Raw genomic sequence first — 60,948 nt, 5'->3', positions numbered from 1 at the left:
TTTACACTATATAAATGGTAGACAATAGAAATGCTATTTGAAACCCATCCTCAAAAAATGCTATTTACCAGGTTAATAGTCGAAAGTGCTATTTACCCGGAATGAGCGCATTCATATTTTCGCGGAATTTTTTGCTTTGTTCATTCTGATTGGACAATGCATTTGTCATATATCTTCGGATCTTCTCTACCGCCATCTCTTGTATAAGGATAAAGTCCGAAAACTCTTTCGAAAACTTAAGCGTTTACTAAAATCGTTCGAGTGAATGCTACAGGAAAATCATCTACATGATTATATAATCTGGATGAAGAAGCGTTGTAGAGGACTGTTTGTGAAAGACAACGACAACGCTAACACAAGTAATGCTTTTTTTTGGTTGATTTTGAATTTACATTAAAATTTGATCATTGAAACACACTTTGCTTTTATAACTAGTCTTGAACAAAATGGAATAATTCAAATGTGGGTATAATAAAACAGTTATTGTATGGATATTTCTGGAAATAGCACTTTTATTGTTCCCCTTACACTAACTATTTCCCTCGGCTTCGCCTCGGGAAATAGTTAATGTCTCGGGGGACAATAAAAGTGCTATTTCCCTCACACCCATACAATAACTGTAAACTATTCTGTAAATATATCATACCTGAAATTCAACTGGAGTAGCCCCTCTAAAGCTAAGGCATTCTAATCAGTAACAGTCAATTAAAGGCCGAAATACTTGTCCAACAATTTGAATCAGTATTACCATCGACAAAGACAGCAGTATACCAGAACTATCCCACACCTTCAAGTAGATATAAACGGTGTTACAAAGCTCTTTTAGAATCTAAACATATAAAAATCATGAAGATCAGGTGGAATACCAAACAGAATCTTCAAAGAATATTCCAAAAATCGGTGGACCCTGAAGAACTACCAACAGACTACAGAAATGCCAACATCGTCTGTATATTTAAATAGGGAGACAAACATGCTGCGGCAAATTATCACTCAGGACCACTAACAACTAACATCTGTCCCCCCCCCCCCCCCCCCCCCCAAACTGCCGGAATATATAATCTGCAAATACATGCTAAAACACATAGAAAAACACATAAAGTGCTTTCAAATCACAGTTGCAGATGTGGTTATTCATGCAAGACAGTTCACACAACTGCTCCTGACTATGAACGACTTTTTGTTTAAAACTGCACGACACGTGGAAATCAAGTTGACATAGTAATGCTGGACTTCTCCAACAACTTTGTCACTGTACCACACCAGAAACTCCTACATAAGTCGAGCAATACGGTATGTGGGGTCAAGTACATAAATGATTAACATAATCTCTAATACACAGGAAAATCAAGCTTGTGTTTGTTTGTACGACATCAAAGGAGGAACATGTCCCCTCTAGAGTGCCAGTACCAACCATAGGACCAAATATCTTTGTCTGCCACATAAATAACCTACCGGTCTGGAGTGCCAGTACCAACCATAGCACCAAATATCTTTGTCTGCCATATAAATAACCTACCGGTCTGGAGTGCCAGTACCAACCATAGGACCAAATATCTTTGTCTGCCACATAAATAACCTACCGGTCAGGAGTGCCATACCAACCATAGGACCAAATATCTTTGTCTGCCATATAAATAACCTACCGGTCTGGAGTGCCATACCAATCATAGGACCAAATATCTTTGTCTGCCATATAAATAACCTACCGGTCTGGAGTGCGGTATCAACTATAGGACCAATACTCTTTCTCTGCCATATAAATAACCTACCGGTCTGGAGTGCGGTATCAACAATAGGACCAAATATCTTTCTCTGCCATATAAATAACCTACCGGTCTGGAGTGCCAGTACCAACCATAGGACCAAATATCTTTGTCTGCCATATAAATAACCTACCGGTCTGGAGTGCCAGTACCAACCATAGGACCAAATATCTTTGTCTGCCATATAAATAACCTACCGGTCTGGAGCGCCAGTACCAACCATAGGACCAAATATCTTTCTCTGCCATATAAATAACCTACCGGTCTGGAGTGCCAGTACCAACCATAGGACCAAATATCTTTCTCTGCCATATAATAACCTACCGGTCTGGAGTGCCAGTACCAACCATAGGACCAAATATTTTTCTCTGCCATATAAATAACCTACCGGTCTGGAGTGCCAGTACCAACCATAGCACCAAATATCTTTGTCTGCCATATAAATAACCTACCGGTCTGGAGTGCCAGTACCAACCATAGGACCAAATATCTTTGTCTGCCACATAAATAACCTACCGGTCAGGAGTGCCATACCAACCATAGGACCAAATATCTTTGTCTGCCATATAAATAACCTACCGGTCTGGAGTGCCATACCAATCATAGGACCAAATATCTTTGTCTGCCATATAAATAACCTACCGGTCTGGAGTGCGGTATCAACTATAGGACCAATACTCTTTCTCTGCCATATAAATAACCTACCGGTCTGGAGTGCGGTATCAACAATAGGACCAAATATCTTTCTCTGCCATATAAATAACCTACCGGTCTGGAGTGCCAGTACCAACCATAGGACCAAATATCTTTGTCTGCCATATAAATAACCTACCGGTCTGGAGTGCCAGTACCAACCATAGGACCAAATATCTTTGTCTGCCATATAAATAACCTACCGGTCTGGAGCGCCAGTACCAACCATAGGACCAAATATCTTTCTCTGCCATATAAATAACCTACCGGTCTGGAGTGCCAGTACCAACCATAGGACCAAATATCTTTCTCTGCCATATAATAACCTACCGGTCTGGAGTGCCAGTACCAACCATAGGACCAAATATTTTTCTCTGCCATATAAATAACCTACCGGTCTGAAGTGCGGTACCGACTATAGGAACAATTTTCTACCTCTACCATATATAAATAACCTACCGGTCTGCAGTGCGGTTCCAACTATAGGACCAATACTCTTTCTCTGCCATATAAATAACCTACCGGACACTGTCAAATGACACGTGCGACTTTTTGCCGACGACACCAAATCAAAACATTCAACGATATCAACATCCTCAAAAAGACCTACAAAATCTGATGAGCAGATACACTGTACACGGGGAATGACATTTAACGATAAAATACTACATCATATCTACCAGGAAAAAGTCATCAGATTTGTACAGCTAAACCAACCACATTTTGGAAGAGGCACAGAACAACCCACACCCAGGACTTCAGATATCAATCGACCTCAAATGTAACACTCATATCATCAACATTGCACGGAAAGCAAGTTCAACTTGAGGCTTTATAAGAAAACAATTAAAGCACTGCTCAAAAGACCACAAAAAAACAAAACAAAAAAAAAACAGCATACACACCACTCGTTAGATCAGTAATAGACTATGCCTTTGGTATGTGGAATGCCTGTTTAAAACCAGACATAGAAAAACCGGAAAGAATACAAAGAAGAGCAGCCCGTCTAATTACTGGAGATTATAAAAAGGATGGAGGGTGCGTTACAGAAATGCTACAACACCTAAAATTACAAACTTTACAAAAATGAAGGAAATCACAGCGGCTTGTTTTCATGTATAAGGTAGTAGAAGGATTAGTACCAGCCTTACCCTCTGATCAGATAATCCAACACTCGGAAGAACGCACGGAAAACCAACAACAAGTGATAGGAGAACTATGAAACATCAACAACTCTAAACAGAAGCATTGTCAACAACGCAAAGCCACTAACCATCTCGGGATACAAACAAGAAACATACACGAACTCCTACATTGTCAAAACATCGCTCGAGTGGAACCAGCTGGGCAATAGTGTGATATGCGCAGAAAGCGTAGACGTAGATCAGCTCTTCTGAAAACCAACATCTAAGATACGTATCATCTCTCTCTCTCCAATGGTACCTACGACGTAACATATGTAAATGACAGGTTGTGCCGTTTACTGACAATACGACTCACGCCTCCATAATATTGGGACGTTCATGCTAAATCTAACCAGGAAGACAGAACAAATAGTTATACAGCAGCTGTGGGCGGAGGGAATCGAAAGGTCGGTAAGGTGTTGTGAGATCATGATTGAAACTGGCGACAACCATCCGCCTCCGTACTACCGGGTATAACATAATATTTCACTTTCGAGAAAAAGTTGAGAAACTGATAGCAGTTGAAGAGTAATTGGGCACAGCTCGCTTGAACCGTGAAATGAAGATCAAGGAACAAAAACAAAAGGCTGCTAGAACCATCGAGGCGGCGCGAAAGAGGCGTGAAAATAATCTGAAGGGATAAATTTCTGTTGTCAATATTACATCAATCTGTAAAGCGAGAATACTTTCTTTGACATACAAATAAACTGCTGCGTTTTAATCTTCTGTCTGTTATAGGCTTCTTCCATGTATTCCACCATTTCTCTGATTTTTTATGAAGCTGACACTACCGTTTTAAATTAGTCACCGACATTTTGATACAAGTTTTACCGTACATCTCAGTCATAAAAAATAACACAATATTTTCCACATCCTTAAACAATTTCACGCCGTTTGTTTTCTTCCTTCTCGATACTAGTATTAGATTTAAGTTTAGGCAGGTTAAGTGACGAATGAAAAATGGCATTATTCTGTGCCATGCTCTGTTTGTGAATGGCGATAATCTCAGCATGGAGCAGTTAAGATAAATGCACCTATTTGAGGTCTTAACCCTACTCATTCGAAACAGTTATCACATATACAGAAAACACAAAAAAGTATTTTTAACAAAAATCGCGGGGAACATTTACACTGACTAAGACAATATATTCTGGAGGATAAGTGTCGTACGTGACGTCGACGATACATGTGATTTAAATCTCTATAATAGCAAGTTCTAAAAATGAGAACCGCGGTAATGTTGGGAACAAGGTATTATCAATATCAAATAATTATCAACAATGCCATATAAACACCGTAAGTTGGGGAAGCAGGGATGCAACTGTCAAGAAATGAAAAATAATTTATAATCCTATCAACACACTAATGTCACTTCAAATGGAAGTGAAATAAGAGGCTTGTCAATAACTATTACTTTTGTTGTAATACACATGTATTTAAGAAAGTGTCTGATGGTGAAGTGCATGCTATGTTCATTATTATTTTGTATATCAAGGATCGTGTTTTGTACCGGATTTAATGGAACAAGGAAATATGATGATTCGTTCATACCACGGGTGGTCACGAGAAATGTTTTCCCTTTGGGAACGCTTGGACTATTGGCGTTTCTTTCCTTTCGTGTTTTTGTTACCTGGTGGTATAATCTATTTATATTGCCTCATCATCAAAGTCTGTCCATGCCCTGTGTACATACATCCACTATTATACAGTACTCTACAAAAGCGGCGCTGATAAAAAGTCCACCCACGCAGTTTTAAATACAAGTCACATCATTATCTCAGAAACATTATATACTTTATAGCCTCCTCCTAAATCATTGATGACGTGGTCGCCTTTCTCTTCTATTACTTGCTTGACAGTGATTTATGTCATACCAGGAAAGACGTTTAAACCATATGAATATTGTTATTGAACAGTCCTCGGGTTGGGTTCATTGTTGACATTACGCAATACGTATGACAGATCAATAGGAGGATGTAGAATTGCTTTATGCAGCAATGTACCAATTGTCCTACGTTACGTCAACGGTTTGAAAGTCGTTTCAGAAAACACATGCTATATATTTTCTTTCTTGTACTGAGTGGGACAACTGATTTGCCCATTTTAATGTTCAATTCCCTATCACTATGATCTCAAAGCAGGCGGCTCTATCCTTAACTGTCAATCAGATTACTTATTTATATGTTTAAACTCGAAGTTAGCGTGCCAAAGAGCGGTAAACATCCTACCATCATACGTTTACGGTTCTTTCACTAAGACGATAATTTTAAACTTTTTAAGGATTTAGCTATGAGATAACTTCGCTACTCCAAGCCCAGAAACAACATGTACATTGACAATTCTCATTCAAGATATTCGCAGTTTATAAAATATATACCAACTTGTACAACAATTGAAATAGTTATCAGGGTATTCTTTGATATGGTAGCCGAGTTTCCTCTGACCCCAACATCACACGTTAAATGTTTTTGACAGATAGATTTGCGACACCAGACCACTTGTGGGTAAAAGTATCTTACGTCTGGTGTCGGAGGAAATTATCAAAAACTCACCTTAACATCTCTGTATCCGGGCACCAGGTGTCGCCTCAGTACTGTTAGTCGTAGGTAAATGTGGTACGGAGGCAGTACACTCGTACAGAACTGTATATAAACTCTTACACGCACTTATGCAGTTACCATTTCATTGGTAAGTGTCGAATACAATGTTCCCTAACAGACATGTGACTGTTCAGAAAAAGTACTTTAAATGTTTCGTAGAAAAATATTTTTAATTAGATGGTGATATCATCGTAAATCCAAAAAATTATACACATGATGAATAGATGCCTTACAAACTTGACTATACAATCGTCTACCGCTTGCCAATATTTAAACCATTCAAACTATTATTCCTATATACAACCGACCCGGAAGACACGCCAATTGATCTGGAATGATTATGAACCCTCCTCTAAATGTTGTTATGCATGTAATGCCATATAGTAAGATATTAATGAATGCGCTTATAGTTTATTAATGTCATTCCGACCTTAGATATCCATTTGACAGAGCATCCATCACAAATCAGTTGATATCTGTAGTAAGACTGGGTATAATGTAAAATTACTACAAAATAGGGGTATAGATACAGCTGAGCTGTGAAGGTGGAAACAGCTGTATGATACAGTTTTATAGTCATCATTCTATACTGTATCTGTATAAAATTAACATATATACTGTATCTATATATAATTCATATCTACACTGTATCTATATACAATTTATATCTATACTGTATCTATATACAATTTATATCCATACGGTATGTACAATGTATATAAATTAATATCTATACTGTATGTATATAAATTAATATCTACTGTATCTACATACAATTCATATCTACATTGTATCTATATACAATTCATATATCTACACTGTATCTATATACAATTTATATCTATACTGTATCTATATACAATTTATATCTACACTGTATCTATATGCAATTTATATCTACACTGTATCTATATACAATTCATATCTAAACTGTATCTATATACAATTTATATCTACATTGTATCTATATACAATTAATATCTACATTGTATCTATATACAATTAATATCTGCACTGTATCTATATACAGTTTATACCTATACTATATCTATATACAATTCATATATATACTGTATCTATATACAATTTATACCTACACTATATCTATATACAATTCATAATATCTCTGCCGTTGGTCGCATAGCGTTCTAGTGTTGAACATGATACAGTCACGCTAGTATCCGCCTTCGGCCCACGTTTGCCGAAGGGTTCATTGTGGTTTCTCCAGTTACTAAAACATTATTCTTATTGTATTTTATTGTATTTCCAGTACTTCTTATATTTATTATGTGATTGTATTTGTATTTTTTGGTGTTTTGATAAAGGGGCGGATTGCCTCGAAAATTTAACAAGCCTCATTGTTCACACTGTTTGAATTACTTCTTTGCCCCATATAATCATTACAAGTAATTCGTATCCTCCATACATTGATGTGAGGATCCAGTGTTATCTGGATTATACTGTTCATATTACTTCTTTGACCCTTATATATACAATTCATATATATACTGTATCTATATACAATTAATATCTACACTGTATCTATGTACAATTAATATCTACATTGTATCTATATACAATTCACATCTATACAGTATCTATCTACAATTAACATCTACGCCATATCTTTTGCTAGGAAGAATTGTTGTTCTTATGTCCCAAAAACAATTTATATTGCTATAATCTACCCAACTACACAAATGGTACCACCCCGAGGGGAAGCAATTATGTAGAAATTGATCGTTATATACTACTTAATACATACATTACTTTTAAAAGCCAACGAAACATTGAAGAGTGTGTATATGTAAATCCTTTATTGAAACATTAACATTTACAATTGGTGAAGTTTAATGGACGTTCCCACTTAACACTTTCAAGTCTGGAGGGAGATTATGTTGACAACTACTTTACACTTCAAACATGGACACAGAAAATCAATTTTAACTGAATTTGTTTCAATGAATGAACTGACACGATGTAGAGAGATATGTTATAGAAATCGATATCTACGTCATATAGTATGTATAATGTACATTGATGACATCGCCTATTGAGACCATTTATTGATATGCATGATAATGTAAGTGAAAAGTGGCTTGCGTCCCGGGATATGTTCAGATTTCTTCTATGTATCACCGAGGAAAGCGTTGTTGGTTATTTATAAGGATTTAAGCATTGAAAAGGTAGGTAGACATTTTAATCATAAATCGCATTAGTATAATCACATTTCTGGTCGGTATTGGTATCGGTACATTGTATAATCTATTATGACGTCACAAAGTAACAGTACTGTAACAGGGTTTGTTCCTGTGACTGTTCTTGACTAAATATCGACATGTGTAAATAAACATGATTTGAATCGGAATGCATATAAGTGTCGTGTGAGATATAGGTCCCTGAAGAGCTTGAATGTAACTTTCGTGACGAGTTTAATTGATTTAATTTGTAACATTCTGTTTTAAACAATCAAATTCCCCATACACAATATTCGTGAAAACAACATGGGTATATGATAATTAATGTAATGCATTACTTGATAAATCTAATATTACGTTATTTTACACAGAACAATAGGTACAGTTCTAAACAATACATTAATATTTGTATTTGATTATTATTTTTGAAACCCTTTTATTTACTTAAATATACAATGTATGCAATAATGTAATGAGAATTGTATGAAATATCATGAAATAGATATTCCTGTGCTAGTCTTCTGAAAGATGTAGAGCAAGGGTAACAAGAGAAAGAAAGTGAAATGGGAAGACTCAGATAGAAAGTCATATATCAAAGCTAAGGCGAAAATACTACACAACACCATAAACTAGAGTATAAGTAAAACCCAATGGACGAATATTTTGATGAAGGGTAAACAGGCGTGATTGACCACACACACTTGTAATCATAACAACAGAGGTGGAACTGCACAAAGATTCGGATCATGTCCTGAGGAACATACAAAGGATTTAACAGCGTGGAAATATACAGAAAAGTCACCAGGATGACACAAGATACAGAATACAAAGAATAAACAACTACATCGCCATCACGATACAACGAATCAGTCATCACAGACCATGTCAACATAAACAATTACATCGCCATCACGATACAACGAATCAGTCATCACAGACCATGTCAACATAAACTATTACATCGCCATCACGATACAACGAATCAGTCATCACAGACCATGTCAACATAAACAATTACATCGCCATCACGATACAACGAATCAGTCATCACAGACCATGTCAACATAAACAATCACATCAGAAACAGGATACAACGGATCAGCCATCACAGACCATGTCAACATAAACAACAACATCAGATACAGGATACAACGAATCAGTCATCACAGACCATGTCAACATAAACAACAACATCAGATACAGGATACAACGAATCAGTCATCACAGACCATGTCAACATAAACAATTACATCGCCATCACGATACAACGGATCAGCCATCACAGACCATGTCAACATAAACAACAACATCAGATACAGGATACAACGGATCAGCCATCACAGACCATGTCAACATAAACAACCACATCACCAACAGGATACAACGGATCAGCCATCACAGACCATGTCAACATAAACAACCACATCAGATACAGGACACAACGGATCAGCCATCACAGACCATGTCAACATAAACAACCACATCAGAAACAGGATACAACGGATCAGTCATTACAGACCATGTCAACAGCAACAACCACATCAGATACAGGACACAACGGATCAGCCATCACAGACCATGTCAACATAAACAACCACATCAGAAACAGGATACAACGGATCAGTCATTACAGACCATGTCAACAGCAACAACCACATCAGAAACAGGATACAACGAATCAGCCATCACAGACCATGTCAACATAAACAACAACATCAGAAACAGGGTACAACGAATCAGCCATCACCGACCATGGCAACATAAACAACAACATCACCAACAGGACACAACGGATCAGCCATCACCGACCATGGCAACATTTAAGCATTGAACTGCTTTCAGTTGGAAGTTATGGGCTGATGAATGCCAACTGGACAAAGGCAAATTTAATGAAGCGCGCTAGCGTTTAGTTCAATGCTTAAATGTTGCCATGGCCATCACAGACCATGTCAACATAAACAACAGCATCACCAACAGGACACAACGAATCAGCCATCACAGACCATGTCAACATAAACAACAACATCAGATACAGGATACAACGAATCAGTCATCACAGACCATGTCAACATAAACAATTACATCGCCATCACGATACAACGAATCAGCCATCACAGACCATGTCAACATAAACAACCACATCAGATACAGGATACAACGAATCAGTCATCACAGACCATGTCAACATAAACAATTACATCGCCATCACGATACAACGAATCAGCCATCACATACCATGTCAACATAAGCAACAACATCAGAAACAGGATACAACGGATCAGTCATCACAGACCATGTCAACATAAACAACCACATCAGATACAGGACACAACGGATCAGCCATCACAGACCATGTCAACATAAACAACAACATCAGAAACAGGATACAACAGATCATCCATCACAGACCATGTCAACATAAACAACTACATCAGAAACAGGATACAACGGATCAGTCATTACAGACCATGTCAACAGCAACAACCACATCAGAAACAGGATACAACGAATCAGTCATCACAGACCATGTCAACATAAACAATTACATCGCCATCACGATACAACGAATCAGTCATCACAGACCATGTCAACATAAACTATTACATCGCCATCACGATACAACGAATCAGTCATCACAGACCATGGCAACATTTAAGCATTGAACTGCTTTCAGTTGGAAGTTATGGGCTGATGAATGCCAACTGGACAAAGGCAAATTTAATGAAGCGCGCTAGCGTTTAGTTCAATGCTTAAATGTTGCCATGGCCATCACAGACCATGTCAACATAAACAACAGCATCACCAACAGGACACAACGAATCAGCCATCACAGACCATGTCAACATAAACAACAACATCAGATACAGGATACAACGGATCAACCATCACAGACCATGTCAACATAAACAACAACATCACCATCACGATACAACCAATCAGTCATCACAGACCATGTCAACATAAACAACAACATCACCAACAGGACACAACGAATCAGCCATCACAGACCATGTCAACATAAACAACCACATCAGAAACAGGATACAACGGATCAGCCATCACAGACCATGTCAACATAAACAACTACATCAGAAACAGGACACAACGAATCAGCCATCACATACCATGTCAACATAAACAACAACATCACCAACAGGACACAACGAATCAGTCATCACAGACCATGTCAACATAAACAACCACATCAGATACAGGATACAACGGATCAGTCATCACAGACCATGTCAACATAAACAACTACATCAGATACAGGATACAACGGATCAGTCATCACAGACCATGTCAACATAAACAACAGCATCACCAACAGGACACAACGAATCAGCCATCACAGACCATGTCAACATAAACAACAACATCAGATACAGGATACAACGAATCAGTCATCACAGACCATGTCAACATAAACAACAACATCAGAAACAACGGATCAGCCATCACAGACCATGTCAACATAAACAACAGCATCAGATACAGGATACAACGGATCAGTCATCACAGACCATGTCAACATGAACAACAACATCAGATACAGGATACAACGAATCAGCCATCACATACCATGTCAACATAAACAATTACATCGCCATCACGATACAACGGGTCAGCCATCACAGACCATGTCAACATAAACAACAACATCAGATACAGGATACAACGGATCAGCCATCACAGACAAAAGAGGGAGGGCAACAAGAAACGAGGAAATATAAAAATAGCCCAGCCGGACAAGGGGGCAATGTGAACGGATGAGCATAGACCAGGGGGATTTGAAAAACTTAACTAGTTCCTCCTAGACTGAAGACTAACGGTCGTTAGCACGTCAAACATTTATGGTAGTCAAAATGATTATTAGTGATCTATGCTGATGGACATTCACTGTCATGTTTCTCATTCTGAGAACGTGACATAACATACATTTTACCTAGATTTACACGACGTTGAAGCTAATCCTTATAAAGCCTGGTTTTGTAAACCTTGTAATAAAGAAGAGTCTTCATGCAAATCTGTCCTTTTCATAAAGTTTTATCAATTTTAGTACCATTTAAAGTTTGTATTCCCTTGTTGATGTGTTAGCCCATACTGTAGTACTGTTTAGTTAACACTTTGAGACCTCACCATCTGTGGCCGTATGACATTAACCGATCACGTAGAAATCTCATTATTCAATCAATCATCCTCGAGTCACAATTAACTTTTAAACTACGTGTATATTGAAAAGGGAGTTTCGTGCATCAGCGTTTGATGGTATCGTACTCATGCACCTTGTCATAATACCTTGAACTCGACTGGTATATATAATGCATTTTCTTCGTTATGGTATGAATATATGGAACAGTTTCGCGTTTTTATTAACAAAACTAATCGCCAGTTAACACATCGCAGACTGAACTCCATAAATAATTAAAGCATTAGTGAAATCCACTTGGATAATACGTAATTGTAGGTATGTTCAGCTAGATTACGAAAAGTCCATGCCCACCTTTCTTTACCTGAATGAGTACCTGCTAGGAGCTTACCTTATAAAATTATATTATACCTATATACCTATATATACACCTGACTGGGTGTAGTCTGATCCAGCCAGCATTATATTTGTTCTGTATAAAGTGTTATTAAGTATTTGGATTTTAATATACCTGTCTTTTGTTATGGGTATACAATGTTCTCATTCCACTTGCGACCTCTAATGACGTTTTATATTATGCTTTGACTCTAAGTTATCGTAAGTAGGTGGTATATTTACTCGACAGGAGTATACACAAATTTGGTGATCTTTAAATTAGAAAGGATATTTAAAGTGAAAGTCTTTCCTGAAGCATTGTGAACATTCCCGGGGTACGTCTACGTCAACGTAATTATGGATGTAAGTATTTTCATTATTTTTTCTATTTTATTTTTGCTGTATCCTTTTTCGATTTTAAATGTAGACACTCATGTACATTATGGTATTACTTATATAAAGGACATACAGTAAGGATTGTTAAAGGTAGAGGACCCGGAGTTGACAAACTGCTATACTGTCTTACAGAGTATCAGATTTCGTGAGATTTTATTTGCGAATCATGATGTTCATTTTTAGCATAGAGAAATGCCACACTTAATAGTTATTATTTCTTTCGTCTATTGAAATTGAGACCAAATCGAATGCTATCTTGCATTCCCAGGAACATTATTTGACATGAAAATAATACAGATCTTTGTCATTTGCCAGTAGGTTGTCTATGTATTTGTCTATTATGATTAATGAGAGAGTTTTCACATGAAACTCTAAATGGACAAGCGTTCCCAGAAAATACATTTTTGACCGGATATTTGGAGAATGGACAGCTCAGATTGTCTATCCCCTCTAATATTGGCAGGATGGCGGGTCAGTGGGGCTCGGTTGACGCCGCGTGACTGTTATCAAATACACAAATTGTTACGCTATTGTGTCTATCGACGCAATGAGACAGCTGTTTGAATTGAGCATATACTTTACAATAAATGATCATTATGAACACATTAGGTCATGGCTGACAGTGTACAGTGTATTTATATGATACAATGTCTCGCCAAATGACCCGAGTCTTAGCTCTGTTGTTGGATGAGGTTTTTCATCATCGTGTGTGTTTTTACACGTCAAATAGACTTGATATTTTATATTCACATATCATAACACAGGTTTGGTATGGACGATTGGTTACTGTTAGACAAGTTATTATCTCTGTTTAACAGTTGGTCTGAATTCTAAATTCTGATGTATCGATAGTATCGTGCTCTCCTACAATAGGAGATAGAAAGTCGCCATGAATCGCTCTAAATGATGAGTATTCCCGTAGTTTAATATACCTCAGTGTGTTGATGACACTTATAACTTCAATAGAAGTCATGATTTAAATCTCACAGAGTGTATAGTGTATACGTGTTTGTTTGTGTTATATAGAATTCCAATGAAGTACACGTAGTCATATCAAAGGTCTGATCAGCGGTTTAAGTTTAAGTTTAAGCACTTTAAGATATTCGAACAGGTGGTGGACATCCTCGTATATAATCATCATGGTTTACCAATTAACCAATTAATGCTAATACATCTAAAGTGTACCCGTCTATAGTTATTTGTAATATTGGGATATTCTTCCACAGAATACTTAACATAATAAGTAATTGTTGTGTTTTACAGTATATAACTTGGCCAACGATAAAAACAAAAACAAAAACAACGAGGCCGTCAGCATAAAGGTTTTGCGTTAAGGTCTCAACTCATGTAAAATATGTGTGTGGAAAACTTCGCCACGAAATTTATGAACATTTCATCGGAGACTTGGTATCATGAAAAAACTCGAGACTCGTTTCATCAACCATTTTTTTAAATGTTAATTATTACAACATCAAAATATTTCCCATTAACGAAGAAATTTTACAAATTGGGATTAACATTTGAAAAAAATCTGCATATTTGTAAACCTCACAGGGTCCCTTAATCAAATCAATACAGCTCTGAGGGAAGGGCTGTTATGTTTGTCATCGGACAAAACTTTGTCTGCTCTATCAGGGGAATATGTAGTATGCTTATCCTAACAAAAATAACACTTTTGTTCTAGTTTAAAAAACATACCATTTTATCATTAAGAAGAATTTTCAAAACCAAACAACATCTAAACAAAAAACATATTACAATTTCCCTGATTCTTTTTATATATAGCTCAGAGATACTGTAATTTTATGACATTTTTTCCATGGAAAAAAAGGTTAGTAGCTGAAACAATGTTTTATCGCGGGTTGGCATCATTAACTGGATAATTCATTTCCTTTTCCATTTCCCCCGTTTTGGCCCTCTCATAACTGACGAGCCCTGGAAGGACGAAAGTTGTGTGATGTCCCTAACATAACTGACGAGTCGTTGAAGGACGAAACAGCTGTGTGATATCCCTATTATAACTGACGAGCTCTAGAAGGACGAAACAGTTGTATGATGTCCCTTACATTACAGACGAGTCCTATAAGAAGCTCTATCATTTTATTCATAGCTTTTCACGTTTCTACACATACTGTATCTTACAACTGTTTCCATTTTAAGGTGTCTTCTGTAAAACCTTTGGGGGGATTGCTGGGTGGTACAATAAATGTAAGTTCTACTCACCAGTTTTATCCCCAGAAGTCTGCCATAGCTCTTCATGACACTCAATTATTATGAATAGTGGCACACGTGTATTTTTGATGTCGTTTTGAAATGATGAAAAACAACCACCTAATCGTATAGAATTTAATATATGGGGATAGCATCCAATTAGAATTATTTCACTGACGAGACCTGGAAGGACGAAACAGCTGTTTGGTGCAGTTCTATATTCGTCACTCGCTATGCATTATATCTATTTATCTTTATTAATTTAAAGTTAAAAAGAAATATGTATATAAGTACTGTAGAAATATTTTCATTCACTTAACAAAGTTTCAAGAATGAAATGCGATTTCAAAATAAATTATTATCAACATAGTATATTTTTGTCTTCAGTGTTCTTCCTTTCATCCTAAAACAATGTCACAGTGTACACGAAAGGAATCTTGTCTGCTCATTATTACTTTAAAATGATATATTTTCGTGGTGCTTAACGATCGGATTATCCCCCTCTCATAGTACATCTATACCTACAAAACCACTAATGTTAATCAAATTTTCAACAGTTTATACATTCGTTAAAATATGTTTAAAATCAATGAATGTGATACGTCCACGTGAATTGATGACTGTTATTTATCCAAACCTGACTTCAGGCTGAGCGCAATTGACCTGATATTTGTTAGAGTATAATTAAAACAGTATTGCCTCCCATTGGTATACACTGGACCTGAAAGTGATGTTTTATATCAATATATACGACAATGACTGGAACACTATGGATTTTATCATGCTGAGTTGCATTGAGATTATGTTTTCATTATTTTTTTTATTATTTGTGAATCATCTGTCCTAAAATCATACGAGTTTTTGCTGATTTTCAAGGGCTTGTTTTCGGTGTCTAACCGGTTAAAAGGATTATCGACCGACATCATAACCTCAGCCTTTATCATATTGTGTAATTTTGTTCCATGTGTTATATATGTGATCTGTATAATGTTTTGTATAATAAGTGACGGATTGACTAAAACATTTGACAATTCATTGATACCGCCACTGTAACTTCATTGATGTAATAAACACGACCATGTATCTATACAGATACATTATTTACTTTGAATCATCTGTAGTTGCAGGAGCCTCTTGAAATGTTACCTATAGCAAAGAAGGCTGAACACAGAGACTTGACGGGACTTGCTCGAGTTCGAAAAGGTAACTGTTTTGCTTTATGTATTTTTGTCCATTAGTTTCTAACTTTCTCTGTGGCAAATTATCTTTTTTTGCAAACCCATTAAGCGAGATACTATATCAAAGTGTTAGTTATTTCAACCTTCTCATTTAACTGTACGTAACTTGCGAAAGGAACTTACAAGTGTGTTGTAAATGTGATTCAAATGCGGCCTGTTCAATAACGGCCACTCTGGCCAATTTCCTATCTTGTCTCTCGGAACAAACACAGGCGTTTGTAGTTTTAAGCTGAATTTTCAAAACAATTAAAAAGCTATTTAATTATATGTCTTTATACCGTTTTTATTATAGGTCTTTATACCGTTTTTAATGGATACCTATACTAGTTTTTTTTTAGAAAATCATTTTTATGACTATTCATTACAAGGGGCCGCGATGGCCGAGTGGTTAAGGTGTCCCGACGCTTTATCACTAGCCCTCCACCTCTGGGCTGCGAGTTCGAAACCTACGTGGGGCAGTTGCCAGGTACTGACTGTAGGCTGGTGGTTTTTCTCCGGGTACTCCGGCTTTCCTCCACCTCCAAAACCTGGCACGTCCTAAATGACCCTGGCTGTTAATAGGACGTTAAACAAAAACAAACAAAAATTCATTACAAACGTACAAATGCCTGTGGAACAATGGCGACAACTTGACCATGACACAATTGACCACACAGTGCTGTTGTGTCGTGATAGTATCGTTAGGTATAAGATGATATACTTTAGGGAATAACCAACCTGTTGAAAAAATAACCACTTTTAAGATTCTGCCTCTTTAAACAACACTGATAAGGGGTGAAATGTTTGACATTCACTGATTAACAAGTACAGGTGAGGTTTTCAGCTATACTACCTTGTCATAGGAGTCAACTTTGTTAGCCAAGAGTGATCAATACGATACTCTCCTTTTAGAGTTGATCGTATTGAAGCATAATTAGCAAATTTTAAGTTCTACATAGTGGTGGATCATAGTGGTGGATTAAATGATATATTAATTATCATAGGACATCTAGCATTTTCATTCATTCTCAAGGAAAGGTTCATCAGTATCTCGTTGATATTTTGTACTTTTATTAATCAAAATCTAATACATCAGCCCTAGCTTATTGTATGACGTCCCTCTTCTTAATCCTGTAATTATTCTTAGTGCCTCTAATTTAATTAATTCTAGAATAGCTTTATTTTGATTGGTACAGTTATCCAATAAAACACCCCATATTCTCATAGTGGCCTTATTAAAGATGTATATATTGTCCTGAGACTTTTCAATCTACTTTATGTTTTAGCGATCTCAAAATATTCCATCTTTTATAGGGACCACGGAACCAAATGATTTCCCATAGACGGTAATGTTAACGTTTATCACTGTACTGCTTAAATGGAGTTTTCAACACTGGTCCAGTAGCCATAATTTTGAAGTATGTCATTTCGGAAACCTCTAAATGGAATGATAAAAAATTCTACCAATTTGAACTTTTTTTTTATATGGGGGCCACCATCTTGTATTGAATTCAGCACCAAAAATTCATCTAAATTTACAACAAAATACACACTTACTTAACTCCCCCTGACAAAAACAGGCTAGCAAAAAAATAACTTTTTTTCTATATATTTTACATCTACATGTATTGCCCAACCCACACATTAAAACTTTGGAAACTTCTCTCACCTAAATATCCAATCAGTAGGCCCCGATGCATTCACCTTCCTATTAAATCTTCTGCCCAAACGGGGAAAACCCACAATCTATTTTTGATTTGGTTCTGTGGTCCCTATAGAATCGTACACATTTTTCAAATTTACCTTTTCTGGGACAGGATAGGACCATAGGGTATGATGTCCAAATAGGAAGTGGCTGGCTGCAAGTCTTGGGCTGGTAGGTCAAGTCTTATATTGGTACCGGAGATGGAGATTCCTATTAGAAAAGGACATGAATATTGAAACAAATTTTTAATTAGAATATAAATATCTTGCTGAATTTTAAATCCAGACAGATGTCCTTTGGTCATACAAGAGTATTGATATTGTACTACTGAAAAATATAAACAAAAAAGATATAGCCTGAAGATCAAGGGGAGATAACTCCATGCTATTTCCCCACCCCCTTATTTCTCGCCTTAATCTAAAAAAAACCTAGGACAAGAGCAATTATTTATATAATTGAGTCAAAACACACACACAGGACAGTGGGCCGGGCTAGGGACAACAGAACTACCAAAATAACCACCAAAAATCGAACCGGGGTAGTGACAACAGAACAACCAATCACATCACCGAACACCGAACCGGGCTAGGGACAAGAGTACAACCAGAAAAACCACCAAAAATCGAACCGGGGTACTGACTACAGAACAACCAGACACACCACGGGACTACGAAACACGCTTTATACAGCTACCATTGAAATAAATACTATATTTTCGTATTAACCTGGTCTATGGCCCCCTTTACACTCTACACAGGCTCATATTTTCATTATAAACAAGCTCAGAATCTAATTTCCTGCTGAAATTCTGCCAAAATACCTCCATGATGAAAATCACAGCCGAGCATGTTGAGATGGGTCCCGTCATCTGGTGTCCAGGGACGCTGAACGGCATAAAATGTCAAATCCGGTAGCTCCCTATAGGCATAATCATAAGTATTGTTAATATGTTGAGTCCATTTCCCATTGTTTATTGAAAGTTAGAGCTAAGTGCTTGTGAACTCAGACAGAACTGAATGTATCATCAGCGAAGAAAATGTCAGGATTAATAAGTTCTTTTTCTCCCAATTACTCAAATCATTGCAAGATTCAATGCCATTTCATTTGGATTATTATCTATTATATCACAAAGAGAAGTATCATCAGCAAGGAGTTTAATTTTATTTGTTGCACTGTCAGTTAAAATTATTATCAATTATGTACAAATGTATATCAAAAATATATATACGCCCTGTCAGACTCCTGCTTTACGTCCTTCAATATTAAATAAAAACCCTCAGTTGATACTCGTTGTTTCCTGTCTTTGAACCATTGTAGAACTTTCCCTTTATTCCATAGGATTTTAATTTATAAAGTAAACCACCATGCCAAACTTTATTAAACGCCTTAATGATACCACAAAATACAAATCTGATTAACTGTTTAGTGTTTTGGTTAGAAGCCAGACTGGTGCTTTGTCATTGTATCACAATCAGGTAATCAAACATGTATCTAAAAATGACTGTTTTCAATAATTTTACTGAAACAAGGTTAATGGATATCAGACGGTAATTTGTAACATCATTATCAGAACCTATGTCCTCATATATAGCACATATATAGGTGGAATGCTAGCTGTTTTCCAAGCAGATGGTATCATACCTGTTTCTAAGGTCTTGTTACATAAGAGTGTGAAGGGTCGTATTAGTGAAAGGTCGTATTAGTGAAGGGGATTATCTCTTTATAAGCTTATATTTTATTGTATCTGGACCTGATAGCTTTTTATCAGTAAGTATAAAAAGTCTTTGATGTCTTGTTCGAGACCGATCCCCATTCTAACACATTTACTGTCAAAAATACGTACAAACATTGTTTTACATTGCTACAAGTACGCTGTAAAGTACTCTGTGGCCTCCGCTAGTGACGTGTCATACTATTCCGGACTGACCAATCAGAAAGAAGCTTTCAAAGTCGGTTATTTGGCCACGCCCATAATCGCGAGAGTTCGATCTGTATGTTGACGAAGCGGTGTATTTGGATTGTTGTGAAAGTCCTGCTACCGAAGATTTAACGAAGTATTTGGATTTACGCAGTATGCTTAACGACATGGACGTTTTGACAAAGTTAGAGTTGATGTATTTCTACAGGCTCAACCGTTATGTGAAAGTTGTGTGCACTTGTTTCATTTCATTTAGGACTTTACTTGGCTAGATGCCTACACACGGACGAAATGAACGTTTCAATCAATAAATGACGGTAAGAATGATGTTAACGATTTTGGTTAAATGTATTCAGTTAATTTATTCTTTTCGATTTCTTCCCTTTCGATTCTGATCTCGTGGGTCATCAATCATAAATGATGCAGGGTGTTGAATTTCGCTACGAGTCGAACTTGACGCCATATTGTTTTGAATAGGAACGGGGCGTGGCTTAACACGATAGATCATGGTTCTATCGGAGATTAGAACATGGTCCGTAACCAATCAAAGCACGCGTTGCAAACGAATCGTGTTAGAATCTACATTAGATTCTGGCCTAAAGATACATCCTAGTAATATTTTTGTCTGATTAATACAAACTTCCACCCCGATCATTTCTATATCATTATGTTCAAGATCGTGTCTTCCTATGGTATGTACTGAGCGTGTGTAGTAAATTACTATTCCACCTCCTGGTCCTGTTGGTCCACCAAGTGTATGGATATTATTAGAATGAGAACTTATGGTGATTTCTGCATCAGATATATTAGGGGTAGGTGGATTTAAAACAAACCTCATAGATTTCTCTACCAACCGTCATCTTTCAGGTATAAGGTATGGTCGACTTTGACAATTAGAACTATTATGTAGACGAACACTGACATGGCAAATCATATAGAACGAGGAAGCCATATTGGATTCCAGATTAGGTGGTTTAATGTGTAAACCAACATAAATCTAGCATGTAGCGTTCTTGTCGGAAAATTCATTGATCAGTTTTAAGAACATTTGATGTTTGTGGTTATCAGGGAACATGACGGCCATTTTAAAACTGAAAATATCACTCAAGTTGCTTATTAGTTCAGTTGTCATTCTCTGTGTACTAATAAAACCAAGTATAATGATTTTATTTCAGTTCATTTTGCATTTCAATATATAAAAACAGATTTAACACTATTCTCTAATTTCTTTTAAAAATTACATAGTAATATTTGCAATCAATTTCAATAACTATGAACAAAAAATACTAATTACTAATTTGGCGAATTGATTTTATACTGTTTAAAGATGTTCTATTTATCACGTTTGCTTAATGTGAAAAAAGTATGTTCTCACCAAAAATGCACCACATTTTTATCTCCAGTTCCTGGTTATTCAAAAATTATACTTTTTGCTTTGCTTATATGATATCTTACACGTTATTATCATCATGTTCATGTTAAATTTTCTAAAATTTGAAGAAATGATACTGAAGCATCCCCCCTCCATGATTTTCTTTTTCTTTTTTTGGAACTAAAGAGTCTCTATATTCTTGCATGTGTATAGGATTGGGTTTAAATGCCGATTTGTAAACGTAGAAATACAGTGAGTACCAACAGCAAAATGGATATATAGCCTGAAAGGTAATTATTCATCACATATAGAACATAGGTGAACAATAAGATATTTTTTAGAATTATGGAGTAATTAGACTGGTCTTTTATTTCACCACAAGACCATCGTATACACTGAGGGTATCTCTAGCATCATAGTAGGGTTTACACAGATCTATAAGGGAGGAGCCGTTCAATCTTACTTGTATACTTTCGGCTTCGTGGCATTTTGTTGTCGCCACATTTATTTTCCGGTATTGGTCGTCAGAAGTGTCATCATTCGACATCATTATCTGTGGCCGTTCATTTACACTCTACGCCATCATCTCTTCCCAGAGTTTTCTCCCTTGATGAAACGAAATTCAGTGTCCTACTCGTGTCAGTCTGTACGTGGTGCGGACGAATGGGGTTTCCCCAGGATTGTTTCGGTCGGCTTGCAATCACTGACTACTACAATCTTGCGGTCGTACGGGCATTGGTCAAACCTTAGTAATCTGTATAGAACAGATATTATATGTATGACCGTAGAAAGTTATTTCATTCGGCCTTATTTCTTTTTTCTTTGTTGTCATTTAGTACAATGTAGCGCTTTAGTTTTTCGAGTTTACAATCGTTGTTTCGTTTTGCCTCGACAGTGTCGGCGCACCCTGCATCAATGATGTCATCAGATAGCGTAAATATTCCCTCCAAATCATCCACCACTTCCGTGAGCTTGCGTTGAAAAATGTTGCTGACATTTTCAGACCAAGAGGTAGCCCTTCCCATCGGTCTCTACAGAGTTATGTTATCATTGTTGTTAGTTTATTTGATTCTCGTCGAGCCGTTCGTGTCAGAAAACACCTTTGCAGCAAGCCTCTTTCTACCAGAGTATCCAGTTCAGCATAGACTTGGTCCTGTCAAGCAATTCTACAGTAAGAGTTGCTTCCCCTAGGTCACCCACCTTTGGATATTTTACAGTGTGTCATCAATCACAATGATGAGGCCCATCTGTCCATCTGTTATACAGTCCCTGGAGACATTGCAGTTTATTTTACAAGACCGTAAAATGCACGAGCTTTTCTTCTCCATATTTAGGACTACTAGCTACCAGTTCAGCCTCATCCCATGTTTTCATCTTTGGATCATTAAACATTTTTAATTTCGCAGTACTCTGGGTTTTACGTACAAAACGTTTACAGAGGGTGTTTACTTCTGTTACACTGTCGAGTTGGCAGTAGAATTTGCACTTAGTGACTTCAATAAACCAAACCTAATCCATTAAGCACAGTGACCTGTCTCTTTGACTTGTGTCATCGAAGGTTTGTGACAGCGTTTAACCAAAACTCATCTCCATCAGAGTTGGAATCAGTTTGATTTCCCAAAACATAAATATTTTTTACATTTTGCCTGAAAATGATTTCTGTCATGACATTACGTTGCATGTCCTGTCCCAGGCTGGGCACAGAGCTATCTTATCTTCATTTTTGGCCCTACAAAATTTGAGTTTCACGTGATTTGTCGCAGTGCTTGGTCTTGGTTTATGATGTGTCTGTCCTAATTCTGGTACTTTGTATGTCTTACAGATAACAGTGACTTAATACAGCAACAACAGATAGACCGTCGTCCAGACTTTCAGAGATCGGTCACACTTCCTCAGTTGGTACAGAGTTCTTCCCCTTCTCCGAGATACACAAAGAGGGAGCCAGAATTCCAACATCCGCTGAGGAGCCCGACGAAGCGGAGACGACCGTTTGAACCGCGAGTTAAACTACCAATATTTAACGCGTTGAACAGAACTTTTGATCCCATCCCGCAATTCATAGAATCGGATAAAAAACGGAACTATGCAACTCGAAGTATGGATTTCTGGGAGAAACAAGTGAAAAAGTATGTGATAATACACCTAAAGTGGTATTTAGTGTAATTTACGATTATCGACATAATCTTTAATGTTGACAACATTTGATCTAGATATAGAGATTGACAAATATTCGACTTTGTGGGCGATATTTGGGATATCTTTTTATAGATAACTAATTTAAATATTTGTTAGTAAAATGAGAACATCTTTGTCTGTTTGTCTGACCCTGTTTTTGCTTAACTTGCCCGGAAACAGTATCATTGTGGTTTATAAAGACAAAAGAATCAAACTGAAGGACTAACCGACAAAACTTAAAAACCGAGAATGCTAAAGAGAGTAACTCAGTCAGGGGTATCCCTTTGGTTTATGGTAGAGTAACTCAGTCAGGGGTATCCCTTTGGTTTATGGTAGAGTAACTCAGTCAGGGGTATCCCTTACGTTTGGTGGTAGAGTAACTCAGTCAGGGGTATCCCTTTCGTTTATGGTAGAGTAACTCAGTCAGGGATATCCCTTACGTTTGGTGGTAGAGTAACTCAGTCAGGGATATCCCTTACGTTTGGTGGTAGAGTAACTCAGTCAGGGGTATCCCTTTGGTTTGATGGTAGAGTAACTCAGTCAGGGATATCCCTTACGTTTGGTGGTAGAGTAACTCAGTCAGGGATATCCCTTTCGTTTATGGTAGAGTAACTCAGTCAGGGATATCCCTTACGTTTGGTGGTAGAGTAACTCAGTCAGGGATATCCCTTACGTTTGGTGGTAGAGTAACTCAGTCAGGGGTATCCCTTTTGTTTATGGTAGAGTAACTCAGTCAGGGGTATCCCTTTCGTTTGGTGGTAGAGTAACTCAGTCAGGGATATCCCTTACGTTTGGTGGTAGAGTAACTCAGTCAGGGGTATCCCTTACGTTTGATGGTAGAGTGAGCGCTTTTAGTGCGATATGCCGTTAGTTCACGTCCTGTTGTGGGCTGGAGAGTTTTCAATTATTTCTTCTTTTAAATTCATACTTCCTGATTTACATACTCTAATGACATACCTGACATACTCTCCATCTTTTTCAGGGTAGTTCCCGAAAGGATAAACCTGGCTATATCAAACGACTACCAAGCGCCACCTGCCACGTGGGACGACCGCGACCCGTATATCTTCTCATCAAAGAGCTGTTTTTATGATAACAAAAAGTATGTCGCTCATAGAGACTTCAATATTAACCCTGAATGGGTTTCCGAGGGAATGCACGTGTCCGAGTACTCTCCAGCTTACCGCACGTGCCCACTTCGATACGGATGGTGTTGTTAACACGAGCCAAAGACCGGGGGTCTAAATAGTTTAATGTTCGGATTAGACACATGACCGTAGCTGGGAAAAAACATTCACACACGGAATTTGATTTCTCTCTTTCCTGTTATCGGTCGCCGAGGTCTAAACTAAAGAAATCTCTCTGACCCGACACTTATTTACAGATCCTTGTTTTTTTTATGCTTCCATATAATTTCACTCTGACATTACGATTATGATTTGAAATAGTGTTGCCCTAATGTATGAGATCATCTGTGCATTCTTTACAACAAGGCGTTTTGTTATCGTATTCTTGTTATTTACAATAAAATTATTATCCTAAATTATTTTATTGTTATTGGAGTTACCTCCCATGGAACGGGTTGTATACATGTACAGGTCCTGATGTAAGTACTATACAGCTGCATGTTGACGTTTCTTGATTTCCAAATAATGAAAATTGAATTTTGGAATGATTGTACTTTTTCATCGAGATTTTGACATTTCCTCTTCGACCTCTTTGGTATAAACACTTCAGGTTATCTGCTATAGTTTTACATTGTAGTAGTTTAACCTCCTAAGTAATAGACTCGCGCGTGACTTATTCTGTTTTAATTATCTATTGTTTTTTGCCAGACACAGTTGTGAAAACGGAGCTTTATCCGTTATTTTAATGAAATCCCAATGTGTAAAAATCACGTGGTCTATCATGTCTATAGATTATCACATGTGATATAAGATATCACAGTGTACCTGGATTTAAATATATGTACATTGTACTGTCAACCCTGTCTTAATGTTCATAACGATTTATATGTGGTCCATTTCCCAATACGAACTAATTTGACAGTCGATAAGTCCTTTTTAATGTTACTATAGTTTGTATGTTGATATCTGCCGTTGACATCGACATTAGTCAACAGTTTAATAATGATACATTAGTTCTACACTGTGTACTGTTTTATAAACGTATGTGTTATACCTGTATTGTACTTTTAAACGGAGCCATAGCTTCACGGCCCACGACATTATTATCGTAACTGATTCAAGAGAAATGACGTCATGGCCAGGATCGGCAAAATTCAATCTATGTTCGAGATGAGTCACGTGTGCCCTTGTTAGAGCCCATGGTAATTCCCTCTAAGCTTATTACAATTTATTGCCAAGACGACGGTATCATCCGGTAGATCTTGCGTTTTAATATGTCCATACATCTTCGGAAGATCCTCGGACTTTAACCTAGTCGGTCTTCCATCAAATATCTCGGAAGTGCGCTTGTTTTGAAGTAACGAACCTGGATTACAATGAGTTTTTATCGATTGTAATTAAAATGGCAAAACCTGAAAATCTTGAGTTCCGGTTTCAGAAAACTAATCTTGCTTTTAATTTCGATAAGCTGATAGCTTTAGCCGAAACCACAAAAATAAGCTATTATCAATAAACAAGAATGGATTGTTAAATCTTGTTGAGTAAATGGTGTAAGAAAAATCTATAAAACGTGTAATCACTATGAAAGAACACAAGCCTTACAATTGGTATTCGATTACATTATTGTTAAGTCGAAACTTTTAACGTCAGGGGATTCTTCTAAAGATGTTAAAGCAAATTTTAAAGACTCAGTTCTGAGGCTCCATAATTGATTCTTATGGGAGTACATGTATATTCCCTGCAGACGGCAGCGAGGTCGAATTTACTCACTAAGATTTTTCTCGTTTTTGTCATCAAAATATAGCAGTCGACTAGTGGTTAGTTATATAAATGGGAAGATTAATCCGAGCACAGTCAGCTCCTTGGGGGGATGCACAATGATTTATTTTCATAAATAATTGCAACATCGAGATCCAAGAGTTGAGTTCTCGATTAACAAGTTATAATTTTCATTGGCTTGAAATCCTTTATGTTCTAAGCACATAGCGAAAAAATGACATTGCCGTTTCTAATATCGTTTTTGATTGGCTGATCGGCGGAGTAGTAATTTCTAAGAGAAAAGTGTCCGTCATTAGTAGTAGATTTCCTGTGGTTGTTAACAATTAATTAGATTATAAGGATTTACTTTCCGTGGTATGGAGTACAGGAGGGTATATTCTACTCATACACTCCGTTTGGTGTGGGTGTTATGGAGTACAGGGGGTGTATTCTACTCATACACTCCGTTTGGTGTGGGTGTTATGGAGTACAGGGGGTGTATTCTACTCATACACTCCGTTTGGTGTGGGTGTTATGGAGTACAGGGGTTGTATTCTACTCATACACTCCGTTTGGTGTGGGTGTTATGGAGTACAGGGGTTGTATTCTACTCATACACTTCGTTTGGTGTGGGTGTTATGGAGTACCGGGGGTGTATTCTACTCATACACTCGTTTGGTGGTGGGTGTATGGAGGTACAGGGGTGGATTCTACTCATACACTCGTTTGGTGTGGGATGTTATGGAGTACAGGGGGTTGTATTCTACTCATACACTCCGTTTGGGGTGTGCCGGTGTATGGAGTATACGGGGGTTGTATTCTACTCATACACTCCGTTCCGGTGTGGGTGTTAGGGAAGTACAGGGGGTGTATTCTACTCATACACTCCGTTTGGGGGGGGTGTGGTGTTATGGACGTACAGGGGGTGTATTTCTACTCATACACTCCGTTTGGTTGGTGTTATGGAGTCGGGGGTGTATTCTACTCATACAGCTCCGTTTTGGGTTTATGGCGTACAGGGGGTGTATTCTACTCATACACTCCGTTTGGTGTGGATGTTATGGAGTACAGGGGGTGTATTCTACTCATACACTCCGTTTGGTGTGGGTGTTATGGAGTACAGGAGGTGTATTCTACTCGTACACTCCGTTTGGTGTGGGTGTTATGGAGTACAGGGGTTGTATTCTACTCATACACTCCGTTTGGTGTGGGTGTTGTGGAGTACAGGGGTTGTATTCTACTCATACACTCCGTTTGGTGTGGGTGTTATGGAGTACAGGGGTTGTATTCTACTCATACACTCCGTTTGGTGTGGGTGTTATGGAGTACAGGGGTTGTATTCTACTCGTACACTCCGTTTGGTGTGGGTGTTATGGAGTACAGGGGGTGTATTCTACTCATACACTCCGTTTGGTGTGGGTGTTATGGAGTACAGGGGGTGTATTCTACTCATACACTCCGTTTGGTGTGGGTGTTATGGAGTACAGGGGGTGTATTCTACTCATACACTCCGTTTGGTGTGGGTGTTATGGAGTACAGGGGGTGTATTCTACTCATACACTCCGTTTGGTGTGGGTGTTGTGGAGTACAGGAGGTATATTCTACTCATACACTCCGTTTGGTGTGGGTGTTATGGAGTACAGGGGGTGTATTCTACTCATACACTCCGTTTGGTGTGGGTGTTATGGAGTACAGGGGGTGTATTCTACTCATACACTCCGTTTGGTGTGGGTGTTATGGAGTACAGGGGTTGTATTATACTCATACACTCCGTTTGGTGTGGGTGTTATGGAGTACAGGGGGTGTATTCTACTCGTACACTCCGTTTGGTGTGGGTGTTATGGAGTACAGGGGGTGTATTCTACTCATACACTCCGTTTGGTGTGGGTGTTATGGAGTACAGGGGGTGTATTCTACTCATACACTCCGTTTGGTGTGGGTGTTATGGAGTACAGGGGGTGTATTCTACTCATACACTCCGTTTGGTGTGGGTGTTATGGAGTACAGGGGGTGTATTCTACTCATACACTCCGTTTGGTGTGGGTGTTATGGAGTACAGGGGTTGTATTCTACTCATACACTCCGTTTGGTGTGGGTGTTATGGAGTACAGGGGGTGTATTCTACTCATACACTCCGTTTGGTGTGGGTGTTATGTCTCCACTGTGTAGTATATTCAAGTAAATCCTTACTTGAGAGCGAAAATCCCGGATTACGGTGAGAGACAAAAACCAAAATAATCTTATAAATTTTAACTATATTGTGTTTTATTGGAAACCAAACCATATTTACCCTCTCGATATCTTTTCAAAGTTTCATGGAAGAATTTCTGAATCTTTCATTAAACATTATATGTGTATCTGGTTTTTACATATAACGTAACATACAGTAATGTTGATACATTATACATGTTACTTTTCCAAGGTTATTTATAAAAAAGGTAATAATTATGATTGAAGGAAAATGTCGTTTTGTAGCTAAACGTTCTAAAAGAATTAATAGATTTTCTGTAGCTCTCTCTTAAAAACGCGTTCTTTGCGCGATAGGAACAAAGTACATTATGTACATTGTACAATAATAATAATAAAAAAACACACCAAAAAACACCAAATAAAACAAAAAAAAACAAAAAAACGTAGGAATAAATCAGCCACCGTATGAAATAGGTAGTCATTTTGATATTTTGATATTTTGATATCACGAATGCTTTCATGATGCTTAACTTAATGTTCTACAGAAGTGTAGTAAAGCGTAAAACTTCACTTGCAATCCAATGATTTTATGTAACCCACTTAGGATGGTAGTAGTTAAGAACATTTATCCGTCTCTGTAATATCGTGTAATAAATTTTATAAATGAGACAGAACAATCATCAATTTACAATGATTTGTAAAATAATAACGGACGTCAACCGCAATATATTTACTGGAAGGTAACAATAGCCTATTTTAAGAACATTCTGAATAGCAACCATTGTCTCATGCTACACACAAAATGCATTCCAAAGAATATTGCGTTCAGTTGATTAAATGCGCCCAGTCGGTCTGGCTAGGTAGTGGGCTGGCCTCTAAAATACTCAGCATATTGGCAAATGGATCCACACAATCTGTGTAAATGATTATATTAAGTGCGTATATGAACAACAGCATTCGGAGAAGTAAAAACATACCTAATATAATTAATTGTCTTCTTAACCGGAGAACATTCAATCATATCTCTGACATAATTTTCTTTGATCTAAGTATTGTTGGAGAGGTCTGTTATTAAAAAAATGGCATGCCTTTCAAATCAAGTTTATACTTTCTGATTCTTTCCAGAGTTTTGTTTGTTTTAGGTGGAGAACACTATGACCGTATTGTGGTGTGTGCTTCAATAGATTTTATCAACATTGTACATGTATGGCACTACATACCAGTATGCCTTTCGCGTTTCGGCCTCCCTTTGGATCTGTTTTATATTTAGAATTATTTTAATGTCCGCCGTGCCACATTTAACTGTCGAACGGGTTCAAATATATAATGAATTCGTAGTTCTTCCAATTCAACAGTTTTATTATAACACAAGCCAAAGTCCTGTATCGAACGCACCCTTACCCCCATTCGCACCGACACTATGCTTATCAGACTTCCTGTTCCTATGCTATATATATCATTGTTATACAAATGTATCATGGTTGTCTGTGTGCAATAGTCCAGAATATTTAACACGAGGTACATGTACTGCAATCGACCGCTGTTCTATTGCACGAGGCCGAAGGCAGATGTTCTATTGCACGAGGCCGATTACCAGTACCTCGTGCCAAATATTCTGGACAGACACCCATGATATACTTGTTTTATTACATAATTACAAACACAAACTTAGAATCACTGAATTCTCGACTTTCCTATAGACGTAGAAGTCACCATTAATGTCGTCTGGCGTTGTAGACATCTGAGTGACTTAGACGCTTGAAGGGGTTGGACTAAATTCCGAAACGTCACAGGTATTCAATAGTTCGCACGTGACCTTGCAATAGTCATTTTAACCGGGCAATAGTTCGAAATATAGCTTAGGTGTATAGTTCAGGAAAATCAAACGCATTATGTAATAAATGAAAAAAGTGATCAGCTGGAAGATACAACTGACCCTCACGGATGACATTCGTAGAGTGACTACTAAAGGACAGATTTAGCAAGAAAGCTCAGTGCGCAGACGCAGTGAAAGTCAGAGAAAGTCTTGCCGTTGTCTCGCGACCGGCTTTATGTGTCAAATGGAGCGTGTACGTCGGAGGTCATAGTTAACGCCACAATACAATACATGAGAACAGTTGATGACAGGCAACAAGTATACGGATATAACACCACAATACAACACACGAGTACAGTTCACCAAGCACAGGGACAGGACACATACACCATAATACTATCACCACAGGGTTACATAACTTTTACAGACGGACCGAGCCATTAACTCACAGTTTAATCTTAATTAAATTTACAAGATTATATATTAATATTTGCACCGCATCCTCCCTTTTCCGTATATACAGTCTATGGACAAAAGTAGTGGAACGATTGTGACGTTGCACCGTTAAAAAATTGTAGCTGGTGCTTTGTTTCAATGGCGATATTGGCAGTTTGCATACACCTACAACAAAACAAAATATACCACTGCAAAGAAGAAGATCGAAGCAATATTGAGTATTAATTAAAAATAGTATGTTGAATTATTTACCTAATATTTTGTGATATATCCGCGGGCTCTTCTTACAGCAGAGATTCTTTTTGGAATTGACCAGTAAAGATTTCGGATTGTTTCGACCTCAAAACTGGTCCAAACAGAAACTATTTTCTGATAAAGTTGTTCAGAAGATTCTATTATTTCAACTGACTGTTCAATTGCCCTCTTAATTATCAACCACAAATTTTCTATAATGTTAAGGTCGGGGCTCTGTGCCGGCCTGATCATTGTGTTTATTTGGCTTGTTTCCATATATGCTTTTGTGACTCTGGAACGGTGGACATGAGCATTATCATCCTGAAATACATAATTATTACCTGGAAAATGCCTAGCAATTACTGGCCACAAGTTTTGGTCTAAAATTTCAATGTATTTGTCAGAATTTATGTTCCCGTCAACACGAGTGAGTGTTCCTACACCGTGATAAGTGATGCAACCCCAGATCATCAGGCTCAGTTTTTTTTTATCTTTTACTCGGGGAGAAATACACTCAGGACGATAAGCTTCGTCAGATTTTCTCCAAATACACACTCGATTGTTCTTGCCAATCACAATCTGACTTTCATCTGAAAATATAACTTTTCTCCAGTTCTCCTCCGTGTACAGGCGCTTTTCATTACACCATGTTACCCGTTTCACCCTATTGACAGGAGAAATCCTAATTTGTTTCTTGCAAACACATCTACTATATCCATTTGATTTTAAAAACCTCCATACAGTTTTAGAAGAAACATTTTTGTTTTCATTAGTGTTGAAATTGTTACAAATATTGTCCAAAGACATCCGTCTGTCGGCTGTCAATTCTCGTAAAATTTTCCTTCCGTCACGCGCAGTTAAACTTTTTGGTCGGCCCGTTTTTTCGCCGTTTTTCACACTTCCACGTTCACAGAAATTAATTGTGATACTATAACATCGTTTTATCACGTGATCATTCTTGTCTTTGGCCGTTTTGCAACGTTCAGTCTGATTGGTCTTGCTTACTTATATGATGACCGATCCACAGATAACAGACTCCGTTCCACAGGTGATGCATCGGCAGCTTACAGGACCATTTTTGACCAATTTCTCATCTTATAGTCATCGTCACACGAAAGAACGATAGCATGCGTGAATATGCCATGTTTCTGAACCAAGGTACATTAGTAGTGCTTGGTATTGAAATATATTTTAAAATTAATTTTTCTAGATATTTACCAACCGAATCAAGTCACCTGTGGTGTATAGGGAGAGGCTTTAATGAGTGTATTGGCTATCAAACTCTAAATCTAAACCATATCAGACACTCCAGGGACAAAAGAGCACATCTTTACAAACATTTGATCACAGTGGTAATTATATTTCATTAGGTAATGACAAAAGTAAGGCACCTTGGTATATCGGAAAGGTATTTGGAAAGCAATACATGTGCAAACTCCAATATTTTTAACTAGACCAGAATTGAGCATGTCAGGCATTGACGTATAGTATGAATACTGACGTATGGTATAAATACTGACTTATGGTATAAATACTGACGTATGGTATAAATACTGACGTATGGTATAAATACTGACGTATGGTATAAATACTGACGTATGGTATAAATACTGACGTATGGTATAAATACTGACGTATGGTATAAATACTGACGTATGATATAAATACTGACGTATGGTATGAATACTGACGTATGGTATAAATACTGACGTAATGTATAAATACTGATGTATGGTATAAATACTGACATATGGTATGAATACTGACGTATGGTATAAATACTGATGTATGGTATAAATACTGACGTATGGTATAAATACTGACGTATGGTATAAATACTGACGTATGGTATGAATACTGACGTATGATATCAATACTGACGTAATGTATAAATACTGACGTATGGTATAAATACTGACGTATGGTATAAATACTGACTTATGGTATGAATACTGACGAATGGTATAAATACTGACGTCTGGTATAAATACTGACGTATGGTATAAATACTGACGTATAGTATAAATACTGACGTATGGTATGAATACTGACGTATGGTATGAATACTGACGTATGGTATAAATACTGACGTATGGTATAAATACTGACGTATGGTATAAATACTGACGTATGGTATAAATACTGACGTATGGTATAAATACTGACGTATGGTATAAATACTGACGTATGGTATAAATACTGACGTATGGTATAAATACTGACGTATGGTATGAATACTGACGTATGGTATAAATACTGACGTATGGTATGAATACTGACGTATGGTATAAATACTGACGTATAGTATCAATACTGACGTATGGTATAAATACTGACGTATGGTATAAATACTGACGTATGGTATAAATACTGACGTATGGTATAAATACTGACGTATGGTATAAATACTGACGTATGGTATGAATACTGACGTATGGTATAAATACTGACGTATGGTATGAATACTGACGTATGATATAAATACTGATGTATGGTATAAATACTGACGTATGGTATAAATACTGACGTATGGTATGAATACTGACGTATGGTATGAATACTGACGTATGGTATAAATACTGACGTATGGTATAAATACTGACGTATGGTATAAATACTGACGTATGGTATGAATACTGACGTATGGTATAAATACTGACGTATGGTATGAATACTGACGTATGGTATAAATACTGACGTATGGTATAAATACTGACGTATGGTATAAATACTGACGTATGGTATAAATACTGACGTATGGTATAAATACTGACGTATGGTATAAATACTGACGTATTGTATAAATACTGACGTATGGTATAAATACTGACGTATGGTATAAATACTGACGTATGGTATGAATACTGACGTATGGTATAAATACTGACGTATGGTATAAATACTGACGTATGGTATAAATACTGACGTATGGTATGAATACTGACGTATGGTATGAAATACTGACGTATGGTATAATACTGACGTATGGTATAAATACTGACGTATGGTATAATACTGACGTATGGTATGAATACTGACGTATGGTATAAATACTGACGTATGGTATAAATACTGACGTATGGTATAAATACTGACGTATGGTATAAATACTGACGTATGGTATAAATACTGACGTATGGTATGAATACTGACGTATGGTATAAATACTGACGTATGGTATAAATACTGACGTATGGTATAAATACTGACGTATGGTATAAATACTGACGTATGGTATAAATACTGACGTATGGTATAAATACTGACGTATGGTATAATACTGACGTATGGTATAAATACTGACGTATGGTATAAATACTGACGTATGGTATAAATACTGACGTATGGTATAAATACTGACGTATGGTATAAATACTGACGTATGGTATAAATACTGACGTATGGTATAAATACTGACGTATGGTATAAATACTGACGTATGGTATAAATACTGACGTATGGTATGAATACTGACGTATGGTATAATACTGACGTATGGTATAAATACTGACGTATGGTATAAATACTGACGTATGGTATGAATACTGACGTATGGTATAAATACTGACGTATGGTATAAATACTGACGTATGGTATAATACTGACGTATGGTATAATACTGACGTATGGTATAAATACTGACGTCTGGTATAAATACTGACGTATGGTATAAATACTGACGTCTGGTATAAATACTGACGTATGGTATGAATACTGACGTATGGTATAATACTGACGTCTGGTATAAATACTGACGTATGGTATAAATACTGACGTATGGTATTAATACTGACGTAATGTATAAATACTGACGTATGGTATGAATACTGACGTATGGTATAAATACTGACGTATGGTATGAATACTGACGTATGGTATAAATACTGACGTATGGTATAAATACTGACGTATGGTATAAATACTGACTATGGTATAAATACTGACGTATGGTATAAATACTGACGTATGGTATAAATACTGACTATGGTATAAATACTGACGTATGGTATAAATACTGACGTATGGTATAAATACTGACGTATGGTATAAATACTGACGTATGGTATGAATACTGACGTATGGTATGAATACTGACGTATGGTATAAATACTGACGTATGGTATAAATACTGACGTATGGTATGAATACTGACGTATGGTATAAATACTGATGTATGGTATAAATACTGACGTATGGTATAAATACTGACGTATGGTATAAATACTGACGTATGGTATAAATACTGACGTATGGTATAAATACTGACGTCTGGTATAAATACTGACGTATGGTATGAATACTGACGTATGGTATTAATACTGACGTAATGTATAAATACTGACGTATGGTATGAATACTGACGTATGGTATAAATACTGACGTATGGTATGAATACTGACGTATGGTATAAATACTGACGTATGGTATAAATACTGACGTATGGTATGAATACTGACGTATGGTATAAATACTGACGTATGGTATAAATACTGACGTATGGTATGAATACTGACGTATGGTATAAATACTGACGTATGGTATAAATACTGACGTATGGTATAAATACTGACGTATGGTATAAATACTGACGTATGGTATAAATACTGACGTATGGTATAAATACTGACGTATGGTATAAATACTGACGTATGGTATAAATACTGACGTATGGTATGAATACTGACGTATGGTATGAATACTGACGTATGGTATAAATACTGACGTATGGTATGAATACTGACGTATGGTATGAATACTGACGTATGGTATAAATACTGACGTATGGTATAAATACTGACGTATGGTATGAATACTGACGTATGGTATAAATACTGACGTATGGTATGAATACTGACGTATGGTATGAATACTGACGTATGGTATAAATACTGACGTATGGTATAAATACTGACGTATGGTATGAAATACTGACATGGTATAAATACTGACGTATGGTATAAATACTGACGTATAGAATGAATACTGACGTATGGTATAAATACTGACGTATGGTATGAATACTGACATATGGTATGAATACTGACATATGGTATGAATACTGACATATGGTATGAATACTGACTATGGTATGAATACTGACGTATGGTATAAATACTGACGTATGGTATAAATACTGACGTATGGTATAAATACTGACGTATGGTATAAATACTGACGTATGGTATGAAATACTGACGTATGGTATAAATACTGACGTATGGTATAAATACTGACGTATGGTATAGAATACTGACGTATGGTATAATACTGACGTATGGTATAAATACTGACGTATGGTATGAATACTGACGTATGGTATAATACTGACGTATGGTAGTAATACTGACGTATGGTATAAATACTGACGTATGGTATGAAATACTGACGTATGGTATACTGACGTATGGTATAATACTGACGTATGGTATAAATACTGACGTATGGTATAAATACTGACGTATGGTATGAATACTGACGTATGGTATGAATACTGACGTATGGTATAAATACTGACGTATGGTATAAATACTGACGTATGGTATAAATACTGACGTATGGTATGAATACTGACGTATGGTATAAATACTGACGTATGGTATAAATACTGACGTATGGTATAAATACTGACGTATGGTATAAATACTGACATATGGTATAAAATACTGACGTATGGTATAAATACTGACGTATGGTATAAATACTGACGTATGGTATAAATACTGACGTATGGTATAAATACTGACGTATGGTATAAATACTGACGTATGGTATAAATACTGACGTATGGTATGAATACTGACGTATGGTATAAATACTGACGTATGGTATAAATACTGACGTATGGTATAAATACTGACGTATGGTATAAATACTGACGTATGGTATAAATACTGACGTATGGTATAAATACTGACGTATGGTATAAATACTGACGTAATGGTATAAATACTGATGTATGGTATAAATACTGACGTATGGTATAAATACTGACGTATGGTATAAATACTGACGTATGGTATGAATACTGACGTATAGTATAAATACTGACTTATGGTATGAATACTGACGTATGGTATAAATACTGACGTCTGGTATAAATACTGACGTATGGTATAAATACTGACGTATGGTATAAATACTGACGTATGGTATAAATACTGACGTATGGTATGAATACTGACGTATGGTATAAATACTGACGTATGGTATAAATACTGACGTATGGTATGAATACTGACGTATGGTATAAATACTGACGTATGGTATAAATACTGACGTCTGGTATAAATACTGACGTATGGTATAAATACTGACGTATGGTATGAATACTGACGTAATGGTATAAATACTGACGTATGGTATAAATACTGACGTATGGTATAAATACTGACGTATGGTATAAATACTGACGTAATGGTATAAATACTGATGTATGGTATAAATACTGACGTATGGTATAAATACTGACGTATGGTATAAATACTGACGTATGGTATGAATACTGACGTATGGTATGAATACTGACGTATGGTATAAATACTGACGTATGGTATAAATACTGACGTATGGTATAAATACTGACGTATGGTATAAATACTGACGTATGGTATAAATACTGACGTATGGTATGAATACTGACGTATGGTATAAATACTGACGTATGGTATAAATACTGACGTATGGTATGAATACTGACGTATGGTATGAATACTGACGTATGGTATAAATACTGACGTATGGTATAAATACTGACGTATGGTATAAATACTGACGTATGGTATAAATACTGACGTATGGTATAAATACTGACGTATGGTATGAATACTGACGTATGGTATAAATACTGACGTATGGTATGAATACTGACGTATGGTATAAATACTGACGTATGGTATAAATACTGACGTATGGTATGAATACTGACGTATGGTATAAATAATGACGTATGGTATAAATACTGACGTATGGTATAAATACTGACGTATGGTATAAATACTGACGTATAGTATGAATACTGACGTCTGGTATGAATACTGACTATGGTATGAATACTGACGTATGGTATGAATACTGACGTAAGGTATAAATACTGACGTATGGTATGAATACTGACGTCTGGTATAAATACTGACGTATGGTATAAATACTGACGTATGGTATGAATACTGACGTATGGTATAAATACTGACGTATGGTATGAATACTGACGTATGGTATAAATACTGATGTATGGTATGAATACTGACGTATGGTATAAATACTGACTTATGGTATAAATACTGACGTATGGTATGAATACTGACGTATGATATAAATACTGACGTATGGTATGAATACTGACGTATGGTATGAATACTGACGTATGGTATAAATACTGACGTATGGTATGAATACTGACGTATGGTATAAATACTGACGTATGGTATAAATACTGACGTATGGTATAAATACTGACGTATGGTATAAATACTGACGTATGGATATAAATACTGACGTATGGTATAAATACTGACGTATAGATATAAATACTGACGTATGGTATGAATACTGACGTATGGTATAAATACTGACGTATGGTATAAATACTGACGTATGGTATAAATACTGACGTATGGTATAAATACTGACGTATGGTATAAATACTGACATATGGTATAAATACTGACGTCTGGTATAAATACTGACGTAATGTATAAATACTGACGTATGGTATGAATACTGACGTATAGTATAAATACTGACGTATGGTATAAATACTGACGTCTGGTATAAATACTGACGTATGGTATAAATACTGACGTATGGTATAAATACTGACGTAATGTATAAATACTGATGTATGGTATAAATACTGACGTATGGTATAAAAACTGACGCATGGTATAAATACTGACGTATGGTATGAATACTGACGTATAGTATAAATACTGACTTATGGTATGAATACTGACGTATGGTATAAATACTGACGTATGGTATAAATACTGACGTATGGTATAAATACTGACGTATGGTATAATACTGACGTATGGTATAAATACTGACGTATGGTATGAATACTGACGTATGGTATAAATACTGACGTATGGTATAATACTGACGTATGGTATAATACTGACGTATGGTATAAATACTGACGTATGGTATAATACTGACGTATGGTATAAATACTGACGTATGGTATAAATACTGACGTATGGTATAAATACTGACGTATGGTATAAATACTGACGTATGGTATGAATACTGACGTATGGTATAAATACTGACGTATGGTATAAATACTGACGTATGGTATAAATACTGACGTATGGCACAATACTGACGTATGGTATAAATACTGACGTATGGTATAATACTGACGTATGGTATAATACTGACGTATGGTATAAATACTGACGTATGGTATAAATACTGACGTATGGTATGAATACTGACGTATGGTATGAATACTGACGTATGGTATAAATACTGACGTATGGTATAAATACTGACGTATGGTATGAATACTGACGTATGGTATGAATACTGACGTATGGTATAAATACTGACGTCTGGTATAAATACTGACGTATGGTATAAATACTGACGTATGGTATGAATACTGACGTATGGTATAAATACTGACGTATGGTATGAATACTGACGTATGGTATAAATACTGACGTATGGTATAAATACTGACGTATGGTATAAATACTGACGTATGGTATAAATACTGACGTATGGTATAAATACTGACGTATGGTATAAATACTTATGGTATGAATACTGACGTATGGTATAAATACTGACGTATGGTATAAATACTGACGTATGGTATAAATACTGACGTCTGGTATAAATACTGACGTATGGTATGAATACTGACATATGGTATGAATACTGACCAGCGACATAATTTTGAATACTAAAGTGACGATATATTTGAAATACGCGCCTTTAATATATCTCGTGCAGATGCATGCAGAGTTGTTCGGTACACGTGACACTCTTGTCTTCTCAGTTCAAAGAAGAAACAGCGAGGCAGGCCAGTTAATTCAGAATCGAAAAGAACAACGTAGCGGCGAAAGCATTGATTGAGAATGATGGCAGTAAGATTGTTTCCGAGATAGCTCTTGCAGTCGGCATTTCAGAAAGCACCACATACCACCTACTAACCAAGTGTTTAAAATTAAAAACAACTCTGTTCCCGATGGTTTAACATTTTCTGAAAGAGGAACAAAAAAAAAAAAAAAAAAAAAAATCTGAAGAGTAAGGAAAAATAAAATCTCAATTGAATTTTCCGAGTAACATTCAGACGAGATGTACGACGTTGGAAGTTTCCAAGTAAACGACTGAATGACATGCAGGTTATTTAAGCAATGAACGGCTTTCAGTTGGCATTCATAGTCAATATGAATGCCAACAGGACAGAGGCAAATTCCATGAAGCGTGCTAGCGCTTCCTGTTGAATTTGCCTCTGTCCAGTTGGCATTCATATTGACTATGAATGCCAACTGAAAGCCGTTCAATGCTTATATTTACCATCTGCGATTTTTTATTTGTCGTGCGATTTTTTTTTGAAATTTTCAAATTCAAATTTCCGTTGGCAGTTCATAAGCTGGTGAACTCGCCACTGAATTGGTAGGGTTATATAGTGGCAGTGCCATACAATGGTAAATATATTATCATGGCGTTTGTTTTCAAATTCCAGCTTCACCACCGTATTGACCAGTCTCTCTAACGTTTTCTTGTCTCCCGTCATGAAGTCCACTACGTGAGCGGTATCCACTGTCTTGCCAGTAGACAAACGGATGACTTCCTCGCGGCGTTTACCCCATGGATAGCAGGATTTCGAAAGTGTGTTTCAGCCAAAGGGGACACTTTGAGAGACAGTGATAGAAAAATTCAAAAGGTGAATGATACATTAGAAGCAGACATAAGATCCGTACAAAGAATCTCAGAGTTGATTAGTCCCAAATAAAGTCTTTTTTGGGGGGGGAATTGGGGCGTGATTTTCAGTTTATTATTTCATCGATCGGGGCCAATACGGAACGGGAAGGATCTTACCTACCAGGGGACTTCATTCATATTGCCACAAGCATTTTTTTAAAAACCGTCTGCCATCTCTATTCTGCCACCGAGGAAATCATTACGAGGGTATCAAGTGCAACGCTAGTGGCTAAGTCAGCATTCGTAATATCATCGAAGTTGAAATTAATGTCAAATGTGCGTTTGTTTACCTAGAACAGCAGCTTGATTAGTACGTATACTAATTGTGTGGGAGGAGACTTAGGTACATTACACACACTGTACTAATACAGAGATCCTAATGGTGGAAAATTAAATGTTATACGCCTTCGATTTTCATAATCATGACAGCCACCGGTCCTGGTCTGGCCAAATTGTGGCTTTCAGACGCAAGGTCAGGAGGTACTTTGTTAGGAACCAGTGATTATGTTATAGCTACAGTTCCCAGTTGTTTGTCGACTAGTGTATCAGGACAGATCTGGAAACTGTTGATGATGGAGGAATTGTATCTCACGACAAGATGATAACTCAAAAGAGAAAAAGAATCATCAAGACGAACAATTTTATTGAAAGTATGAACAAAGCAACGAGTTACATTACATTTGTTCGATTTAGAGGGTTTCCTTCAGCTACCAGCCTCGCATCACCAACACAGGGTAATTACACAGCTAATATAGATATTCAACGTAATGAATTCATTTATGGACGAAATTGATCCCAGACCAATTGTATGTGACAAAGAATCACCGCCCAGTAAGGGTAATCAAATACACACATCAACGTGGGTTATAACTTCCTGGACGGAAATAGGCATTTGACAATATTTTTGTATAGATGACTATGATTTAGATGTCTGGATCCGACAGTACTTCAATATGCAGCACTTTCTGACCTCGTAGTGTTGAGAATCTCCACACAATGGCGTCATAAACCCGTCGTATTTCAAATCCATATATTAATGAGTCTACTTAACTTTAAGTAGTCATAAATCAACACATGACTAACGTGATAGAATTATTTTTTTACCTTTCCTTCCTTCTTTGTTTAAATTATGTCCAGACCATCATAATCTTAATAAGATGACATCTGGATCACCACACGTCCAGACCTAGAATTGCTGAGGAAGTCTGGGGACCAGTTAAACACTCCTTTTTAATGTATACAGTATTTGGATCTTTAAAAAGAAGAAATCTATCATTTACTTACATATCTTATGTACATAAAATAATGAACTGGTACTCGATTAAAGCGACTAAAATGTAAACAATCACTATTTAGAAATATTATTTGATATAATGTTTAAAAAAAAAGAAGATGTCTTTGAAAAATATACTGTATCATGTGCCAGTCATTCTGCTACGAAAAAAGTAAACAAGACAATGAGGCATGCCCTAATCTATATAAGAGGAACACTGCGCATGCTCGTGTCTCAGGAAACGAACATGACAAATGTTAACAAAGGGAAGTGAGGTCGAGAGTCATTCCCGGCGGAAGTAATAGCCCATTAATGTATTATAGTGTAAACCCCTTTGATTTCATCAAAGTAGTCATGTTATAAAATCAGAAATACATATGGATTGAATAGATTTTTTAAATTTTCATTGCGGCTATGAATACCAGTAGCTAGCTACATATCCCGTGGCGCGTGGTATCCATACCCGCAATGAAAATTAAAAAAATATATTCAATTCATATATATACATAACCTTTTTAAAAAAAAATGTTATCGAGAAAACGAGAAATTTTATTAAAAAGAAAAATTTTCATGTATACGACGAAACGCCAAATTATTAGAACAGCCGGGAGATCCCGCCTATGCACCATCGTTTACCATGTCCTTCCGCTCCGCAGTTTGCAGTAGTTTATTTATTTATTTTTTTGCTTGTTATTTAAAACAAAGAGACATGAAATAACATCGAATACAATAATTTGTGTTAAATTAGATTTAATTTTTGTAAATAGATTACAAAGAAAACATAATTTACGGAAATGAAACGAGGACTATTTTTCAAGCGTATTGATATTTTTTCTGATGTTATGTGTGGAAAATCAGCACGAGAGACAATGTTTGCATACGGTTTTCATAGTGTATTCGTGGTCATATGTTTGTTGTTTTCACTTGGTATGTTCATATCAGCAAACCACATTAGGAATGTAAATACAAATGTATATATAAATGAAGCTCAACAAGTGCATCAGTTTTGTTTTCATTAACAGAAACATCCTGAGCTTGTTAGGTACATATGTAGGGGTTGTCCTAATCTCTGGATTTATGTTTGCCGTTTTGCTATGTAAAATGTTTTTATAGGTAGATTTTGTACAGCATGATCGTTTAGCCTATTTATCTTAATCCCTCCAGCTTGTCTTACAAAGTATACTAAACCATATAACACCTATATATCTTACTTTTTTTGGCTTTACATTGTCACTAATCTGGACTTAATTTATAGGATTACATTTGTATATATCTAATTTGCCCCACATCCTCACAACTCAATATACGCTGGATGCGATATGTGTTTTCAGATTATAACGCAATATTATCAAGAAGTAATTCCTGTTAACAGTGGTTTTACAACGGTGAATCTGATTGGTCGACAGATAAAGTCACCATTGCTTACACATTTGTCGACTGATCGGACTGCTCTTTATAAAACACTCCCACCGATAGCCGACTTCCGTTCCACATTCGATGTATCTTTTGCTGGTCGGACCTTTTTGAAAATATGTCTCGTTTTGAAATTATCGTCACCTGCCAAACTGATAACATTGTCGATATATAAGGATTTTAACCAAGGTATATTACTGAAGTCTGAGTCCTCACTTCTGTCGTCATGATCCTTCCACCTGTTGTTATGATCCTAACACCTGTTGCTATGATCCTTACACCTGTTGCTATGATCCCTACACCTGTTGTTATGATCCTTACACCTGTTGCTATGATCCCTACGCCTGTTGGTGTGATTCCTTCACCTATTGTTACGATCCTTACACCTGTTGTTATGATCCCTACACCTGTTGCTATGATCCTTACACCTGTTGCTATGATCCTTCCACCTGTTGATATGATCCCTACACCTGTTGTTATGATACTAACCCCTGTTGCTATTATCCTTACAGCTATTGTTATGATCCCTACACCCGTTGTTATGATAATCACACCTATTGTTATGATCCTTACACCTGTTGTTACGATCCTAACACCTGTTGCTATGATCCTTATACCTGTTGTATGTCTCCACGCTAGGAAGTGAGGTTTAACTTTCTGGAAGAAAATATTTGTCTTCGACAATTTGTCTAAACTGCCAGATTCCTAGTTTCTACAAAAGTCTACAGCATTTTCTGATCACGTGATGTTGGGAATGTCTATAATAAACAATGATATCTTATATACGCCATATTTTGAATACCTTTATTTATGCGTCTACGTTATCGAAAGTAATGCAGTATGCACATTTTTACCGAAGTGATTAAATTATGAGTTACTTCCCCTTCCATTCTGATATTTATCTATGCCCATTCTAATATTCTGATTGTATCTCTGCTGGATTGCTACAATTTGCCGGTCCCTAGAATCGCAGAATCGTTTTATATTTCTTTCTTTTTTTTTTTACTAAATTTCTATCTGCTGGCATGTCTTTCATCCAATCATTTCAATTGCAGAGGGAATTATGGTATTCGATTACTGCAACTAAATTGTAAATATCACTATCTTAAATTATAATTAGACGTTATGTTTTAAAAGATATACACTACAACTTAAGCTTTCGGTTAATTTGGAAAATTAAAACTGCAATTATGTTTTAAAATTTTCCAGAGGTATACAAAAAGAATGAAGTATGATGCACATGCGCGTGTATCAAGAAAAAACATGTTAATAAGAAAGCAAGGGCAATGAACTCTTGAAAGAAATTAACTACCATTTGATATTGTAAAACGATGGGTTGATGTGGATTGTATATCGACATAGTGTTAACTGATATCTCTTTCATTCAGCTGAAGAAGTGTGGTTGTATGCCTAAGGAGGTAGAGCCGTGGATTATCTCGCCGGATATCCGGGTTCGATTCCTGTCGGATCACGCTTAAAAATGTGTTTCCCTGCTGTTTTAAAATATGTTGAATAGTGAAGCCGATTTATTACAGCAAATCAAATAAAGAAAGGACAGCAAGTATATTGTTTTTGACGCATTTTTGTCGTATTCTGATTGGTCGAGACCTTTCCTACAGGTATAGCGATCTTCACACACCGACTTCATGACGACATTTTCGCATATGTGTCAGCGCTTGCCATCCACCACAGCCATCTATAGTATTCAAATCACTTACAACGACACCAATGACGAGCATCTCTAAAATTATTTGAAGCGAAAAAGAGGACAGTTGGCGGAGCTATGCAGATTCGTTACGATCAGATGCAATTGCCAGCTATTTCAACAAGCTGACAATGGATAAAGGAAGCGAGATCCCTTAATCTCGTCAAAATCTCTTTGAAGAATGGTTCCTTCTCGTGACCTTAACAAAACTTCGTCCAGGTCTTCATGTACCTGATAGCGACGCCATCAATGTTCAAATTAAAGCCACGAAAACCTTCCAAAGCTTAGAAACTTACAAGTAAATTCTACAGTTTACCCTACCATAAACCCTTTAACCCTAGCCTCCTTACTGGGTGTGGTCAAGTGATTGGTCACCTAGGCGGTGGCCTAGATATTATTTCTTAAAATCAGGAAAATTAAATTTTGCGAAGTTACTTTTGGCCAACAACTGTAATGTGTATTTAGTTGTGTATATATGAGGAAAACATATATCAAATTCATAATTAATTTTCGATTACAAAATTTGTAAATAATTAAAAGTGTGAGTCACCACAAAATGGAAATTTAAAACAAATGGAAGGGTCTTTGTGCTGTGAAAACTACAAGGTTGGCAATTCCGCCACGATCGGAACGGCACCCTAACTCATTTCAATCGACTAAAAACTAATTTATTCGAACTGACACGGCACATACTATATACTACCGTCGTCCAGAAACATTCATCTTTAACAAACTGTGTCACTCACTGCGAATTGTTACATCCAAAACACAATGACCCGTGAAAACATCGCCGAATTCCTCCTTCAAGACACTATTTTGCAAACTGCACCCTCAGCCTCTGCAGGTTCCTCATTTACATACGAGTTGAGAGGTCATGCGGTTAAATAATCGGCTGTCGTTCGGGACTTCTCCGAATGCATCTTCTGTTGACAACCCGCATATTGCCCTGAAAATGCTTAGGTGGTCTTAAGAGTTTCGTCTTATTAATGATGATAAAAAATATGAATTATATGTCAGTTTAAACGCGGGAGTCCCGTGCACAGAACTTGACAGTAAACCAGAAATAGATCAATTGAATGCACCCTCTACAATCACATACATCTATGTCCTGGCTTTTCATACTTGCAAAAGGCGATAAACCCCGCAAACAAACAAAAAATGAACTAGATGTACTTGTTAGCTGAAGATTTATTGTATTTATGAGAATGTGAGGGTGCCATTGTCTTCATGTTATATATTTGTAATATAATCGTTTGAACTACAACAAAATTCCCAAAGCTTTGGACTTTGAAAAATTTAAAAATCTAAAAGCCGCAGACCATTCCATTAAGTGATGCTTAGGAAAGCGACGCTGCTACAAAGGTCATTTCAGTAACGATACATACAAGGCATCATCTAAATGTTTACCTCAATACACTTGTCATGTTTGATCATCAAGGTTAATTTTCAAATTCAATTTTGTATTTTCTTTATAGCTACATTCCCTCTTGTGTAATGATAAATTCAGGAAAATATATTTTAGGTACCGGCTCTAATGCCAAAACAGATTTTTTTAGATTTAAACAGGGATTGTTTATCCGAGAACTGTAACATTCCCTGAAGCCGTCTTCGGTGAATATCAACTCACCCAGGTTAAGGCTGGCAGTGCCAGTTAAAAGGGTTCAATTGGTATTTAAACAAAATGTACAAAGCTTCAGAATTCAACAATGGCGTAATGTCATGATCATCTTAATTCCGACTTCAGAATCTGTGATATTCTACAAGGCACTTTGTGATTCTGACATTGGCGCTTTCACCACAAAACAGTGCTCAAGTCGTACAGAATAATGTCTAACCGGAGCTCCTTTGGAATTGGGGATTTTCCTGAACGATACAAGTAGTACAGAGCTGGGTATTGGGCACAGGAAACGAAGGCAATGCAGGTGAAGGACTCATACATATTCCTAGTTAGTTTTGATGCCTTTCTCTGTTTCTATACATACTGATTTGAGTTCGGATTCTATCGTCATGTTTTGACACAAGTGTTTCGTACTCTTAATGATGTTTGACATAGCACTATCTCCTGTCGTCTCAATATATTGATTTACCGGGCTGTCTTTCCGCTTCTTGCTGAAAACGGCAATAACAAGTTTTCGTAAATATTTGTGTCTAAGTTAAATGCATTTAAAGTATGCTCTTCATAGTAATACAATTTTCAAAGGAAAGATATTTTCATAAAAAAAAATCCTGACATAAAGCGTAGTGAAAAATAGCACATGATAAAGTATATCGAACTTGCATTGACACGGTAATATGTATTTCATATTTCAAATAACATAAAGAGCCACACTTCATATCAGCAATAGGCATTAGCTGCATGTATCTATAACTTACTTTAGCAATAATCAAAGTTTCCATCTTCGGGCATTTCTGGTAGGCGCGAATATAAAAATGGCGGAACTAACATGCGTCGAACAACGTGATTATTGTTAACTTTGATGATTAATGATGAGTTTGTTTTTGCTTTTTTTTGTTTTTGTATTGCACCAGAGAAGACAGCTCATAGCCAAGAAATAAATTAACCTATTTTATTAAAGAGCCCAGTGTTGAAATTGGACATGCTAGTTGATTGTATCTCCGGAAACATATTCGAAATGTGTTGAAAAATAACTAGGGTGGAATTTCGATATGCTGAGGAGGCTGGAGTATTACTAACAGGTGCGGAAATTTAATGTCTGTGACATTAGTGGCAGGGAGAAAGACACTATGACGTCAACGACCTGATGTTTGAGTGTGTTGGCATGATGGTTTTATCAACATATATCTTAATGCAAAACACGATTTTTTTTGCATTAGAAAGTTTAAGTTTCTGAAAGTACATAATCTATCGATAAGGTAAGGTAGATAATAGGTTACGTTTTGTATTGAAGTGGTGGGTAGGTAAGGTAGATAATAGGTCTCGTTTTGTAATGTAGTGGTTGGGTAGGTAAGGTAGATAATAGGTTACGTTTTGTAATGAAGTGGTGGGTAGGTAAGGTAGATACTAGGGTTACGTTTTGTAATGAAGTGGTGGGTAGGTAAGGTAGATAATAGGTTACGTTTTGTAATGAAGTGGTGGGTAGGTAAGATAGATAATAGGTTACGTTTTGTAATGAAGTGGTGGGTAGGTAAGGTAGATAATAGGTTACGTCTTGTAATGAAGTGGTTGGTAGGTAAGGTAGATAATAGGTTACGTCTTGTAATGAAGTGGTGGGTAGGTAAGGTAGATAATAGGTTACGTTTTGTAATGAAGTGGTGGGTAGGTAAGGTAGACAATAGGTTACGTTTTGTAATGAAGTGGTTGGTAGGTAAGGTAGATAATAGGTTACGTTTTGTAATGAAGTGGTGGGTAGGTAAGGTAGATAATAGGTTACGTTTTGTAATGAAGTGGTGGGTAGGTAAGGTAGGTGATACGTTACGTTTTGTCATGAAGTGGTGGGTAGGTAAGGTAGGTGATACGTTACGTTTTGTAGTGAAGTGTTGGGTAGGTAAGGTAGATAATAGGTTACGTTTTGTAATTAAGTGGTTGGTAGGTAAGGTAGATAATAGGTTACGTTTTGTAATGAAGTGTTGAGTAGGTAAGGTAGAATATAGGTTACGTTTTGTAATTAAGTGGTTGGTAGGTAAGGTAGATAATAGGTTACGTTTTGTAATGAAGTGGTGGGTAGGTAAGGTAGGTGATACGTTACGTTTTGTAGTGAAGTGTTGGGTAGGTAAGGTAGATAATAGGTTACGTTTTGTAATTAAGTGGTTGGTAGGTAAGGTAGATAATAGGTTACGTTTTGTAATGAAGTGTTGGGTAGGTAAGGTAGATAATAGGTTACGTTTTGTAATCAAGTGGTGGGTAGGTAAGGTAGTGGAAAGGTAAGGTAGATAATAGGTTACGTTTTGTAATGAAGTAGTGGGTAGGTAAGGTAGATAATAGGTTACGTTTTGTAATGAAGTGGTGGGTAGGTAAGGTAGATAATAGGTTACGTTTTGTAATAAAGTGGTGGGTAGGTAAGGTAGACAATAGGTTACGTTTTGTAATAAAGTGGTGGGTAGGTAAGGTAGACAATAGGTTACGTTTTGTAATGAAGTGGTGGAAAGGTAAGGTAGATAATAGGTTACGTTTTGTAGTGAAGTGGTGCGTAGGTAAGGTAGATAATAGGTTACGTTTTGTAATTAAGTGTCGGGTAGGTAAGGTAGACAATAGGTTACGTTTTGTAATGAAGTGGTGGGAAGGTAAGGTAGATAATAGGTTACGTTTTGTAATGAAGTAGTGGGTAGGTAAGGTAGATAATAGGTTACGTTTTGTAGTGAAGTGTTGGGTAGGTAAGGTAGATAATAGGTTACGTTTTGTAATGAAGTGGTTGGTAGGTAAGGTAGACAATAGGTTACGTTTTGTAATGAAGTAGTGGGTAGGTAAGGTAGATAATAGGTTACGTTTTGTAGTGAAGTGGTTGGTAGGTAAGGTAGATAATAGGATACGTTTTGTAATGAAGTGGTGGAAAGGTAAGGTAGATAATAGGTTACGTTTTGTAATGAAGTGTTGGGTAGGTAAGGTAGATAATAGGTTACGTTTTGTAATGAAGTGGTTGGTAGGTAAGGTAGACAATAGGTTACCTTTTTTAATGAAGTGGTTGGTAGGTAAGGTAGATAATAGGTTACGTTTTGTAGTGAAGTGTTGGGTAGGTAAGGTAGATAATTGGTTACGTTTTGTAATGAAGTGGTTGGTAGGTAAGGTAGATAATAGGTTACGTTTTGTAATGTACTGTTGGGTAGGTAAGGTAGATAATAGGTTACGTTTTGTAATTAAGTAGTTGGTAGGTAAGGTAGATAATAGGTTACGTTTTGTAATGAAGTGGTTGGTAGGTAAGGTAGATAATAGGTTACGTTTTGTAATGAAGTGGTTGGTAGGTAAGGTAGATAATAGGTTACGTTTTGTAATGAAGTGGTTGGTAGGTAAGGTAGATAATAGGTTACGTTTTGTAATGAAGTGGTTGGTAGGTAAGGTAGATAATAGGTTACGTTTTGTAATGTACTGTTGGGTAGGTAAGGTAGATAATAGGTCTCGTTTTGTAATGAAGTGGTGGGTAGGTAAGGTAGACAATAGGTTACGTTTTGTAATGAAGTGGTTGGTAGGTAAGGTAGATAATAGGTTACGTTTTGTAATTAAGTGGTTGGTAGGTAAGGTAGATAATAGGTTACGTTTTGTAGTGAAGTGGTTTGTAGGTAAGGTAGATAATAGGTTACGTTTTGTAATGAAGTGGTGGAAAGGTAAGGTAGATAATAGGTTACGTTTTGTAATGAAGTGGTGGAAGGTAAGGTAGATAATAGGTTACGTTTTGTAATGAAGTGGTTGGTAGGTAAGGTAGATAATAGGGTTACGTTTTGTAATGAAGTGGTTGGTAGGTAAGGTAGATAATAGGTTACGTTTTGTAATGAATTGGTTGGTAGGTAAGGTAGATAATAGGTTACGTTTTGTAATGAAGTGGTGGGTAGGTAAGGTAGATAATAGGTCTCGTTTTGTAATGAAGTGTTAGGTAGGTAAGGTAGATAATAGGTTACGTTTTGTAATTAAGTGTTGGGTAGGTAAGGTAGATAATATGTTACGTTTTGTAATGAAGTGGTTGGTAGGTAAGGTAGATAATAGGTTACGTTTTGTAATGAAGTGGTGGGTAGGTAAGGTAGATAATAGGTTACGTTTTGTAATTAAGTGGTTGGTAGGTAAGGTAGATAATAGGTTACGTTTTGTAATGAAGTGGTGGAAAGGTAAGGTAGATAATAGGTTACGTTTTGTAATGAAGTAGTGGAAAGGTAAGGTAGATAATAGGTTACGTTTTGTAATGAAGTGGTGGGTAGGTAAGGTAGATAATAGGTTACGTTTTGTAATTAAGTGGTTGGTAGGTAAGGTAGATAATAGGTTACGTTTTGTAATGAAGTAGTGGAAAGGTAAGGTAGATAATAGGTTACGTTTTGTAGTGAAGTGGTTGGTAGGTTAGGTAGATAATAGGTTACGTTTTGTAATGAAGTGGTGTTTTTCTGATTTTATCTCATTTAATTGCTGCTAAACTAGAAACTAGGAACGTAAAAGAAATCCTCTTTTGCTCATCTGCCTGGAACTCTACTGTACCTGACTACTTCGGTAAACAATCATTTGAATTGGACAGAACTATTCATATTTTCTGTCTAAATATCTAAATATCTAAATAACTCAGGACCGTCACCAGTCGACTCGTTTTAGTATACATTTGTACATGTATGCAGTGGTAATGAGTGAAGAATACCACCAATTTCTTCAATGTCCTATTGATTGAAGACAAAACAGAACTCTCCAGATCCAGGGCCATACATACCAAGCCTTGCAGCAAGATTATGATGCTGTTATATTGAACACATATATACTCATATACCATTCGTTTCTCTGCATGGTGTATCTTAGGGACGTAGATAATCCGTAGATTTAGTTACTACAGATCACTCGCCTTTTTATCACACAATGCAATGATGATGATGATGATGACTTGGCTTAATATAATACTTAATATAGCAAAGCTTATCATACCGATGTATATCAAATCTAAAAACACATTAAAAGCAAATAAGTATATAAACTACAGTTGAAGTTCATTTCGCTTAACTATAGATTATGTTTGTAAATCATTGTCCATATATGTGAATTTTTTTATCTCTTAATATGTATTAATTTGTATATGTAAATGTTTTTGTAGAAAAAATCTCCATCTGAGGAGGAAATAAAGATTCATTCATTCATTCAATCCGTCATTAACATTACAACAAACACAAAATGTCAAACAGAAAGAAAGCCATTAGCAGCTTCTGAAATATCAGTACCTGGGGTCACAAAAATATAATGAACGCTTCGATCGTCAGTCATATAGAATATCAGGCGACTCTAATCTGTAACGATTCGCTTTAAATTTCATGACTGCTCATAGAGTGGTGTGTTCTTTTGATCAATAGACCGAGTGTCAACAACTGTGAACGGCGGTGATGAAGGAGGGATTAAGATCAACTGACTCTCTATTACAATATCATCTTCTAGCTTTTTAGTGGTGTTAATTTGTCTCCTACAAATTATACCGATTTGGTGCTGTCATTTGACCATTCGTCTTGCTGTCAGTTTAAATAGTATTGATTTTGTCATGATATAATATTACATCTAAAAGTTCATTCGGGCTTATGCTTCGCAACCAAAAGAAAAGCATATTGAAATTTATCTAAGGTTAACGGGTATGGATATGTTTGAACAAATCTTGTGTCGCTGTTTTACACGTGTACTTATTGGTATTGTTTTCCTATTGGGGGTACAAACATAGAAGAAGAAGAAGAAGAAGAAGATTCGAAAATCTTCCGTAATGTCTCCAAATACATTAAGTGTTAGAATTTCATTATCAAAAATTATTTCCATCGTTTGTTGTGAATGAAACTGTGTTTATTGTATGTTATCATATTATATTACAATTACATAATCACTTGCCTTGATGATTCATGATTCATTTACTGCAGAACGATTTACACTAAAAGCTCTGTAAAAATGAGAAGACAATGTATTTCGGAAGGTGATTGTAATTGATATTAAATTCATATTTCATTATATCCATGTTTATTATATTTATTTTATCTGTGTTGATATCTACCAGACGTTATTTATTTTACTAAAATATCTGTGCTGATATCTACAAGACGTTATTTATTTCAAATGATCAAGAGATGGTTTGCACACGTGACATTTAATCTGTGGAGATTTTACAAAACTATTTTTGTATGTTTTAGCTTAAGATATACCAATGTTTTAATGTATGGTTTCCCTAAGTTTATGTGTCTGTTTTCAAGTCCATGTGACTTAAAGTGATTTTTTTATGTTCTATTCAGTCAATATAGTGGCATTTATATAAGAATGATAATCTACAGCTAATCGACATTTTAGGCACTCTTGACAGGCCCAAGCCCGGATTTTGTAAGGATTTGCAAATGCAAATCTCAAACGTAGGTTTTCAGTTCGCCTAGATAAGTCTCATCCGTTTATATAATGTCTATACACAAAATATTCTCTTAGACTTATGTACATCCATAAGCTTCCATTCTTATAAAACATGTGATTTGGTATATTCTATCTGTCATTGGATGTTTAGCGAGGCGCCAGTACATCAACGTCTAGTAAGGCTAGTGCCCCGCCATCTATTTTTAGCACATGTTGACATAACTTTTTTTGCCTCCAGCATCACTAAAGAAAGACAAAACTGTTCTGTTGGTATTGTTTTGCTTGGATTAGTATTGTTTAACCTCCGTTCAATAGCTGACGTCATTTAAGGATGGCTTCCCTCGTGTGTGGGATGCTTATACATAGTGAATGTAGTGTATAACAAATGAGTGTGTATTGTGGGAGACTGGGGTATCTTAGTGTGTGTGTGTTCTTAGTTTAAACAATATTTTATTAATTTTCAAGAACTTATACACAACATCACAATACAAATCATTTATACATATAGGTTTGGGAAACAGGCTAAAAGCTTCTACTAATTCCTTGTCTCCTTGAGATAACACGGAAGTGATGCCGACTTTATAGTGCTACATGTACACTGTACTTCATTCTGCCGAGGATACTCTATCAGGACACCACACCCGGTCACATTATCATAACAACAGGCAAGCCAGTCGTCTCACTCCCAAAATACTGAGCGCTAAGTAGGAGTAGCAATTACGTTTTATATTGTTGTTTATATCCATAACATCCATGAAAGGGTCTATTTCATGTTTCAGTTCTCTTTCTGTGGCGGACACTGCTATTTCTTTCAATGACATTTTCGTTTGGCCATTTCTGGTTGCATAATATCAGGTTTTGCACTGCATCAGGGGATTGGGGACCCTTATATAGGAGGCTCATTTGCATTTTATCTCGTCCTCTCGACGATTAAGATCGGTCAGATATTTCCATCTTTATTTAGGTAATTACGATTTTGTTTTCAGAACCCAGCATTACGTGAAATGTACTTATTCATCAGGAAACTAATCTGCTTCGGCGATGACCTAATTTCCTTAGTTTGAGTCGACGAACAGTTGATATATTTCTTGAAAATTGACCTAAGGCTGTCATGAAAGACAAACCTGCATCCCAACACCCCCACATCCATCCATCCATCCATCGATCAATCCATCCATACATGTGTATTTTTAACCTTGTCATTTTCAATATACAAATGAATCAAAACGTAAAAATCCACCAGCAGTGTCAACCACGTGCAATCTCAAAAGAATTCTACAAAAGGCACGCACACAAACTGTATGTCATGAATCAGCGTAAAGGAAAAAGTACAAAAAGGCCTAAGGATGAACATTTGTTCGGTAAGGTTGACATTTATCTGTCAGGCAAATTTTAGATGTCTCGTCGGTAATAACTCGTCATCAATAAAACCAGTCACGCAATGATACATGTAACGCGTTTATATAGACCCGGCATAAATCCGCTATCTTAACATTGACATGATCCGTGTTTGGTATGACTTCTGGGTCAAGGTCAGAGTTCGCTCTAGTTAGTTGAACTCCTGCTTTTCGGCTATGAATTCTTATGAATTTTGAACCGGTTCAATGTAAACCAATTTAATTGGTGTTTTAGCAGATCTCTTTCAAAAATTATACAAACTCCATTACATTACGAGTTTGCTACTCATCCACTTTCTATTTTTTAAGACTTGCCTTATTGGTTTTTCTTGTTACTTTCAGATATACTCTGGGCCTCTTCCATAATGGACTACTCTCAGAATGACGAACTATCAGGAAAACACTTGTATACATTCGGTTACTGACCACATACATACTGCTCTCTTGTTAAATTGTCGTTCTAAAGTGTTAGCCATGCATATGTTGTAGATAGCCACACAGGGGCTTGGCACGACTTTCCAAATGATAGTCTATATATATATGTATATAGTATCACATATATATATAGACTATCATTTGGAAAATCGTGCCAAGCCCCTGTGGATAGCCATAGTAGACAAGGGCATTTTTGGTGGATCTAAAATTTTGGACCATTAAACGATCCCCATCATGAGTTGATAATATCAACTGACTTTAAATTAACTTGAATTGAAATAAGAACGAGTTTCAATAAGCATTTACTCATTTTAACGATATGTCTACCCGACAATTGTGTAACCCATCATAGTTTTATTTTCCGAGAGAAGTTTTAATCTACATGTATATGCACCATATTAATAATGATTTGTGGATAAAATAAAAAAAAAAATATATAACACAGTAATGTGACACAATGTTTATATTGTCGCTTTACAAGAGAAAATCTATCACAGCAGTGCTAGTTAAGATGTCCTATAGGTAGTTTTCGGTACCTGTGCATGCTTAGACACCCACTTACGCATGCATTGCTCCTCGTAATTACGTGACGTGAAGTCAGACGGACACATACATGGCTCTGCAGCTAATTAGGGTTGGCTACCAAACAAGGGCGACGGCTTTTAGAACCTAACCATTATGTGAACGCGAACGTCAAAATGGCTACAGGATATGACACTGCACCTACCGACAACCCTACGTCCGTCCGATTTGGTAAAATTGAACATACGAAATAAAGACCCGCATATCGATCATACACAGTAGAACATCTCCGAGAGAAGATTTTCTTGTCAGCATCTTTGGCGAGACAAGCAAATCAGTCATGTTATATATACAGGATAAAAAGGCTTGGAACCTTCAGGGAATATGGTGGTCATGTGGGAATGATATATATATATGTTTTCTCATAAAGTAAGAAATTAATAAGAAAACAAATATTGAATTAAGACCGAAAGCGTACATAACTCAACATGTTAGCACATATTTTATGGCAACAGCTGATTTCACATCTTTTTCATTCTCGGATAGAGTTGGGTTTGTTGTCTTTCTGTTTTCCGTTATATTTCTTAATTAAGAAGGAGTAACACAATCTCCACCTTGATGTTCCGGCCTTCGGCCTCGTGCAATAAACACCAGTCGATTCCCAGTACCGAGGGTCAAATATCCTGGACTAATGCACAGGCAATGATATACTTGTTTTATTACATAATCACTAAAACACACTTATAATCAATGACATCTCGAATTTCCTGTAGGCCTGTGTCGTCTGGCAGTGTTGACATCTGAGTGACTTAGACGCTTGAAAGGGTAGGTCTGAATCGTACGTGACAAAATTCCGTAACGTTACAGGTGTTCAATAGTTCGCACGTGACCGTGCAATTTATGGGATGAATTAACCCAGTGGAAGAAACAGTTGTATGATATCCCTAATATCACTGACAAGTCCATGATGGAAGAAATAGCTGTATGATATCCCTAATATCACTGACAAGTCCTAGAGGGACGAAACAGCTTTATGATGTCCCTAGTATCATTGACAAGTCCTAAAAGGACGAAACAGTTGTATAATGTCCCTAGTATCATTGTCAAGTCCTAGAGGGACGGAACAGTTGTATGATGTCCCTAGCATCACTGACAAGTCCTAGAAGGATGAAACAGTTGTATGAGGTCCATAGTATCACTAATGAGTCCTAGAAGGATGAAACAGGTGTATGATGTCTGTAGCATCACTGACGAGTCCTAAAAGGACGAAACAGTTGTATGATGTCCCCAGTATCACTGACGAGTTCCAGAATGACGAAACAGTTGTATGATGTCCCTAGTATGACTTACGAGTCCTAGAGGGACGAAACCGCTGTATGATGTCTGTAGCATCACTGACGAGTCCTAGATGGACGAAACAGTTGTATGATGTCCCCAGTATCACTGACGAGTCCCAGAATGACAAAACAGCTGTATGATGTCTGTAGCATCACTGACGAGTCCGAAAAGGAAGAAACAGTTGTATGATGTATCCAGTATCACTGACGAGTCCCAGAATGACGAAACAGCTGTATGATGTCCCTAGTATGACTGACGAGTCCTAGAGGGACGAAACCGCTGTATGATGTCTGTAGCATCACTGACGAGTCCTAGATGGACGAAACAGTTGTATGATGTCCCCAGTATCACTGACGAGTCCCAGAATGACAAACAGCTGCATGATGTCTGTAGCATCACTGACGAGTCCGAAAAGGACGAAACAGTTGTATGATGTATCCAGTGTCACTGACGAGTCCCAGAATGACGAAACAGCTGTATGATGTCCCTAACATCACCGACGAGTCATAGAGGACGAAACAGCTGTATGATCCAGATTTAAACCTAAAATTCCATTCTGATATATCAAAGTTACTTTCCTTCGTTTCATTTGACGCCGATGAGGTCGAGAATGCTGATTTTGTGTTTAAGGTAAGATTCTTTTTTATTCTTTTCACAATCTATTCATGATGTACTTGAACACTGCATGCTTATGAACTATTTACAAGGACGGCTTTAAACATTCAATTAAGATGACTTTGTGAATAGGTGTGTTTTATTTGGGCACTCTTCAGTAAAGTACCACACAGGAACATATTTAGCCTAATCCAAGATACCCCATTACGGTACCTGCTTGGTTAAAATGTTGTATATACAATTGTGTTGAATTGTCATAAGACAATCACGTGATTGTGTGTATAAATAACAAGTCATGGCCTACTCATTTTCGAATTATTTTGCGAGTATTAATTTCTTAATGAAATTGCATTAATAACCCAGTGGGAATACAGAGCCTTACGTAGTATTTTTCAATGTATCATTGCACATCCCTTACAACTGATCAGTAACAATGTATCACTGGACATCCCTTACAACTGATCAGTAGCAATGTAAACCGACTCTTTGTCGTGACTTATGTGACGATCTGTCATAAAATAAAAAATAGCTAATTTTGGTGATACATACAGGTATTTTCTCATTTTACTGGGTGGGCGAGGTTAGAGTAAGGGAGTCAGCGGGAACCTCTGACTGTACCAGGTCTTCTCACACAGATTCCCTCGTTATGTAAATAGGGGACATAGACAAATATAAACAGATAAAATGGTACTCTAATGAGACTGTTCAGGAAGGACGCAGCCCGTGACCAGAACTAGACATACATGTGTGACATACCGTATGTGACGATTTAGGTGTTCCCTTTATTTTTGAGGTGTACAGATTTAATCTGAATTACTTAAAGTCACGCTCACCATGGTGTTGGTAATAGGCTTGGCTGCATTAATTCAGAAATGTAACAAACAAATAAAAACGCCTTCTAAAACAAATACATGTACCAACACGCAACCGTAAACTAAGGACCATGCTTTTGTTAAAATGTTTGTATCTTTTGTTGGGTTTATTGCTCTGTGATAGCCAGGGTCATTTTGAATATAGTTGTAGTAGTTGGTGACTACCACACTGAACAACATAAGGGAAGCCCGTTGCATGCCAGAGCAATTAGGGTAACGGAAACCACTAGGTGTCTCAACAAGCAACGAAGATGTCTCATTCCGTGGGTTTCCGTTGGGTTCACAAGTATATAACTATATGGAATAGATTTTTGTATGCCATAACCTCTTTCGACTATATCTTTTTCCAATATAAAAAACCCATTGTGTGTATGCTAACAGTGTAGCGAAAGAAACCAGCCAATATCATTGCCAATTCGTATGAAGCTGACAGAATGTAGACTTTGAAACGCCATCCTTAAAAATCCATTTTTTGGTTTTGAATATAAGAGAATCTATTTACATGAATAAAATTACTTTTTTTTTTACTTATTACAAATTTCTTAAAAATATCACTAAAATTTATTTACATTTACAAGCTCACAGCAAATCCCATCAGAGCGAAGACACGTTTACACAAGATAACACAACTGTCAAGTCAACTCTATAGCCACGCACATTTTTGCCACCCATTCCTTCTTTAAACACATCATTTTACTTCCAAGTGATGGACTTTTCTCATAAATGTTTATTATTCACGGCATTAGGAATCCATGTTGATGCATCAAAATCACTCTAGATGCATGTAATATCTACTAGATGACGTCAGTAATTGGCCACACCAACTCTTTATATCTTCTCCAGCAGTCTCGTGTAGCCAGGTGTTTCGTCTTTAACCCTTCATACATATATAATCAATGTCGCCTGGAATGGGGATTTCAGTTACACAGTAGGCCCTTTATGTATTGTTTTTTGTTTTTAGTTTTTGTTTTTTAAATCACCCGGGAATTGCTAGGTAAGCATAATATCCTCCACGTCATTCAACCACCCATGCTTTAACATAACATCTATCTTAATATATCAGAAATATATTCATGATGTCGTTCAGTTTTAGAGAAATGCAGAAACACCGGTTTAAATGCCAAGTCAAATTATACGTCAACGTTCCGAGACCTACAGACTAACATACAAAAATGTCCTTACAGAGTCACATATAACATATATACAGACGTTTCCTGTTAAATGTATGTCAGGGAAGTTACATGTAACATACAGACGTGTCCTGACTATGTCAGGGAAGTCACGTGTAACATACAGACGTGTCCTAACTATGTCGGGGAAGTCACGTGTAACATAAAGACGTGTCCTGACTATGTCGGGGAAGTCACATGTAACATACAGATGTATCCTGACTATGTCGGGGAAGTCACGTGTAACATACAGACGTGTCCTGACTATGTCGGGGAAGTCACGTGTAACATACAGACGTGTCCTGCCTGTGTCGGGGAAGTCACATGTAACATACAGACGTGTCCTGACTATGTCGGGGAAGTCACGTGTAACATACAGACGTGTCCTTACTGTGTCGGGGAAGTCACATGTAACATACAGACGTGTCCTGACTATGTCGGGGAAGTCACATATAACATACAGACGTGTCCTGACTATGTCGGGGAAGTCACATGTAACATACAGACGTGTCCTGACTATGTCGGGGAAGTCACGTGTAACAAACAGACGTGTCATGCCTGTGTCGGGGAAGTCACGTGTAACATACAGACGTGTCCTGACTATGTCGGGGAAGTCACGTGTAACATACAGATGTGTCCTGACTATGTCGGGGAAGTCACGTGTAACATACAGACATGTCCTGACTATGTCGGGGAAGTCACGTGTAACATACAGACATGTCCTGAC

General features: G+C 36.7%; 1 protein-coding gene across 2 annotated transcripts; it reads left to right on the top strand.

The window, feature by feature from the left end:
* The first annotated feature begins 8,176 nt into the window (after positions 1-8,176).
* LOC117334884 lies at positions 8,177-25,505 on the top strand. 2 transcript variants are annotated; one of them, XM_033894724.1, is made up of 4 exons: positions 8,177-8,429; positions 16,695-16,776; positions 23,608-23,911; positions 24,943-25,505. In XM_033894724.1, exons 2-4 carry the CDS (start codon positions 16,713-16,715, stop codon positions 25,178-25,180), a joined length of 606 nt encoding a protein of 201 aa, XP_033750615.1. In that variant the 5' UTR covers positions 8,177-8,429; positions 16,695-16,712; the 3' UTR covers positions 25,181-25,505. The 2 variants fall into 2 exon arrangements, with proteins under 2 accessions (XP_033750615.1, XP_033750614.1); XM_033894723.1 differs by lacking the exon at positions 8,177-8,429 and adding an exon at positions 13,094-13,329.
* Positions 25,506-60,948: the final 35,443 nt, after the last annotated feature.

Source organism: Pecten maximus, chromosome 9 (genome assembly GCF_902652985.1).
Source record: "Pecten maximus chromosome 9, xPecMax1.1, whole genome shotgun sequence".
Classification (NCBI taxonomy): domain Eukaryota; kingdom Metazoa; phylum Mollusca; class Bivalvia; order Pectinida; family Pectinidae; genus Pecten; species Pecten maximus.
This window is presented reverse-complemented; position numbering and strand designations above follow the sequence as displayed.

Excerpts from the sequence above, each read along its gene's own strand:
- LOC117334884 (XM_033894723.1), top strand. Across the intron at positions 16,777-23,607 it reads ACTTGCTCGAGTTCGAAAAG|ATAACAGTGACTTAATACAG; the intron begins GTAACTGTTTTG and ends TATGTCTTACAG. Across the intron at positions 23,912-24,942 it reads TGGGAGAAACAAGTGAAAAA|GGTAGTTCCCGAAAGGATAA; the intron begins GTATGTGATAAT and ends CATCTTTTTCAG.